Genomic DNA, 72089 nt, shown 5'->3' on the forward strand with positions numbered 1-72089 from the left:
CACACATAGAAAGAGGAAAAAGCCTCTGAGGATTGCTTTTTTGCAGGCAGGTGTCCCTTCCTACACGAAAACAATCCTGTCTGCAACACAGACACCTTTACGCTACAACGCAAGGGTGCCTGCATTGGCGCTAGGCAGCCAAAAGGGCACCAGCACAAGGAAAGGACATGAATGAGTTGCATTATGTTAAATACGGTGGCTTCCTGCCCTTTCCCTTTCACGCAGTGGAACAAGGTGGCTTGCTGTGCTGTGCTGTGCTGCATGAAAGCTTCATAAACATGCCCCCTAGGTGTGAAATGACAATGTCTTCAGACAGGGCTATGTATGCCATTTGTTAGGAACTATGACAAGCTCAGAAAAATATTTCCTTTTCCCAAGATAGGAGAAATTTGATAGGTAATTAGAAATGTTAACCTTGTCACTGGTATTTTCAAATCAGACAATGAATAATCTTAAGAGCTTTTCCAGCCCTTTCCAATTAAATGTTACCCAATTAAAGTTCTAATGCATATTAACCATGGAGAATATATCCTGTGGTCTACGTTGTAGGGTGAAATGCACCCTAAAAGCATACGTTGTACTTTAGGCATTTATTTCTGGCAGTCCATGTCTACACTCTACCCAATCTATGCACAGAGAGGTAACTGCCTTTGCCACTTCTTATAAAACCTGGTAGCATATGAGTCTTAGGCCTAATTAGAAGGCCTTTAGCTAAGTCAAAAATACCGGATGTCCAGTCACATAGTGAAAAAATGGACGTACCAAAACAGAGCATCCTCCCTCTGTGGAGCTGGTGGGCAGGAGTGAATTGAGTTATGTCCTTTAACTGGGATGATGTGCATTTTCATAGCGATAATTCAGACTTTATATTCGTTTTTTCTTCTAGTTTCTTTATGACTGGATATGGATATCAGGATCCCTACAGAGGTTCATGTGTTCTCCCAGCACTCCACCAGTTAACTAGGAAGTGAACAGCTCCAGTGAGAGCCTGAGGCAGGGGCTTAACAAAGGGGCGGATTCGCAAAGGGCCACCGCACTCATGGCTGAGGTTCCGCAGTCGCTGCGGGGGGCCAGCACTTGTGGCGGGATCTCCACACTGCAGTTATCATTGCAGAGGTCTCGCGATGAGTGCGGGTCCCTGCCAGGACGCTGGGTCTCCGCCACGAGAGCGGAGGCCCTTTGTGAATCGGCCCCACAGGCTTTAATTCAGTTTAAAGCCTAAAAATATTTGTGAACCATTGGAGTCTCGGGGGTCCTTATGACATTGTGCAGAAGGGCACCATCGTCTTGCGTCACGCCACTGCACTGAGGAGGCAAGCGCCGCAGCAGAATGTCGGCTTCCCAGGGCAGACCATGCCCAGAATATCCATAGGAGTCAGTTCTGGAGACTTTCTCTTGTGTGAACAGAACAATTCCTTGCATGCAGGAAGTCTGTTGGAATTCAGGACAACTCTCCAGATGTTTCATTCTAAAGGCAAAACATGGGCTCTTCCTACTTCTTTGCAGCAGGAGTTATTCCTTCCTCGGTTCCAGCCAGGCTTGGACTCAATAGCAGTGTGTCCAATGAGGGGTCTTAAAGCATATCAGCTAGTACATTTATAAGAATTCCTACACCAGAAGGGACTCATGGAATTGACACTTGGGACAAAGTACAGCAATTTGTGCAGAAGTCCAGTAGGGTGTGCTTAGGTGCACTGCAAAGTAAGTGGGGATCAGTGTATTTACTCATCTAATATAAATATATGACACACACATGGGCATTGTTCCTTTTGATAGTCCATCACATGGGTCGTGGACGCTATATCATTTTTTCATGCTTTTATGATATTCATGACTTTTATGTACTAACAAAACCAAACGAGAGTGCTATGGAAAAAAGTGATCCTAATTCAATCCTGATCTATACCCAAGTGTTGTACTGTGTCTCAGCAGTGTGATGAAACCCCAACTCAGTTAAATGTCCTGGACGTGCAAATCTGACTAAACACAAATTCAAAATGGCCAATGCCTCTCTCCATGGGTTATCACTTTGCTAGATCAATGAATCCACCCTCTGGATACTACTCCAAACACACTGCACTGAAAAGACATGTATCAACTCCTTGCTGAACAACAGGCAGGATATTGCAATGGGGAAATGGCAGTGTGCAAAAGAGGAGTATGTGACCCGCAGCGCAAAGATATTTGTTTGTTTAAACTAAAGCACATGAATCGAAGTGCATCTGCATATATGGTATATGCCACGGTGTTTTTATGTGCATTAGTTCAAAAAAGGTATTTAATAAAAACAAGGATACAAGAGGTTAAGGGGCATATGTATCAATATTTTTTGAGCTCGCAAACACTGCGAATCACAAAAAAAAGTGTTTGCGATCGCAAAATAGACTTGTCCTATGTATAACATAGGATCGTAGTGCGAAATAGGTAATCGCAAATTTTGGGAATACCTATTTTGCGAACCTCAAAATTTGCGAATCATTTTTGTGAAATTGCAATTTTTGAAACGCTATTTGCGATAATCGCAAATTGCGATTTCGCAAATAAATGTCTGGAAATATCGGAATTTGCCAATCCCTAAAATTCACAATTTTGCACATGGATTTTACCACCAACTCACGCCAGGTGGTAATCAGGTGCAACCTATTTAAACAAGCCCACAATGCAACAGGGACTTCCACAATGGAAGCACCGTATGTGATGGCCAGGAGGATGCGAATTCGAGCTGCAGCATAGAGAAGGAGGCGACAGGAACGGATCTTCAGAGTGCGCATCACTCTGTTCCAGCAGACTGATGAGGAGATCCATGAGAAGAATAGGCTGGACTCAGCTACCATTATGGACTTGATAGATGAGCTAAAACCCTTGCTGGAACACCCAACACCCAGGACCCAAACCATTCCAACCCATGTGCAGGTCCTGTGTTCACTGCACTTACTAGCCTCAGGGAGTTTCCAGTGGGTGATAGCAGCAGCAGGAGAGGTCTCCCAGAGTTGCCTATTGCGCTTCTTGCATGCATTTTTGGATGCAATGGTACAGAGGCTACATCATCACATCCAATTCCCTAGCACACAACAGGCATTACAGCAAACAAAACAGGACTTCCACAAGATTGCCCAATTTTCACACGTCATTGGCTGCATAGATGGAACCCATGTAGCCCTCTCACCCCCATAAAACAATGAGTATGTATTCAGGAACCGCAAATCCTATCACTCACTCACCATACAGGTCATCTGCAATGCTTAATATATCATCACCTATATTGTTGCAAAATACCCTGGCAGTAAACACAGCTTCTTCATATTTAAACACAGTGGGATATACAGACGTCTCACTGGTGGGAATTTTGGCGAGGGCTACCTGCTAGGTAAATGCATGTCTAACACTCTAACATAGTTAAGGTCCGAAGTAAGAGGACAGTGATTAACCTCATGTCTTTTATCCTGTAGGAGACAGTGCATATGCTGTGCGAGATTTCATCCTAACACCGTACCTCAATCCAGCCAATGCAAGGGAGCGAAGATATAATCGCGCACACAAATCTACGCGCTGTGTAATTGAGCGGTCATTTGGGATGCTAAAGAGCTGATTCCGCTGCATGCATAAAAGCGGCGGATCACTACAATACAGCCCAGAGACCTGCTGCAAGATTGTGGCTACTTTTGCAATGCTCTACAACATAACTACGAAAAAAGGTATTCCAGTTGAACTTACTGATACAGATTCATCTGAGGATGAGGGCCCAGGTCCACATTGCAGACCAGCAGGTGGTGTAGGGGCAGCTGCCAGCCAACAGATATGTGATGAGATAAAACGAAACTATTTATCTTCACCAATCCCCATTTAACCCACATGCACAACTGCGGCTACTACTAAAAAGATCTCCGACAGAGCTCCCTCAAGGAGGGCCCGTGCAGGACTGCTGCGCCACTCCCACAAGGAGCATTGCCCTATGATGATGCTTTGCACCCGCAAGGGTATGTGAGGGCACAACTAGCACCCGCATAGGAGTACTTTTACTTCATTCTACATACATTCTATAACCTGGCTTCTGAGATACTCCTCCCTAGAAGCAGATCCGACCGGGACTGCCAGATTCTATAATCTTCCTTTTGTGTTTATGGTTTGATTCTCCTGCCAGCCTCTCACACAGCCTCAGGCAATCAGGAACAGCATGGGCAGTCACACTTTCTGGGTGTGATGTCATCAAGCTGCACCTGAATTGCAGATTCTCTATTTTTGCAATTCCTTATTTGCGTTTTCACAATTAAGGAATTGCTAATTGCGAGTTCGCAAACAAATTCTGCAATTTTTTGGTAATTGCAAAACGTTCGCGTTTTTTTATTTACATTGCATTTTGCGATTCTCAAAATGCGATCCGCAAAAAATCGCATTTTGAGAATCACAAATTCCGATTTTCATACATATGCCCCAAATGTTTAATTAAAGAGACCTTGTGACTATAAACAAAGTTCTTTTCTTGTGTAAAGTCATTGTAAAATGAATCTAGGAGGCAGTGAACAGGTTGTTTCCAGTGCTTAATTCGTAAACAAATGAGTACCATGCCCAAGCTCTGCTCAAAAGCCAATGGAGCCCATGGATGGAGCAATTAAATGACATCACGTTGAAAGCCAAGGCTGCGTAGTCTTAAATCCACCTCATGCCTTTTTGATCCACTACCAGAAACTCCCTGCCCCTTTAAGTCACTCGTGTAGGTTCCTGCTTTCTCTCTTTGTGATTTTCCACCTGTCTCTTTTTTCTTCTTTCCCCAACCACAACTATCGATTCCAATTAAGCACTGGTGATTTCTAATATCAGTTTCTCTACACTATTGTAAAAACATGGAACTAGATTTGTGCACTATAGTAAGAAGTATCAGTCCTGCTGTATCAGGTTCCCCTATCTGTAGTAACAAGGAGTCTATCCTATCTTAAAGTGAATTGCAGGACACGGTGCAAATGTTTAAAGATCTGAGGATCTCATTGGAAGTAGAGTTTCCAGTTCTTCTTGGGCCCACACCTCTCCCTGTCCTTCAATCAGATCCAGTGCGTGAGGAGGTTTCCTCTTTCCTCAGCACCAAGATCTTGCTCAGGGTCTCACAAAAAGAGGAAATCTCAGCTGCCATCTTGGGCGCAGTAGTATAAAGACTGCGCCCAAAACTGCGTCATGCTCAGTTTTAAGGAGGAGCTCGGAGAACACTTACTGAGTTCCGACCGCCGGTCCTTTGGACTTTTGAAGCCCGAAGAACTGATTATCTTTTTGGCCCCAAAGCAAGTGAGTAAACCAACAACAAAAGAAAGAACAGAAAAAGTCAAAGGTTGGTTTGTTGTTTGAAAGAGAAACATGCAGCACAATAGCATAAGGAGCACAAACAGATGTTCATGAAGACAGCAGTGGATAACTTGTTTATGCCCTAAGGATTATGCTTTCAAGAGCAATACAGCGAAGTAGCATGTAAAGACCAAAGGTCAAGTTTTAATTTCAGTTTGAGAGTATTTTGACTAACTTAGGGAAGTTTACTGGACATTCTGGAATCAAGGACAATATCGAGCTGTGTTTTAATGTATATTTCAAAACCCAGAGTGACAGAAATCACTAATACAAAGAATACCAGAAGGGGACAAGGTGAGCAAGCGGAATCATCTTCCCAGCATTACAGAAATCAAGATAATTGTAAAAACAGAAATACAAACCAAGGAAAGCTCTGGGAGAAGAGGTTTCCCAAAGTAAAAGACATATTTTGGTGTGAAGTAACACAAGCAACTAGAGTTAAGTTTCCTAAAGGGCTAAGCTAAGAACGTAGGGCCATTTTTACAGAATTTAGATATAGCGATTCCTAATTGTGATTCTTACCAAATCGCAACTAGGAAATCGCAAGCCCCAATGTACAAAAACATACAAGTGTTAAAGAGTGATTCTTAATGGGTTGCAAATCAACCTACCTTATAAATATTAATGAGGTAGGTCACAATTTGTGAACCATTAGGAATTGTAGTCGTCACAAGGATGGTGGCTTGCTGGGGGGTCAGCAGACCACCATGTCTGTGATTGCTTTTTAATAAATCTTTTTTTTAAATGCATTAAAAAAAAAGAAAAGTTTAAGTTTCCTTTTTTAAGAGTAGGCAATATTCCCTTGGACCACTTCCTGCTCTTAAAAATCTTTGTTTCAACATTCACAAAGGGGAAGGGGTCCAGTGGGGAACCCTTCCTATTTGTGAATGATTACCACCACCTCTGAGTTGTCAATAAAAAATGAATGTTTGACGCCTGTAATTTGGTCACAAAATATTCATACATAGTACTTCAATTCAGTATTTGGAAGTGATGCCCTGAGCACGGCACTTCCAAATACCAAATTGCTTACCACCATTTGCGATTTGGCAACATGTTATCAAATCATAATTTGTGCTCTGTAGATAGGAAAATTCATTTTTGCGGACAGAAACTGCCCGATTCTTTACATCAGGCTGTTTCCGACCACAAAAATGCTTTTGTACATATGGCCCCTAGAATCTCCATCAGAGAACAGTATTTTGAATTGTTGGATTTATTATTCGTCATCTAACTGGGTGACAGGCTTTTCATGAGCACATTCAGAGTGGACGTATATCTTCCATTGTTTTGTCTACCCATTTGCCCGTTTTGAGGCCTTGCCTCTAAGTTATATGTTGAATCTAATGGCAGTGGTTTTAACTCCTTCGATGCTCATGACGGAATGGTTCCGTCATGAGCATCGGTGCCGCTGTGCTCATGACGGAACCATTCCGTCATGAGGCCAGGGGCACGAAATCCCTCTGCTGCAGACAGCAGAGGGATTTCTATTATTCCCCTGTGACCTTGGGAGCTGGAGAAGAGCTTCCCCAGCTCCCAAGGCCCCTCCCTGGTTTCTGTGCCAGGACGATCTGCACGCACGTCGCGCTGTCGTCATTGCACAGAAACCGAAACTGAAATGAGCCTATAGGTTCATTTCAGTTTCACTTTCTATGTGCTCAGGGGGCTATCTCAGCCCCCCCCCCCGGGCACGTAGAAAGACGGGAGAGGTATCATTGGAAAGGGGAGAATCTCCCCTATCCAATGGTACCCCTCCCCAGTGGATCCCTGCTTGGGGATTGCGCCAGGAGGGCGATCCCCAAGGGGGGGTTCCACCCACTAGACACCAGGGAGGGGGGAGCGCACCCTTGGGCAAGGGCTTTTGCTCCCCCCACATTTTTTGGGTGTGATTTAGTCATTTGGCCCCCATGCGGGGCAGATGGGGGCAGCAGCCCCCAATCTGCCCCCCCGGGAGGGGTAAAAAGACCACTAGACGCCAGGGATATTTATTTTTGGCCGCATAATTTATTAGGGTGGGGGCTGCCCATAAAGGGCATGTCCATGCCCCCACCCCGCAAAACTTACAGCCTTTCTTCCCGCCCTGGGGGCAGTAGCCCCCAATCTGCCACCCCGGGGGGCAGAAAGCCCACTATACGCCAGGGATTTTTTTTTTTATTATAATTTGTGGTGGGGGCTGCCCAATATGGGCATGCTCATGCCCCCAACCACCCCCGCAAAAAAGACAGCCTTTCTACCCCCCCTGGGGGGCAGATGGGGGCATTAGCCCCAAATCTGCCCCACCGGGGAGGCAAAAAGCCCAGTAGACACCAGGGATTTTTTAGGCAAATTTTAATTAGGGTGGGGGCATTGGCATGCCCGTTTTGGGCAACCCCCACCCTAATTAAAATTTGCCCAATAAACTCCCTGGCATCTAGTGGACTTTCTGGCTCCCCTAGGGGGCAGATGGGGGCATTAGCCCCATATCTGCCCCACCGGGTGGGCAAAAAGCCCACTAGACGCCAGGGATTTTTTTGGGGCAAATATCAATTAGGGTGGGGGTTGCCCAAAATGGGCATGCCCATGCCCCTACCCCCTCCCTGCAAACAAAAATTACAGCCTTCCTGCCCCCCCGGGGGACAGATGGGGCAGTGGCCCCTAATCTGCCCCCCAGTGGGGCAAAAAGCCCACTAGACGCCAGGGATTTCTTTGGGCAAATTTTAATTAGGGTGGGGGCATTGGCATGCCCATTTTGGGCAGCCCCCACCCTAATTACAAATTGCCCAAAAAACTCCCTGGCATCTAGTGGACTTTCTGCCCCCCCGGCGGACAGATGGGGCATTAGCATCCAATCTGCCCCACGGGGGGGGGGGCAAAAAGCCAACTAGACACCAGGGATTTTATGGGGCAAATTTGAATTAGGGTGGGGGCTCCCAAAATGGGCATGCTCATGCCCCCACCACCGCCCACAAAAATAACAGTCTTCCTGCCTCCCTGGGGGGCAGATGGGGCAGCAGCCCCCAATCTGCCCCCCAGGGGGGCAAAAAGCCCACTAGATGCCAGGGATTTTTTTGGGGCAAATTTGAATTAGGTTGGGAGCTTCCAAAACAGGCATGCCCATGCCCCCACCACCTTCCCCGCAAAAATAACAGCCTTCCTGTTCCCCTGGGGGGCAGATGGGGCAGTAGCCCCCAATATGCCACCCCCACGAGGCAAAAAGCCCACTAGACACCAGGGATTTTTTGGGGCAAATTTTAATTAGGGTGGGGGCATTGGCATGCCCGTTTTGGGCAGCCCCCACCCTAAATAAAATTAGCCCAAATAACTCCCTGGCATCTAGTCGACTTTCTGCCTCCCCTGGGGGGTAGATGGGGACATTAGCCCCCAATCTGCCTCGCTGGTGGAGCAAAAAGCCTACTTGACGCCAGGGATTTTTTGGGGGCAAATTTGAATTAGGGTGGGGTGCCCAAAACGGGCATGCTCATTCCCCCACCCCCTCCCTGCAAAAATTACAGCCTTCCTGCCCCCTTGGGGGACAGATGGGGCAGTAGCCCCCAATCTGCCCCCCCGGGGGGGAAAAGCTCACTAGACGCCAGGGATTTCTTTTGGCAAATTTGAATTAGGACGGGGGCATTGGCATGCCTGTTTTGCGCTGCCCCCACCCTAATTAAAAGTTGCCCAAAAAACTCTTTGGCGTCTAGTGGACTTTCTGCCTCCCCTGGGGGCAGATGGGGGCATTAGCCCCCAATCTGGCCCGCCGGGGGGCAAAAAGCCCACTAGACGCCAGGGATTTTTTGGGGCAAATTTTAATTAGAGTGGGGGCATTGGCATGCCCGTTTTGGGCAGCCCCCACCATAATTAAAATTTGCCCAAACAACTCTGTGGCGTCTAGTGGACTTTCTGCCTCCCCTGGGGGGCAGATGGGGGCATTAGATGTGGGTGTCCAAAGCAGAATTGGCTAAAAACTTATTTTTTTAAAAATGTAGCGCTTAGAATTTTCGGTGCTATACTCTAAATCCCTATGTTTTGGGCTCTTCCTAGCCACAGGCCTTTGGCCCACCCACACAAGTGAGGTATAATTTTACTCGGGAGAACAAGGGGAACGCTGGGTGGTAGCACATTTGTGCCGGCACGGTGATTAAAAAATGTATAGGTCTGCTAGGTGCCAGCAGAGCTAGGGTTCAAAAACTACAGCTAGGCACTTTGCAAAAAAAGGGTAATTTTTCATTGTGAAAATGTGGTGTGTTCATGTTGGGTTTTGAGCCATTTCCTGTCGTGGGCACTAAGCCTACCCACACAAGTGAGGTGCCATTTTTATCAGGAGACTTCGGGTAATTCAGATTTGTAAAGCAACTGTTATTACCTATTGACTTTCGATGCATTTCTGCCTTCCAAATGAAAGACAATGTGTAAAAAAGAAGTAATTTTGAAAAATGATCGATAATGCTCATGCTAGTATGAGTATTCCAATTTCGGAAATGTGCAAATATCTACTGTTTCTAAACTCTATATTTTGTTCCCATTTCAGAAATACATAGGTGTCTTTCATACCGATTTTTCCATGTACACATTTTCCCAGAATAATTGCTATATACCCAGTACATAATAAAAAACCATTGCAAGTCACTGATCAGTTTTTGGCTCTGGGTTCGTAGAGTTCTTCGTGAACCTACAAGTCCTATATATCCCCACAACCAGGAAGGTCCAGCGGATGTAACGGTATATTGCTTTCATAGAAGTGTCATAATTAGAAGAAGTTACATGTAAGAACGTTAACACGAAAGGCTGTTTTTTTCAACTAATTTTCAATTTTTCCTATCTTTGACTGTTAGTTTCTATAACGAAACCTTGAAGGATCTACACAAATGATCCCTTGCTGAATTCAGAATTTTGCCTACTTTTCCAAAATATATAGCTTTCCTGGATCCGTTATTGCTTTCATACCCATTTATACCATTAACTGGAAGGAGGTTGAAAGCACAAAAAATAGCAAAAATAGGCAATGTCCCAGAAAAATGCCAAAACTGTGTAAAAAATGTTGGTTTTCTGACAAAAGTCTGCTTGTCCCTGAAAGCTGGGAAGATGGTGATTTCATCACCACAACCCCTTTTTTGATACCATTTGCAAGAAAAAACCCAGGCGCTTTCATTTGCAGCCCTTTTTTCCCATTTTTCCCCCCAAAAACTAAATTTAGCTGTATTTTTGCTAATTTTTGGAACCCCTCCAGGGGAATCCACAAATCCTGGGTACCTTTAGAATCCCCATGATGTTGGAAGAAAAGGGCGAAAATTGGGCGTGGACCCCTTATGTGGTCAAAAAGTTACAGGGGCCTAAGCGCGCACTTCCCCAAATAACCAAAAAAAGGCTTAGCACAGGGGGAAAAGGCCTAGCAGCGAAGGGGGCAAAGTGAGGAGTTTATGTTACTCCAGCAGGATCCACAAACCAAGTCTAAAGTTAGTGGTTGTGTTGGATTTTTATCAATTATTGTACAGAAGACTAAGCCTACAATGAAAAAAAAACATCTTGGCCGGTATGGATCCACAGAATATCACTTTGGCTGATTGAATTAAAATTATTACATCTTTGTAGATTGGGAACCAGCTCAAGTTTGTGATCTAGGGTCCCTTTTGAAATCAGAAAACCCTAGACCTCGACCACTTTTAGGAGCTCCACTTTCCAGAAACAATGCCAGGGCCCTAGCCATCAACTGTGGTAACACCTATCCCTTATCACATTCAGGTCACCACACTGAAAGCTCTCCCTCAGCAAATACAAGTTACCACACTAACCTATGTCCCTTTAGTCCTGCTTTAAAGGTTTTATGGAGAAAGCTCCAAGTTTAGTATTTTCCTGAACCAATGGCAATTTTATTTTCATAGTCTGTCTCACAGATTCTCTTGTTGAGGGATCTATCACTGAGTTTGCTCTTTTATATTAGTGGGGAGAAGCAGCCTCCTGGTCGATTCCATTGGTTGAGCATAATGATCCTCTGTTGTACAACTTTGCTAATTTCAAGGAGGAAATGCAAACATTGTTTTCCAAACACACACATATGCAGCCTACAGATAAGGAGTTATTCAATCCCAAACTTGGAAGTCAGTAATTATTGCATCACATAACTACTTTCAATAGGTTGGTGAGGGGAAAAGGGCCTACCTCTTTTCATCAGAGGTTTAAAAGATGAGATCAAGGATTTTTTGAAGCAAGTTGCGAATCCACAGGACGATTGTTGAGAACGTATTGACCTGGTGGTCAAGCTAGATCACATATTTGAAGAGAGGAAAGTGGAAAGTTGAAAAGTGTCTGATTCCTCTAAAGTAATCATAATAGCCCTGACTTTAAAAATAAATTAGCTACAGATTTGGTGCAAGTTTGATCTCTCCCATCACTAATTGATTCAAGAGCTGGCAGTAATTTATTTGAAATTCTGTTTGCAGACACCTTAGGGGTCCCCATCATGAGCAAATCAAACCAGAAAAAGTACTAGCTGCAAACAGAGAGGCACTAAATTCCAGATTAATTATGGAGCAAACTTGCTTTTATAAACATGACAAGTGAGAATCAGGAAAGAGAAAACATATTTTTTGAGATCATTGATGTCCCGTAGTTCATAGTAATATTACATTTATAATGCTCATTCATCATAATCCTAACATTGATTGGTCTAGCAAGACTGTAGCACTGTCTTCTGCTTACTGTTAGTTACTTAGTTTTGAGAAATTTCATATGTTTCAACCTTACCACCAGAATATTCAGATTTGACTGATGTTTCTGCCAAAAGGGTAATCTCTCTTCTGCCTCACAGGAACTACGACTGTAGGACAGAACTGATACCTAGAGCTGTATTATGACTTATGTTTTGACTGAAAGTGAGAATACGCTCCTATAGCAGTACCTGGACAAATATTTGGCAAGGAGAAGGAATAAAAAACCACGTGAAAATCATACATGAAAAAAAGTCATTGTAAAAAAGCTAGTGTTCTTCACTCTTGATTTATGTAGTACTTCACCAGATGAGAAAGGCAGTGGTTTTCTCCATGCTAGACCTGTGGGAGGCCTACCATGTTTTAAAAGCCCAACCAAATTTGAGCTCAACAAATACCAGTCATGCCTTTTGGACACTGTATGCCTCCAGAAAATTTCAATTTTTCATTACTGACTTTTGGGATATTTGCAGTGTCTTGTTTACATTGATGACATCCTAATTTTTTCACAAATCAAACAGGAGCATGTGTCTGAGGTATGGGCAATCCTTCCACTTCAAGCTCACAACATTTGTGTGAAAATAGAAACAAGTGAGTTCCATGTAAAATAAGTTTTGTTTCTAGGTTATGTTTAGTCACCATCTGGAAACAGTATGGATCCCCCCCACAAATCAAAGCCTTGGCTCTCCTTACATGAATTTCATCTTTTTTTCAGAGGCAATAACTTCTATTATATGCCTGTTGTGCAAAGGTGTTAAACATTTTTGTGATTCTGTTGCAGAACATGCATTCATTGTGCTAAAGAAAAAATGTACTTCTGCTCCCATCTTGTTTCCTTAAACCTCAACAGCCATTTGTAGCTGAAGCTTATGCCACACAGAATGATATAGTGGATATTCGATCTCAAAGAGACAAAGGGGAATATGTACGAATGTAGAAAACTGTGATTACATAATTGTGAATCTTTTGACATCGCAATTAGGAAATCACAATTCTTGATGTACCTACATTATGATGCACGAAATTGTGACTTGTTACGAAGTCGCATCGCAATTTTAGAAATAGCTATTAGCAATTTCTAAAATTGCAACTGGAGTCGCAAATTGCGAATGCCACCACAAATGGTGAAAAAACACGTCCTGGTCATGGGTAATAACCTCAGAACCAGAAAGTGCCTCACAGTACCTGCCTGGAAACAAGCCTGAGTGGATGTGAAGTGGGGTTGGAATTCAGCTGCCATTTCTAGCACAGCTATCAAAACCCCAAAGAAGGTCCATCTGCACCAACGACCAGCCAAAGTGGAGTGAAAGGATGCAGGAGGCAGAAAAAGACAAATTAAATTTTCAAGAAAAGGAGTTGGAGATCCTGGCTGGAGAGTGCTGTGAGAACCATGAGGTACTGCTTGGAAGGGCATCCATGCCAAATATAAATCTGGCAGAAAATACAACAAAAAATAAATGCCGTTGGAGTCACCCACAGCTCCATAGATGAGATCCGTAAGACGCGGTATGTCCTCAGGTCACATACTAAAGGAAAGGTGGCAACGTGACGGTCGGAATCCCAGCAGCAGGAGGTGGGCCCCAACTGCACCCCCACCCACTGCACTGGAGACCTTGGTTGAGACCACCCTGGAGCCTGGGGCTGTCGCGGGACCTCACAAAGTAAGTGTGAATACTTTACTTTTGGCACATCTCAGACCTTACGTCTATGTCCTAGTCCACATAGATCTGTAGTATACATCAGATGGTTGTTCCTCAATTTAGCCAAAACCGTACTGTTATAGTGCATTATGGGGCATGTAGTCAAAATGTCAGCACAGGAGTCACATGTATACATTTTTGGGGGGTACTTCTATCAAAACATATACATTGATAACTCACCAGATCAGTGAGTAAACAGAATTTTATTATTTATTTCCCACAGATCTCCCTCAGGTACATAGTGATGACACCAATGTGGAGGGAGTGGAGGACGCAAACATGGCAGCTGAGGAACCCATCCCCATTGCCAGTCACCCAAACACAACACCAGCCAATGTAGCACTGTCTCATTGTCACCACAGGCAGCATTAATGGAGGATGATGAAGTCACTCTGCCAACCAGTCCCCTCCAGCACCCATGTGTGAGGGAACAGCAGCAGCGTGTTTCAGGCCGATGGCGCAGTTGGCACCATGAGACACATCATGCTGTAAAACCTGAAGCCAATGCACAGTTGTTTGAAGGCCTTGAGGTGTCCATGATTCAAATTCAGTGTCTACAACACAAGCAGATGAAACTCATGAACAGGAAGATGCAGAGCATGCAGCAATGCATTTCATTCGGATTTGGGAGACAATTGGCAACCATACACAGCATGTGGTCAGCCTCACCGGCCCCATACAGGAATTATTCCAGCACATGGGGGCTGACCGTGCCTATCAAAGGCATCTAGATTGTAGCGCTGCGGATAGAATGGATGGATGGCCTAACCCATTCCATTGGTCATTTGGCCAATGCCACTTCCACCCTATCATGGAGAACAGTTACCCTGCAGGTGCAAATTGAACACTTTAGTGGTGATATTGCCACGGGCCCAGGGCTGATCATGTCTACAGTTGAAGTGCTACAAAATGCACAGAAAGCAGGTGGTGTTGGAGATCCACCTTAGGTTACTGAGTACATCTAAAGTGTTAGCAGTATATATGCCAGTGATGCTTGTGCACTGCTACACAGCAGCAGTCGTACTCCTGCTGGAGAACAAGTAGGGGCATGCCATATTGGATGTAGCCAAAGAAAGCAGTGATGGACACTTCATATGTTAGGTCATATTGGCATGACTGTAGCTATTTTGGTGATGTAACCAACATTTGTTTGTACTTTACTGATCACTAGGTTATCATACAGTTTACAACATTAACATTGGATATGGTAGCCTAACATTAAAGTTTGCTTTATTTTGCTGCATTGACTCTAATCCCATCATTTCAGTGAGTGTATTGTCATATAGAACTTACCTTAAGAAGTAATTTGTTTTAATGTGATCCCGTCGGCTTCTCCTCTCCACTGCTGTACTCTGGCCTCCTGGCTGCTGAAGAGGCAGTTCAAGATCCTTCCCTTCAGAACCACTGTCCTCCAAAGTGATGGGTAGCCCGCACCTGGCTGCTATGTTGTGCAACATGGCACAGGTTGCAACAATTTTGCAGGCTATCTCAGGAAGCTACAGTTGTGCACATCCACTCTTGTGAAGGCACCAAAATCTTAGCACGCCAAATGTTCATTCAATCACCGCTCTGGTGTGTCAATGAGCAATGTTGTAACGCATTTCGCTTTGGTTAGCTAGGGCTAAACATGGTGTCAGTATCCAAGGCCTTAACGCATATACCCTGTAACCTGGAACACAAACCATAAATTTGAGCATAACAGAACCTGAGATTTGACGGTCATATTTATATGTACAAATGCAGCATCACATTACCAAATAAATAGCCATCCTCAAAATCCCCTCTTTCTAGGCGTTGGTGTATTCCACTGTGCCTGAAGATGTATCAGTCATGGGTGCTCCTTGGGCATTTTCCCACTATATTGTAATTGCATTAGGTGCATCACAAACAACATGGATATTGAAGGAATGTGTGTTTTTCCTATTTCAAAACAGGTATTCTATATGGGCTAGAGGACAAATAGGAACATGTTTTCCATCCCCGCACCCTAAGATAGGGGGGAATTTTGTGCTTTGAATTTCCTCTGCATTCCTAGGTAGGTATATGCACCTGATGATGTTTAGGAGTATGGCATTTAGGAACCTGTGCAAAAAACACGACAGTGCACTTTGTGACAACCCACCAGCAGCAGCAAACATGCCCTGGTAGCTGCCCGAGAACAAAAGGTGCAGTGAACACAACACCTGCACATGAGAAGGTATGGAACTGCTGTGCTGCATACTGCTTTCAAGATATAGTTTCAGCAATTCAATTAAATCTAATATCACTGCACTACCTAGCCAGTATTTTTCAATGATTTCCTCCTGTCTGTTGGAAAATTTTAAGCCTTGTTCTAAAGATCCTCTCCTGTCTCCTCCTCTGCTGAGCAGCCAGTAGTCCCATCCATCCCGCAATCACATACCATACAGCCCTTGTGGAAAACCCAGATGCAGGCTGGGCCGTCTTTTATAGCTTGCACACAGCTTCGAGCATAAGGTTTGCGAGTCGCAAATGCCGATTCTGTATATGTAGCTTTCATATATTGGTCACAAAAAATAGCGGTTTGCAAATTGGTCACATTACTATTTCTAGCTGGCGAATGGTGTTCGTACATTACAAAACTCCACGTTTTCGGTTGTTCACCTATTTGAGACACATTTGTGACCGATTGTGTTTGTACATCTAGCAAAAATCACTGAGCAATCATTCTGTGGCATATTTCTAACTGAAAGGCTTACCACCAGAAATGAATGGTCGTGTAACGAATCTTGAGTTGCTACCCAGAAAGCCAGGGTTTAAAGAATGACGTCACTACTTCCTTAGAACTTGACATTTGGTTAGCATCTATGCGGATTGTAGAAAGTTGCAATTTTTGAAGTCCACTAAGGCTCTAACAGTAATGCAATGATACCGTTGGATGATGTTTAAGTGAATATGATTTCACTATTATAAACTATCTCTGAACTTTGACAGAAAAGACCCTCCAATAATATTTTCCACTCAGAGGCCCAGATTTAATAATATTTGATGCAATGCAGTGCAGAAACTAAAGGAGCCATGCTGCTTTACTTCAAAGGGAGAAAGGTAAATGTACCATATCTACTCTGATATAGCACATTTTTTCTCTCCTGCAACACTGGAGAACTTTTGGCTGCAATGCACCAGCACACAGATTGTTGTGCCATAGTGCAAACGATTGTGTATGGAAGGGGATTTTTCCCTAAAACTGGAACAAGACTCTTCCGTAAAACCTATCCTGTAGGAGGTTTCACACTGTGTACGTGTGCTGTACAATGCAAATTTTGAAAAATGAATAATTTCTCCTTGTTACGCCTGCCTAGAGGAGGTGTAAGGTTTTTATACAAATCTAAGATTACATATGTAAGTAGATAGAGATGTGTGTCAAAGTCCATGGGTTGGTGCATGGGAACACCCACATACCACCATGGAATGCAACCCTGATGCAAAGTAGTGCAAAGTAGTGCATAGCACAACTTTGTGTTACTTTAGGGAACTTCCCAATGCAAATACTGGGTTGCGTTGGATAGTAAATAGCACCCAAACGCTTTGCGCCAGGTTTGTGACACGTTAGTGATGCAAACCTGGGATAGTGTTAGTAATACTGGGTCAGTGTTTTCAGGGGCTTATACCAGCATCTGAGTAATGTGAGATCCTAAAAGACCTCAGACTAAGATAAATCAGAATGAAGGGTTGGCCTTAAGTTCTCAGCATTAATTGAAGGATGACTTGTTACAAGACTTCATGTTCACCTGACAAGATATATAGCTCATAAGTGACCAAGGAGTATGTAATACTGCAAGACCTTGCTCATGCTACAACAGCACCATGTCCAAGGATACACAAGACTATGTTAGTAAATGTGCCAACTATGCCCAAGGACAGCCTATGCATGCAGCACCTCAAGCCCTTCTTCAATCTATTCCAGTCCCACCTAAACCCTTGCACCCTTTTATTGATAAATTTCATAATGGCATTATCCAGAAGCAAAGATGGCTATACTACAGACATATTAGATAATTTAACCACATTTTCTACCCCTGAAATCCTTGTTTTGGCCCCAGTCCTAACTACTATATTCCCAATATATAGAGTTCACCTTCATGGCTTGCCTTTATTTCTCATTACTGGTTGAGAAAGCCAATTTAGACAATTTGTATGGTAGAGATTGTATAAAACTTTGTACATAGATGTATGCCTCTGCTCCTATTACCATCCCCAATTGGGTGGGCAAGCCGAAAAAACAAATTAGTCAGTGGAATAGTATATGGGAGATATCCTGAGAAATCCAAACCTGTCTGTAGGCTTTACGGTGGCCTTTCAGTGGGTAATACGGTCAGGACTACCCTATCAAGTTCCCCACTCGGCACTAAAAAAGGATCTATGCCCACTCAAAATAAACTACAGTACAGGGTGCCCGTGTTTAAAGATCAGAGGGGCTCATTAGAAGCAGAGTTCCCAAAGTCTCCTGGGCTCATACAGCTGCCGCACTTCATGTGAAACTAGTGATTGAGGTTTCCTCTTCTCAAGGAACCAAAACCTTGCTCGAGGTAGAAGAGGAAATCCTGGCAGTCATCTTGAGTGTAGTAGTTTAAAGATCATGCCCAAGACTGCCTCAATGCTTAATTTTGAAGAGGAGATCAGAGAAAGCTTACCTCAGTTCCTGGCTGTTGATCCTTTGGAGATTTGAAACCCTATGTCTTAATGGTTTTTACACTTCAGGAGCAAGACAGTACACCTGGAAGAAAAGACAGAATAGAAAAGTCAAGGGATATTTTGGTTTTTTTTAAAGAAAAAGGCAGCACACAATTCTTTAGAGCTAATAATAGATGTTCATGAAAAAATCTAAGACAATCTTGAGTTGTGTTTTATTTATGTTTCAAAACCCAAAGTGAGAAATGTAACAATGAGCTATTACATAAGCAGAAGAGATGAGTGCGTGGAATAATCTTCCAGGCACGGACATAATTTGGGGATCTACAAGAGTCACCAATGCAAACTCTGGCACTGCCATTGAGGTTTTTGACCTTAGAGGGGGAAAAGGCAGCACCATAAATAGATGAGCAGGGACAGTTTGCTGTGCAAAATGTTCAGGAGCTTCAGAATACAGCAACTGTACACAACAGCACTGTTTGAGATTGTAACAGTTACAACTTGCAACTGTTACAGTTCAGTCTGATAAGGCAAGGTGCTCCTGCAGCACATTCTTTGGACCTTGCAATCAATCCCTGGATAGTCTCAATCGTACATATGCTTAGCCTGGAGGAATTCCGTATTGGTGTGCTGTTCATTTCTGGTCTGCGCAGGAGGAGTGGTGCCTTGAAGAGTTCTAATGCTGCGGAACACTTGTTTTTCTTGTAAGCAACCTGGTTCAATGACACATTCTTGCAGTCAGTCACATGTATTATTTGCACCAGTTCACATTTAGGTTGCTGCTGCTGCACCACGCTCTTAATATACCATATTTCAGATATTTGTATTCATTTCACTTTCATTCCAGGAGGTGCATATTGTCGACATAAGGGGCCACAAAGAAAAAAACATGTTAGCCTTTTCATTCCAGTTTGGGTAAAAGTGAGAAAATGAGATTTAATTATATATTGTGATTGAGAGCACTGTGCCCAATTAGATGTATATGTAAAAGGATCCAGCTGCAGAAAGGAGAAGGATCAGGGACTCGACTAGGAGGCGAATCAAAAGTAGGATAAAGTTAAAAATCAATAAATGTGTGTGTGTGTGTGTGCGTGCGTGCGTGCTTGTGTGTGTGTGTGTGTGAGAGAGAGAGAGAGAAATTCCAGAGGTACGTGTCTTAAAGGGCAAAACTAAGAACCTAAACGTAAATTAGAGAACAATAATATGTATTCTTGATTTTATCACACCTAGGGTTATGTGCCTGGGGGACTAGCTTTTCAGTGGACACATTCAGAATAAACATACACCTGAAGATGATCATTCCCTATTTGGTCTCCCCATTCCCCCGTTTCGGAACCCTTGACTCTACATGTCACGTGTCATCCAGGGGCAATGGGCTCAAAAAGGTTGGAGTGAGGAACTTACAATTCTCCTGCAGGAACCATGACTCAAAACCAAGGCTAGTGCTTGCATTTGATAATACCTGTTTGGTATGTCTTCATTAGTACAGTGGTCCTAAATATGGTGTTAGTGGCCACATTTTATGGCACTGTGTTAGACCTGGCACCTTGGCGTGAGTCTCCCTTCCACTTTTTGTCGCTGTGCCTCATGTGTTTTGCTGGTGTTAGCTGCTCAGAGCACTGTGCCACTGCCAACCAGTGCCACAGTGCAAGTGCTCCCTATTTAAAATGCATATGTTGGTTGGATCCCATGATTGGCTTATATGGTTTACTGTCAGACCCCAGTAAAGTGCACCAGGAGTGCCCAGGGCTTGTAAATTCAAATGCTGCTGGTGGGCTTGCAGCACTGGTTGTGCACCCACAGAAGCGGCCTAGTAAAATGTGTCTAAGGTCTACCATTGCAGAACCTGCGTGCAGTCTGGTACTGTCATGCTGACTGGGCAAGTGCACCCACTTCACAGTCCCTAAACCTTCCCTTAACTTCATATTAGTCACCCCTATGGTAGGCCCAAGGGCAGGGTGCATTGTAAGCATAAGGTAGGACAAGCCCTGATGTGTGTGGCATGTCCTAATAGTGAATTACAGCCATTTTCGTTTTTCACTATTGTAAGGCTACCTGTTCTCCATAGGCCAGAATGGGCTGTTAGAATTGTTACATCCTAAGATCCTAACAGACCCAGGGAACATGGTAGAAAATCGAGTTTAGTATGCCTGAACTCAGAATAATAAAATACATATTTTAGTAAAGTTTATTTTAATATTCTGTGTTTGCAAATACCACTTTTAGAAAGTTGGTATTTGCTTGCCTAACCATTTCAGCCCGCCTCTGCTATGATGTGTATCTGCCTGTCTGGTTTGTGTGAGTGACAGGGCTGGGGAAACCGAGAGGGGCAGGGCTAGGTAGCCTGGTGGTGAATAGAGAGATTGACAGCCAGATGGGTGGGAGGAGTACACCTGGACTCTGAATAGGGCTGTGCTCTGCCACCACAATGCTGGCTCCACCTCCTGTGGAGCGGCTGATGTCTCTGCCCTGCACCCTGAATAGAAAGGCAGAGTCATGTCAACAGAGTGCTCAAGAACTGGTTTGGACTGGGCAAAGGCCCCTCTACCCAAGAGGAACAAAGGAATTAGGGGTATAAGTATTGGGACCCTGCTCCCAAGAAATTAGATCCTGCTTAAACAAGAAGAACCTCTGCCAGAGGAGAAGGAACTGGAAAAGCTGTAAGGAGGAGTACTGTCCCTGACCTGGGGGATTGGCCTGCAGTGGTTGCCTTGCTGCTGAAGGAGAGGAGAAAGACTACAAAGACTTTATTTCAACTTGTGCTTCAAGAAGATCTCCAAGGGTGTCAAGGCTCACCTTCAGCTTCTCGCTGGTTGCCGTTGTCTTGCACAGGAACAGAAGCTGCTAGCTTCCCGACTCCCACTACTAATCACTCAGCCCCAAGGAATGTCTTTGGCTCTAACTGATCAGCAAGGGGAAAGGGGGAAATTGGATAAAATAACAAACGAGAGAAGAGACTGGTTCTGGACCTTCTGGTTTTCCTATCTGGAATTCTTCTTCAGCTATCTCTCTGCTACTGAAGATTCCTGAGGTAACTAAGCACACAACATTATATTATTATTATTCCTCCTCTACTCTATTCTGTCTCTTTTCCTCTCTTCTCTAATGATGTTTCCTACCTACCCATTATCCTGAACTCTGTGCCTCTCTTCTTGTTCAACTCTGCCTTTTTCTTCTTTCTTGTTATTGATGTCTCTAATTATCTGTAAAACATATATTCGTTTATTATACCTATTTATCTTGAAGTCTTAATATCTTTTAACTTTCTCTTTTGACCTACCATCAATCTTTCTTCTCGTGGTTTCTCTTCTTTCTTTTCTTGCTTCTAGCTATACTATTAACTGTTGTCTTCTAGATGATTCTTTGTGCCTTAACTTCTCCAGTTGCTCCCTCTCCTATGATTTCTGCGAATTGTTATGGCTCAGGTAAGTCTTACTCCTTACTTTCTTAGTTGACTGTTCTTATTGTCTTTAATATTTTCTCCCTTAGTAACCTCTTCAGTAAATACTACAATATACTTCAAGATTCTTCTGTTCTTTTCAGGACTCGGAATGCTTATCTCTGGTGTTCCTGGTAAGTCTTTACTTATTGCGTCACCCAACACTACTTATCATCTTTATGTGACCTTAGATAATCTATCAATAATTCACTTAGCTTTCTGCTGTCTTCTCTTCAGGTGCTGCAGAAGTCGTATCTTGTTACCTGAAGCGACGAGGAAAACTCCAAACTCTACTCTCAGTAAGTTGCCTCTACGGACTCTGCGGCTTTTTCTGTTCTCTTCGGTAAGTATCGACACAACTCTATTGCGTCCCTCTGGAAAACTTCTTTGACAAGGTATTCTCTTCAGAACTGGGAACTCTCTCGAACACGTCTTCTCTGAGGAAAAATCTTGGTGAAGTGCGCACTACCTCAGGCGCGCGCGCGTCACATCGTCTCCCTCTAGATCTGCCAGCAACTAGACCGCCGACCCCAGCGTCTGCGCGGCCATCTTGGAAATGCGGGCATGCCACAAACTCGACCATTGAAACCCATTCAAGACTGAAGCGCCCATAGAACTCAATTCCTTGCGCTTCGCTTTGGAACTCACATTAGGGATCCTGACAGTACCCCCCACCAAGGATGGTCCTTCCACTCTGGGCTTGGTTGGATTGCGCTGATAAAAAAGTCATATTAGCCTAGGAGCATGAACATCTGAATCTGATTCCCAAGACCGCTCCTCTGGGCCGTAGCCTATCCAATCTACCAAATAGTACAGTTTACCTCTGACTAATTTTGAGTCCAGAATTTCTTTCACCTCAAATTCTACTCCTGTATCTAGCTGAATTGGTTTTGGAATTGGTTCTTTTCTTAAATCAGAAACTGCCTTCTTCAAAAGGGAAACGTGAAACACTGGGTGAATTTTGAATTGGGAGGGTAAGGTCAATTTATAGGTCACTGGACCAATCTGCTCTGCAATTGGGTAAGGGCCGATAAATCGTGGCTGAAATTTTCGGTTCCCTTTTAACCTTAAATTTTTTGTATTCAACCAGACTTTATCTCCAATTCCTAGTGGAGGGGGTTTCTTTCTTTTCTTATCTGCGTATTTCTTATACTTTTCCTTAGCCTGCACTAGATTCTTTGATGCTTCTTCATGCACTGACTTTAAATGAGCTACCAAATCCTTGGCTGCTGGGACTGTGAGCTCCACATCTTGTACTGCGGAATTTGGATGTCTACCATAGTTTAAGTAGAACGGGGAATATCCAGTGGACACATTCTTCGCGTTATTATGAGCGAATTCTGCTGTCCACAAGTAGTCCGGCCATTCTCCCTCCTGTTTCAGCAAGAACAATCGTAAATATTGTTCCAATTCCTGGTTCACTCTTTCCGTTTGTCCATCAGTCTCCGGATGGAAACTGGTGGAAAAACGAGTTTCTACTCCTAACCCTTTCATAAAAGCCTCCCAGAAATGTGAAACAAATTGGGTTCCCCGGTCTGATATTACGATCTTGGGTATTCCATGTAATCTGACAATCTGTGTACTAAAATGTCTTGCTAACTGTTTTGCAGTAGGGATTCCCTTTAAGGCCAAGAAGTGTGTCATTTTCGTGTATGCATCTACTATTACTAGTATTGTATTTGTCCCTTGACAGGATGGTAAGTCTGTAATTAAGTCTAGGGTGATTGTATGCCAAGGATGAGGAGGAATGGGAAGGGGTTGCAACAGCCCTTGTGGAGCGTGCCGTTCTGATTTTCCCTGAGCGCATATCTCACAAGTCTTTACATATTGTTCTATGTCTTTACTCATCTGTGGCCACCAATATTTTCTTTTAATTAGATCGGCTGTCTTGAACTCTCCCTAGTGGCCAGCCAACAGATGATCATGGCATTCCTGCAAGGCTTGCTTCTGCAATGCTGTAGTCGGCAAGTACAATGCACCTTCTTTAAATGGTAATTCATCGCGAACTTCTCTTCCAGGTTCTAGTTGCGCCCATCTCTGCATTTCTTCTGGGGTTAGAGCTTGGATTACCTTTTCCTTAAAGTTCAATATATCAGTGGCGCCTATAATCTTGGTTTCAGGTATGATCACTTGAGCGCTTAGTGGACTTCTTTCTTCTCCGGTTCCCAACCTAGACAAAGCATCCGCCTTTCAATTCTGTGCCCCCGGCCGATAGGTTATCACAAAATCGTAATCGGCAAAGTACAGAGACCAACGGAGTTGGCGAGGTGTCAAGGTTCTGGCTGACTTCAGGAATTTTAAGTTCCGATGGTCCGTGTAGACTGTTACCACGTGGTGGGCCCCCATTAGATAATGTCTCCACTCCTTGAAGGCGTCTTTTATCGCCAGCAACTCTTTTTCCGTAATCGTATAATTGATTTCTGCTGGTGTCAACTTCCTGGACTGATAAGCCACCGGGTGTAACTGGTCCGTTTCCTTATTCCTTTGAGATAGAACACCACCAATCGCAAGGTCCGAAGCATCTGTCTCGACATAAAAGGGCTCCATCGGATCGGCATGAAGGAGGATTGGCGCAGTGGTGAACTCTATCTTCAAATCTTTAAAGACTTGCTCTGCTTCCTCCGACCATTCGAATCGTGTTCCCTTCTTCAGTAGTCGCGTCAAAGGTAGTATTCGTCGGGAAAATTCTCCAATAAATCTCCAATAGAAATTTGCGAACCCAATAAACGCTTGGACTTCTTTCACACAAGTGGGCGACTTCCATTCTTGTACGGCCTGAATCTTTCGTTTGTCCATATGAATGCCTGCTGGCGAGATTACAAAGCCCAAGAACTCTACCTGTGGAACTCCAAAAGCACATTTCTCCAACTTGACAAATAGTTTGTTCTCTCGCAGTTTCTGCAAAACTCCTCGAACCTGTGTTTGATGCTCCTGCGTATTCGTTGAGTAGATTAGTATATCGTCAATATACACAATTACACATTGGTCAATGAATTCACTGAGCACATCATTTATGAAGTGTTGGATTGCTGCAGGCGCATTACACAACTCATAGGGCATCACCTGGTATTCAAATAGCCCCAAGCGTGTTCTGAAGGCCGTCTTCCACTCGTCTCCCTCTCTAACTCGAATAAGGTGATAAGCTCCCCTTAAATCCAACTTCGTGAACATCTGTGCTCCTTTGATCTGGTCCAACAGGACGGAGATAAGGGGAAGAGGATACCTGTTCTTCTTTGTTATTCGATTTATGGCTCTATAATCAATGCACATTCTCAACTCGCCCTGCTCCTTCTTAGACACAAAAAATAGTGGCGAGGACACCGGCGATTGGGAAGGACGTATAAATCCATTGGCCAGATACTTGTCGATATACTCCTTTAGGTGATGATTCTCTTGTTCCGTCAAGGCGTACACTCGACTGCAAGGCAAATTTGCCCCTGGCTCCAAGTCTATTTTGCAGTCGTAAACACGATGAGGCGGCAGTTGCTCTGCTTCCTGTTCGTTGAAAACATCCTCGAAATCTTTATATTCTTGTGGAATAGTTTGAGTATTTATTACGCACACAGAGACTTCCGCTGAACATAAGGCATGAGCCGGGTTCTGTTTACTCGTTGCCTCGTAGGCCCCAAAACAGTTCTCTCTACAATATGCCGAGTTCATTTCAATTGTTCTGTTGCTCCAATTGATTGAAGGATTGTGCTCTGTGAGCCAAGGAAGCCCCAATATCAGTTGAAATTGGGGGGCATCAATTAAGTTAAAGTGCATAGCTTCTCTATGCCCATCTTCTTGAATCAGCTCAATCAACTCTGTGTGACTCGTGATTGGCCCTGAGGATAGATTGGTACCATCGATTGCTCGAACTGGTTCACTTTTAGCCTTGGCAATTGCTTGCAGCCCAATCTTAGTCGCGAATTTCTGATCGCAGAAATTACCCGTGGCGCCTGAATCCACCATCACAGTCACTCCTTTCATTATTTTTTCACGAAAACGGATTGTCAAAGATAAAATCAAATGAGGCGAAGACGACTGTAATGTATTCGCCAGCCGATGTTCCTGAGGAGTTGATTTCTGATTCGCATCCACCTGCACAACTCCTTCTACAGGTGGTGCTGCGAGTTTTCCTTCGGCTTAAATGAACCCTTTGGCTTTTTTGGACAATTTCGCACAAAATGTCCACTAGATCCACAATACATGCATAAGTTGTTGGCTCGTCTCTTCTCCTTCTCCTCCTTTGTGAGCGGTCCTCGAATCGTTCCTATTTGCATTGGTTCAGATCCTGAGGTTCCTTCTGTACTTCTTCCTGTTTCAGCCTTAGCTCGGTCGAAACGCGGAACCGTACTTCTGTACTCTCGTCTTCTCTCTCCTCTTCTCTCTCCCTGCCGGAAATCCAGTTCTAGCACTAGGTCTATCAGGGCGGAAATTTCAGTTGGACGATTCGGTATGTGAGCCAAGCCATCTTTTAATTCATCTCGCAGCCCTCGATAAAATATTGCTGTCCTCTTGTTCTCCGGCCAATCAGTCTCCATTACAAGTTTGTTGAATTGAGCTAGATAAGCCTCTAAGTCTCTATTTCCCTGCTTCAATTCCAAGAGGTCGTTATCTACTGCTTGAGAGATCCGTCTTCGGTCAAAGATTCTCAAAAATTCTTTCTTGAACTCATCAAAATTCTGCAATAATGGATCATCTCGTGAGACTATCGGCATCGACCATGCTGCTGCATCTCCACTTAAATATGACAAAATGAAGGCTACTTTCGACTGCGCATCAGGAAAGATAGAAGGGCGACACAAGAAATGTAATGAACATTGTGTAATAAACACCTGCGCTTTTTGTGGGTCCCCACTAAATCTCTCTGGCGCTGCCAACGGTATTACTGGCGACAAGGAATGTATTACTTGCGTTGTTAGCTTATTTGTCTCTCCCATTGAAGTGGTGGGACCCTCCCTTCCAGTTGAATACGGTTGTCTTATCCTCTGTGCTAATTCTGCCGTCTCTTTCCTAGAATTCATGACCTCCTGCCTTAGACTTTGATTCTCTTCCTTAACTCCTACCAATTCCTTTTGTATCGCCTCTAGGACTGACCCTAAGGTCTGTAAATTTATTCCCTCAACCATTTCTTTTCTGTTCGGATGCAAGATTAATACGTGAGCACTTCACTCTGTCAAGGCTCACCTTCAGCTTCTCGCTGGTTGCCGTTGTCTTGCACAGGAACAGAAGCTGCTAGCTTCCCGACTCCCACTACTAATCACTCAGCCCCAAGGAATGTCTTTGGCTCTAACTGATCAGCAAGGGGGAAGGGGGAAATTGGATAAAATAACAAACGAGAGAAGAGACTGGGTCTGGACCTTCTGGTTTTCCTATCTGGAATTCTTCTTCAGCTATCTCTCTGTTACTGAAGATTCCTGAGGTAACTAAGCACACAACATTATATTATTATTATTCCTCCTCTACTCTATTCTGTCTCTTTTCCTCTCTTCTCTAATGATGTTTCCTACCTACCCAGTATCCTGAACTCTGTGCCTCTCTTCTTGTTCAACTCTGCCTTTTTCTTCTTTCTTGTTATTGATGTCTCTAATTATCTGTAAAACATATATTCGTTTATTATACCTATTTATCTTGAAGTCTTAATATCTTTTAACTTTCTCTTTTGACCTACCATCAATCTTTCTTCTCGTGGTTTCTCTTCTTTCTTTTCTTGCTTCTAGCTATACTATTAACTGTTGTCTTCTAGATGATTCTTTGTGCCTTAACTTCTCCAGTTGCTCCCTCTCCTATGATTTCTGCGAATTGTTATGGCTCAGGTAAGTCTTACTCCTTACTTTCTTAGTTGACTGTTCTTATTGTCTTTAATATGTTCTCCCTTAGTAACCTCTTCAGTAAATACTACAATATACTTCAAGATTCTTCTGTTCTTTTCAGGACTCGGAATGCTTATCTCTGGTGTTCCTGGTAAGTCTTTACTTATTGCATCACCCAACACTACTTATCATCTTTATGTGACCTCAGATAATCTATCAATAATTCACTTAGCTTTCTGCTGTCTTCTCTTCAGGTGCTGCAGAAGTCGTATCTTGTTTGCTGAAGCGACCAGGAAAACTCCAAACTCTACTCTCAGTAAGTTGCCTCTACGGACTCTGCGGCTTTTTCTGTTCTCTTCGGTAAGTATCGACACAACTCTATTGCGTCCCTCTGGAAAACTTCTTTGACAAGGTATTCTCTTCAGAACTGGGAACTCTCTCGAACACGTCTTCTCTGAGGAAAAATCTTGGTGAAGTGCGCACTACCTCAGGCGCGCGCGCGTCACATCGTCTCCCTCTAGATCTGCCAGCAACTAGACCGCCGACCCCAGCGTCTGCGCGGCCATCTTGGAAATGCGGGCATGCCACAAACTCGACCATTGAAACCCATTCAAGACTGAAGCGCCCATAGAACTCAATTCCTTGCGCTTCGCTTTGGAACTCACATTAGGGATCCTGACAAAGGGCTTGCGCTGAGCTTGCCCCCTGAACGAAGTCCCAGGACCAGTGGACTTCACCCCCCAGCTCCCCAGAGTTCTTTGGAAGTGCCTGCTTCTGTTGTTGGGCCTTCTGAGGGACTGCGTGTCGCAAGGAGCTGGGAGCGCGACTCGAGGAGGAGAAGCGTGCCGCCGTCAGAGCTGTTCCTGTCGCATCTCGCAGAGAGTGTCGCCGCTGCAGCATCGCATTGAGCGGAAGCGTCTCGCATCAAGCCGGAAGTGTCTCGCAACGCCGAAGAAGTGTGTCGCCATCGCAGCCATCGTAGCTGACGCATTGCACCGCATCAAGAAAAGCGCCTCGCATCCACGGAGAAGCGTGCCGCCGTCGGAGCTGGTGTCGTTGCATCGCATAAAGGGGTGACGCCGCTGCAACATCGCATCGAGCGGAAGCGTCTCGCAAACGTTGGAGAAGAGTGCCGCTGCCAAGGCCGCTGTCGTCACATCTCGTCAAGGGTGACGCCGCTGTAGCTGACGCATCGAGTCGAGCCTTCTCGCAACATCGGAGAAGCGTAGCGCATCTGGAAGATCCCGTCTTTATTTCTTTTGCACCAAGAACTTCATCACATCAGTATCGTTGCAACACTTTCGTTGCCCTGTGTGTCGCATCTAAGGTACATTGACTTAAAGTGTCGCATTTAAGAACTTAAGAGAACTAAGCAAACTTCTACCATCTAAGTAACAGTATTGTGTATTTTTGTCGTTTAATGGTCTTGTGGTAACTCTATATAAAGAATCCTTATTTTTAATATGAACCCTGTGTGGTGTCCATTTGTAGTGTTGTCACTTGGTTACTGTATGTGTTCACAAATGCTTAACCCATAACGCTCTGTGATAAGCCTTGTCTGCTCGCGCCAAGCTACCTAGAGGGTGAGCAGGGGTTGTTTTAGTAGTGTAACCCCTTACCCTGACTAGAGGAAAGGTTCCCTGCTTGTCACAAGTACCTACCTGTGCCAACTAGAGAACCCGGATTCTAACACACTGGAATGGCATTAATGTGGCTCAATAACACATACCATATCATAATGTGCACAATACAATATGATACGATACACCATAAAGTTCATTAACAGTGTAGGCCATGTCCTTTTATGCTGTGCCACGCCTGGCCAGACCATACCATGCAATGTGAAGCTGCATAAAGCTAAGTCATAGCATCTACTACCAGACCATAGAAGAACCATAAGTTCCATGTTTGCTTTTTCTGTTCTCTCACATTGTATCTCTCTACATTAAACTCTGCTAGTTTCTCTAAATTCCTTGCACTCCATCTCTCTTTATTTCAAGTCTCAGGTGAAATAAATACCTGCTCGTGTGGACACCTAGTTGATACTGGATAAGTACTAATGAATGTTACATGATATGACTGCCATGATTTGCATCCTGAACATCAACACCACAGTATCGATGGCGCACAATATCAACAGGTAAATAAGTCTAGATTTTCTATACCTAACTCCACATATATGTACATTGGTGATATATTCCTTCAAGATATATAGTTGTGGAGCTACAAAGGGTAAATTTATACTTCCCTAGATTACATTTTCAATATTTAGTCCCACGATATTCTGTCTTCGATAGTCTTGTAGGAAGATATTCTGGGGATCAATATTCAGTAGTACAACTGACTGACATGTAGAGCTAAGAAGCCTTGCTACACTTCTACTAAAGATGTATCATACGGACACATCAAAATAGGACAGAAATCAGTATGTGACTAGAAACAGTGCAAACAACACTATGAATTCATGCCCTCTATTGCTGACAAACTCCCACAGACTAACAGTAAGAAAGTGAAATGTTAAACTTCACACGACTCACAGGATTAGTAATGCTATATGTGAGGTTGAAAAATTACTGTATTAAATGTCAAAAGGCTCGAAAATTATGCACCGGAAAGATTTATGTATCCCCAGCGAGTACAATGGAGGTTAGCAAATCGCTTTGAACTGCTGCACATGTTATTTGCCGTGTATTTGTTTTGACATTTATGTTGATATGCAGCGCTACTGTTGTCTTCTGATATTTATTTTGGGTTAATTATGTGTTGGCTTTTCAGCACATCTCTGTTCCAGGTTTTGCTTTTCCTGCAATAACTGATAAAATATGCCATTACACTTTTACACTTGTATATGTGAGAAATTCAAGATATTCTAATGAAAAGAGATGTTGGTACCTCATTTGCAAGGAGAAAAAGATGCCTTTGCTACTAATTCATACGTTTTCTGGAGGTTAAGGCATGAACACTTGATATTGTGCATACTTACGCTGGTGAACACTTACTTGAGTTCTTAGGCCCAAATTTATGAAGGTTTACGTTGCCCTTGCGCCACACAAGGGGACGCAGAGGCGACGCAAAACCTAGAATGAGATTTACCAAATCCACCTTGCAAGGCCCTGCATGTCTTGGTAAATCTGGAGTAACGCAAGTCATTGCCTTGCGTAACTCTGCCTCAGGGAGATGTTCCACCCACTCTTCACTCAAGGATTTTGGTGCATTCCCAGATTTACCATGAGTGGTAGATCTGCGAGTGCATCAAAATGCTACGCCTCCCAGGAGAGGCATTTCAAGGGTAAATATGTGTATTTCCCCCCGTCTTTTCCTCTTTCTACGTGGGCTGCTTCCTGCAGCATACGTAGAAAGAGGAAATTGCCTCAGAGAATAGTTTTTTTGCAGGAAGGTGTCAATCCTGCCTAGAATGTAGGCGCCCTTGCACGACAGGTGCAGTGTGTCAGCGCAGCGAGAAAGCAAGAAAACACCATATAATGTTAAATATGGCGCATTCCTGTTGCATTGCATGAAAGTTTCACCCCAGTTTACAGGTTATGCCTAATTATAGTGTAACTATTTTTTGGGGAAAAAACTGGAAGCACCTGTATTTTGGGATGATTCCAAACTCACTGATCTCTTGATTTTCTTTCTGGTGTGAGTTTGAGGTCGGTTGGCCTGAAAAAGCAACCTCCCAAGTTTTGCATTGAGATAAATTGCTCTTTTTTGGTTACATGAGCTGTTCGGAAGTGCAGACTTAGTAGTCGAACTGACCAAAGAACCTCAAGTTACTTATGTCTAATGTATTACTTATTATATAACTACATTCCAGATGATACCACTTATATCGAGCTTGGCATGCAGGCCTGAGAGATCCTAGTATCTACTCTACAGTTCCTACGACTGCCACCACCCTTAAAAAAAGATTTATTCCAGGATTTGTTCAGTTCCTTATTTTAGACATTTACAACATCCTTCCTTAACAATATAGATATATATGCATATTCAACAAAAAGACCAAAGGTTACATGGACCTTATAGTTAGGCTACCCACCCGGAAAGATTTTGTTCCCGGGGACTCTATCCTCCGGGGCCCAGTCTTTGCTTTCTTTAAAAAAAATTATACATAATGGGAGGGGACTGCGCAGCCCCCCCCAAGGGTCTGATTTCAGCCCCAGGGACCCCATCACCTGGGGCCTGGCCTCTAGTGTGGGTGGGTACTGGTCCCACCCAGGGCACACACTTAGCAATGTTGGGGACTGCGGGGGACTCAAGGACCCCGCAGTCCCTGCTGGTTCCCCACCTCCTGCAGGAGCTGGCATTGCCTTGACAAAGACGGAGCTGCTAACATGCAAATGCAAATTTGACTTAAGCCCCATGGAGGGGGCCATCCCGAGGCTGTGTGTTGGTCCGCGCAGCCCATCCGCATTCTTTCATGATTAAGCCCCAGGGAGGTGGCAGTCCCTGGGCCTGGGGGGTCTAAGAGACCCCTGTTATTAAATAAATAAGCCCCAGGAAGTTGGTGATACCGGGGGCAGCGGGAGAGGCCAAATGGGCCTGCCCCGCTTTTTTTTGTAAAATAAGCCCAAGGGATGTGGTGGTCCCTGGGGCATCAATTGGCCCCAGTAGGGAGGGAGTGCACCCTCCTCCTATTTTATAATGCCCCCGGGACCTGGCCCACCTGGGGGGGGCGATTAGAAACAAAGCGCAAGAGCCTGCGCTTTATTTATTTTTTTATTTAGCAGGATTCTCGGATCCAGCACAACTCCAGCTAAAATGTTTTTTTTAAATAATGCTTTTTTTGGCCCTGTGGGAGCCCCCAAAGAGGCCTAGGGGGGCAGGGTGTTTCTACCCTGCCCCTGTTCCTTTAAAAAAAAAAAACTATTCTGTGACTCAGCTCAAGCCAAAATTATTGGCAAATGAAAAACAATCTTCCTATGGAAACTAGGTCCTAACTATGTCAAACACCAGTAGGTAATATATATGGCGGCCGAAACGCGTCATTTGGACACTTGATGCTTGAATAAATCACCATTTAACTCTCAACTTTGCCTTTGGAGTCTGTTTCCTGGTGTTGCGCCTTTCTTTGGATGGTGGTACCCCTGGGATCCTGCTGTGGAAGATATATATATACATGTATATATATATATATATATTTATATCGAAACAACAATCCAAGTGCCGATCATGCACAAAGCAGGTACGGACTCCGAATTTGCTGGTGCTTAAAATAAAGTTTATTTTAGCTTGTGCTGCCTATGACGCATTTCGGCCACGTCCTGTGGCCTTGATCACGTGACCACGCTACATTTGTACAGGGTTTTAAAGAGTGAAACACACACCATGTGACAAGTGACGGCACCAGTAGTCATGGAAAAAAGACTGTAGCTTGCATAGCAAATGACTTTTTATGGCTTTCCGTAATGGTAAACTCATTTTGTTCAAGGAAGATGATAATACATGTAAATACTTGATGTCTAAACTATATCAATACAATAATTATATGTGCAAAAACGATATATTTTAAAACCTATTTTTATACCCACATTCATATTCATGTTTGGTTTTGAGATTTTCATAGGTAAAAATGGCAAAACAGATGTATATATCAGGATAAAAAAAAGCAAGTAACTTACAAATAAAATGTACAAATCCATATTGTAATTCCAAGATACAATATTTGGACAACTAATGTGCAAATAACAATAGCCACTTCATATTTCTATAATTTATATTGCACATAATCTAGTCTACAGTACAGTGATAATAATTTATGTTAAAGTGCTACTGGTGCTAAAGTGCAATTGTGCATAGAACAATAATTAAAGTGCTTTATATGGTGTAATACTGAGATTTCACAGATGTGAGATCCAGTAAGTTAAAACTTCAAATTCTAGAAGAATTGAGCAGCAAAGTAAACCTATTATAGATATAAAACATAATAAGCCCTGTATTGTCAACCGGTAAGGACCTGTTGTGTCATCATGCATAGATCATAATATGTTCTGGTTAGGAGATACAAGAAAAAGCTCAGCAATTGATACCTAAAATCAAAGGCCGGTCATATTAAGATAGTGCAATTATCATAATTAATTGTAAAGATCCTCGCCAATGTTCAAACCCAATGGGGACTTGGTATCTAATTCCATATTATATTTAGATTCCAATTGGCGGAATATTTTCTCACGGTTACCTCCTCGTTTATTTATCTACACAGCATTGAATACAAACTATTGAATACAGCTCAGATCCTTACTATGTGCAGACTTGAAATGCCTCGCTACCGGGTATGAATGGTCAGAGCTGACTATTGCAAATAGATGCTGCAAGGTCCTAACATACACTTGCAACTTAGTGCTACCGACGTAGCGTAGGCCATGGTTGCATTGTGGCACATATACCATGTGGTCTGTTCTGCACGTGTAGTGCCCTTTTAACTCGATACTTTCAGTAAAGAAGGTTGTACTGTAGGAGGTGGAATTGATACCAAATGTACATGCACTGCATGTGTTACATTTAAAAGCAAACCCTCTTTGGTGACAGACAGCTGATTTTGTCAACTGTTTCGGAACTTGTTTTGGCCAAATCATTACGGATGGAAACTGCTTTGCAAAATGTAAATGTAGGCCTCTCTGGAAACACTTGTCTAAGAGTGGAATCAGTGAGGATGATAGGCCATTGGTGATTGATTATTGCCCTGAGGTTGGTAGCCTGTTTACTGTATGTAGAAACCAGTCTGATTTGTGATTTTTTCATCTCTCATGTGGTGGTGCCTGATAGTCCTTCAACAGCCTCCATCTCCCTGCTTGGATTCAGCGCATGATCCTGTCCCTACTTTTGGCTTTCTTTAAAGCGATAGCCAATTTATTAGACTTATAACCTCTTTCAAAGGTTAAAAGGACATTATAGTTAGGTGAAAATGTGAGTTAAAGAATAACATTTTAAACAATTATGCACCCTCCCTGAGCCTCTAATAAGCCACTGGGGACCCCATCCCTCAGTACTGACATTTAGTAAGGGGGAGGGGGCATGCAGCCTCCCTCCCCAAGCCTGAAAAGCCACAGGACCACGTCCCCCAGGGTCACATACAAAATTAAAAGGAGGGCGGCAATCAGGCCCCCTCCATGAGCATCAATAAGCCCTGGGGACCCCATCCTGCAGCCACCTTCCCAAGAGCCTGTAGAGGCCCTGGGGTCCCCATCCCCTGGGCAGATTTAAAATAAAGAGGAGCACAGCCACCCTCCCCAAGCCTTCAAAGGCCCCCGGGAGCCAACCCCGGGAACACAGTAGTTTTCCTGCCTTGAAAGGCATGTCTGCTCGCTCCCAGCGGGAGCTTTGAAAATGCTCCTGTAGATGGGAGCAGACAATATGGATTGTGTGGGCAGGGAAAATCTGATTGCTGACGCACAGAGGGAACAAGCATAAAGAGCTGCTCCCTCCAGGCAGGAGAATAACTGGCTCCCAACACACCCTAGTTGGGTGTATGGTAGAAACTGGGTTTTTGGTTGGCAGACAAAAGCACCCTTTCCAAGCAGGAACCACAATCATAGTCAGGGTAAGTCACAAATACATTCTACATTAACATGTGCTCACCCCTGGTAGCTTGGCACAGAGCAGTCAGGCTTAACTTAAGAGGCAATGTGTAAAGTATTTGTGCAACACTTCAAACAGCAACACAGTGAGAACACCACAAAAAGACCATAACACTAGTTTAGAAGAATAGAATGTGATTTTATAAATAAATAAAATCAAAATGACAAAAATTCAATAAGTTGAGGTCAAGATATGAATTTTTAAAGATAAAATGCAAAAATAGCACTTAAAGCAGTAAGTGCCTAAAGAGTTAATTGGTCACGCTGGACCTGGACAAAGTCAAGAGTCCAGGCCGACCACAATGAAGCGCGGGCTGGATGCAGGAACCACGCAGGCTTCACTGAGCAAAAGTACCTTAATCCTGGTTGTAAACAATGAGATGCAGGGTGCAGCCAAGCGATGCATAGGTGCCGATCCCACAGTCAAGGAGATGCATTGGTTTTCTCAATGCAGTGATGCAATGTGCTGGTTCCAAAGACAAAGCGCTGGCTCTGAGATGTGTTGGTTCCAGAGCTGATGCACTGGGTTTCTCCAAGCAGTCGATGGGATGTGTTATTTGTCCTTTGCAGTGGGGCCAATGCGGTGCTTCCGATGTGGCAGTTCCTATGGCAATAGGCTGGTTCCAAATGCGATGCACCAGTTCTGTTCCAGCAACAGGGTTGATGCTTCAATTGCGCTCTCACAGCAGAGGATGAGTTGGTTCCTCTGGAGCAAGCACCTGGGTCCACTTTCAATAAATTAGGCACAGGAGCAGGATGGAAGACTTTTATAGCCCTCCGTCTTCTAGGAACTGGAGGCTGGTCAGCTAGCCCTTGGAGTCACTATTGGTGAAATAATGAAGGTCCAGTCAGAGAGAGCAGCAGGCAGTAGGGCAGCACAGCAAGGCAGCAGTCTTCCAGAGAAGCAGTGCAGAAAAGTGTTAGCACAACAGTTCATCTTCTTGGCAAGTTGGTTTCAGGTCCGGAAGTGTACTATTTGGTGGCGTCAGAGACCCAGTACTTATACAGTTGTGCCTTTGAAGTAGAGGTGACTTCAAAGAGGGATGTTGAAGTGCACAGAGTTCCTCCCTCCCAGCATTGACTCCAGACACACTCCTGGGGGGTATGCAGCCCTTTGTGTGGGGACAGGACACAGCCTATTCATGTGTAAGTGTCAGCAACTCCCTCCCATCCTGCCCAAGATGGCTCCTCAGGATGTGGATGGCCACTTAGTCACATCTACACTCCCTTTGTGTGTGGCTTTCTAGAGAGAATTCCCAAATGCCAGATGTCACCCACCTCAGACGTGCATTGGATATACAGGCTGCAGGCGCACAGGGCTTAAAGAAGAAAAGTGCAATCTTTCTAAAAGTGGCATTTTTATAAGGGTAGTGATAAATGTAACTTTACCAGTAAAGAGGATTTATTACTACCATTCCAGTGATTTGAAAAATGATAGATGATCTCCTTCTTAATTAGGAATTACATCTTATAAGTGTAATAAGAAATTCCCAATGTTAACCTAGGGGTAGGCCTCACAGTAGTAATTTGGTTGTTTTTCACTAAAGGACACTACAACTTAAAAATATATGTCCTACCTTTTGATTACACAGCACCCTGCCCTATGGGCTACCTAGAGCCTACCTTAGGGGTGACTTATATGCAATAAAAGGGGAGGTTAAGGTTTGGCTAGGGGTTTAAAATGCTAAGTTGACATGGCAGTGAAAACTGCACTCACAGGCTCTGCAATGGCATGCCTGAGACATGTTTAAAGGGCAACTTAAGTGGATGACATAATCAGGCCTGCGGTCCCACTAGTAGCATTTAATTTACAGGTCCTGGGCACATGTTGTACATTTTTCTAGGGACCTATAGGTAAATTAAATATGCTAAACAAGTGGATGTATCAATCAAACCATGTTTGAGGAGAGAGCACATACACTTTTGCACTGGGAAGCAGTGGTAAAGTGCTCAGAGTCCCGAAGCCAACCAAAAACTAGGTCAAAAAAGAGGAGGAGGAAGGCAAAATGTTTGGGGTGACCCTTCAGCAAGGGGCATTTTTCAACAGTTCATGAGGAGCTGGCAAGGCCATTGGGATCACGGAGTTCCCCTCATGGCTCCCACCAGTGTGTGGCATGGCTGAACCCGGGTGAGCACTGGGGCCCACACCTAAGGCAATGGGGGACACGGTCCTTGGGACCACTATCGGCTTACTCAGCATGCCCCCTCCCCTTAAAAGAAGAGAGGCCCCTTTGAATGGTGCAGCCAGGGCCCATTGTGGCTTGGGGAGGGGGGCTGCATGCCGTCCTTCCCTAATAAAAAATAAATGGCATGGAGATGGGGTCCCTGGGGCACTATGTCCAAACCCATGGCGCTAATGGACAAAGGGCATGCTTGGGGTTGGTTGCCCTCAGGTGAGATTCAGTCGGACCCTGTGTCCAGCCCCATGCCACACACTGCCAAAGGCGGTGCATGATGTGGCTATTTTACACAAAAATACCTCTAGAAATTCAATGAAAAAAACAAAGGTTAAAGGGGCGTTATAGTGAGGTTAAAAAGTCAGTTTAAACTTACCATTTTAAACTAACAAAACCACTGAAATTTACCTGTTATATTTATCTCAAGTAACTATAACGTGTGCCCTATGTTAACAGTAACTCACGCCCTTGCAATACACCGCTAATTAGATCACTAATGACATGTTCTATAACATCATTGATAATATCACTGCAACATTTGAAAATAAATTATTGATGAGTAAACTGATGCATGGCTGGTCGCGAGTTATACTTACCTTAGGACATGAGTTATAGTTGCTTAAGATAACTATAACTGGTGAATTTCAGTGGTTCTGTTTGTTTGAAATGTTATGTTTTAACTGACATTATTTTCATTTAACTATAGCGTCTCAGTCCCTTAAACCTTCTCAGGGTTTGTTTTTATTCATTCAAGGTTGGCTTGGAAGTTATTTTACCAATCCAAAGTTGTAATACTGTGCTTGGATTGGTTAACAGCGTTTGTCATTTTACAGCTCAGCGTGGATGGCACTGTGCTAATCCTATGCTGAAAGACTTTGCTGTAGAAATGGGAAAATACTTTGTCCCTTTCTATCTTGGTGTTGATGGCACTGTGCCAATCCTATGCTGAAAACTTTGCTAGTAAACCAGACATTTGAGGTATATATATATATATATATATATATATAGTATCCGCTTCCGCACCTACTTTTGAAGAACAAACACGGACCCCAGAATCAGTGCTAGCTTAGTTTATTGCCGTGAGCAGTCCGTCATTACGCGTTTCGGCCACCTTAGGCCTTGATCACATGAAAAGCTGCTTTTGTACATCATCTTTCTTTTTTAAAGTGACATGTGCACCAAAATCCATTAATGGAAGTGGAAAACAGACTATGTATGATCGTTTTTTACATCTCGAGAAATGCTGCCAGAGATACATATAAATATATGTTACCAACATATGTCTATATTTTTTATGAGACACAATTTGGAATTTAAAGTGCCGCTTGAATGCAATAAATAAATGGATAAATACGTATATAAATGTATGTTGTCATCTTTGCATAAAATATGTAATTGTGCACTTACACTGAGAATACCAATTAAAATCAAGATATGATTACAGTAAAATACAGATCGTTAACTGTTAACCATAAAATCCAATATAATCATTAGTGTTAAAAATGTGTCACCTCCTAAATCTAAAACCATGTGTAAAGTGCATAGTGCTGTGTGTAAATTGCAATTATCTAAAAAACATAATTGTGCTAGCAGCAGTGGAGTATGTCTTATCTAGAGATTTTCATCATGATAGTCATCAATTAACAATGTTACGTTATGGGGGGCGTGGCTTGCGCCCGTAGAAGATGGCGGACGTCCTTTAGCTCTCCCTGGTCCCAGGAGTGAACGACTACTCTAACGCGGCGTTGACCGCCTTCACAGACCTTCGGACACGCGTCTTGTATGGCGGAAGAGGAGACGCACTTATTGAGGGGCTTTTAGACGGCCGGAACTTCATGTGAGATCTGCTTTCTTTATTTGCTTATCAGAGCGGCCCCGTCATGGTAACGGCCGCCATCTCATGCTGCGCGCTGAGAGGAATTCTGCCGCGCGCTGCCCTCATGGAGCTCTCCACATAACGTAGACATTTTTCTTAAATGCCTGGAACCTCCGCTCGCTGCCACAAAGGAATGTTCCCTCTCTTGTTTATCTTACTTCTTTTGGAGGTATACGTTTTGCCCACAAATTAACTTTGATTTCCCTGTGAAGCTTATTTGGTCTGAGCGAGCTTTCAGGAATATGCTTTTTGACCGTTTCTCTCTCTCTCAGCTCAGTAGGTCTATGCTGCCATCTAGTGTTCAAATGACTTAAACATGCAAAGGATAATCATTTCTTAACAGGGAATGGCATGGTTTCTGTGAATTGTTTTACTTTGCTCCTTTTGTGGGGAAGAGCGTCTTTTATATCCAACTGCTTCTACTCCTTAGCAAGTACTAACATTCTGATGCTATCAATTCCACAGACTTTCTGTAAGCTTCAGTCTGCCTCCCTTTCTTAAACGATTCACAGTTTATTCCGCGGAATATCGCAGAAGGGAAGAAGAAGTAACATCAATATTTCAAAGGCGTGAGTGGATGCGCACTTCTTGTTTTCCAATAATACTTGAAGGATTGTTGCTGTGAATGTAGTTGGAGCTTGCAGAAGTTGACATATGTACCGGTTTCCTATGTTACTATATCATTTCGATATTGAGGAACATGGTCAGTTCCCGATGAGATAGGCTGCGTCAGAGCAAGCTCCTGGAAACGTCACGACTACTTGCGTTCATGGGCCTTTTGATCTGTGACTGACTACAGGCTCGCTCTGTGGATACTTCGTGCATCTTCAGAAACTCTGTTTGCCGTTCCCCGGGAAAGTAACCATCGATTTCTGCTCGAGTCTTCATGGGGAAACTTCGGAATTTAAAGTTGACTACTACTTCTCAACTACCTGTAGACTCGGATTCAGACTCTCTTCCTCTAGACATGGTGGACGCCCCAACACCAAAAGTAGATCCAATACGGGGAGCCATTCCAAAAACGCGCAACAAAGAAAAGCTGTCAGCCTCTCTAGCTTCTTCTAAGCGTTTGAAGAAGGACCCACCTTCCCCAGGGAGCATCTCCTCATCCGCTTCCATGGATCTAATTCTGGAAGAGCTCCGTGCGTTCAAACCCTTTATGGAGGCTACCACAAAGAACATGCAGGCCATGCAGGAAAAATGGTCATCTTTGGAGTCGCGTGTTCAGACCTTAGAATCCTACTCTGACTCTTTGCAAACCTCTTGTTCCCACATTCCGTCAATGGAGAAGGAGATACTTCTACTTAAGCGCCAGACAGAGGATTTGGAAAACAGGAATCGTAGGAATAATCTGCGCCTTTATGGTCTTCCGGAACTTACAGGAGGGTCTAACCCCACCGTCTTCTTCCAATCCTTTCTGGCCAAGATCTTAGATGCTCCAACTTTGACTTCCGTTAATATTCAGAGGGCCCATCGTCTTGGCCCGAAGATCGCTAGTAAACCCAGAGTTGTCATCATGCTATTCCTACAATTCACTGACCTCCTACAGGTCCTCTCAGCAGCCAAGCTTAAAAAGCAAATTATATGGGAAGGTCATCGCCTCTACCTATCACAAGATGTTTCCAAGGCTACTGCAGATCGCAGGAAGAAATTTCTGGACTTGCGGCCTCAGTTACGGGCCCTAAATGCCAGATATGGACTACTACATCCTTGTCTCTTCAAGGTCACCTATAAGGACAAAACAACCACGTATGAAGATCCTGCGGCCCTACAAGCGTTTCTCCAACGACATGGCCCTGATGTCATGGATGTTTCCAAACCTGGTTGACAAGTCCTGCTTCTCCTCATTGGCATTCGTTGTGTTATGATTCTGTTGTCTCTCCACTAGTCTTCACTAGTCTCCATGTTGTAAAGCCGTGACTGTCTCTTCTTCCGATAGCCGTTTTACCCTCATGTGTCCCCTCTGTGATGTTGTGTAGTGTAGTATAGTTCAATTGTAGTTAGTACTTTCTTATTTCCCTTTGACATGTTTTTCCTTTTAATTGCATATCTCTTTTGTTTTGATAGACATTTCCTTCCTCCTCCCTGATGTGCCTTGTTATCTTTATCTTTATACAGTGCGTTTTTGGAACCATGGTATCTGAGGTCTGTCTATATGCTCTGGATGTTGTCGTCGCTGTCTCCCGGCGCCATCGCCCCATCTTCGTTTTTGAGTTTTTTCGTTCTGTAAGTATGTTCTTCAGTCGTTCGTTTCGGACGTGTACTGTCTTTTTGTTGGTTTTTGTCTCTGTCCTTCTTTTTATAACTGAACTCTTACCTTTTCTTCTTTCCTCTCTTTTTTCGCTTTCCCTCCCCTCTTTCTTCCCCTTCTTGTTCCATTCTTCCCTTGTACTAAGTATTACTCTAATAATGGTTTTTTCTCTTCTTTCCTTTCCCTTTCTTCCTTTTCGCTTTTTCTCCTTCTGCCCTTTTCCCTCCATCACTTTGTTTAAATTCTCTCCGTTTTTTCAAGTTATTTCTTCTGCAATAACAAGCATGTTGCTGTCAGCTGTTTCTCTTTGCCGTTTCATTCCGTGTTACATCATGGAACGTTAAGGGTTTAAACAATCCCATTAAAAGGCAAAGGGTTTTATCACATTTAGCGAGACTTAAATCTGATGTAGCCCTCCTCCAGGAGTCACATCTCTCTGAAACGGAGGCTTTGAAACTCAAGCGTTGTTGGGTGGGTCATGTTTTTTGTTCCCCCACAGTTTCCAAGAAAAATGGTGTTGTGATTTTATTGCATAAAAAGTTAAATGTTTCTTCATTCTCTCATGAATGTGATGTTGATGGTCGGTGGGTTATTGTTACACTACTTATAGATAATATTCCTATCACTTTTTTTAATGTGTATGCCCCAACTGGAATTGATAAATCATTTTGGCCCTCTATCTCAACTAAGTTGTCCTCCCTTTCTGGAGATTATATACTGTTTGGGGGAGATTGTAATCAAGTTGTTGATCCTTTTCTCGATCGCCACTCCAATGTTAAATTTGTCCCCTCTAGGATGCACTCTCAATTTGTTAACACCTTTCAAAATAATGCCTTGGTGGATATTTGGAGACTGTGTAACCCTGATCTTAGAGAATACAGTTTTTACTCCCCTCCACGTCAATCGCTGTCCCGCATTGACCATATTTTCCTTAGTAAACCCTTATCCCAACACGCTATTCGCTCAGATATTGGTTCTATCCTAATCTCGGACCATGCCCCAATTCATGTGGACATTGATCTACTCCCTTTTTCCCCTCACTCTGGCAGATGGCGTTTTAATAATATTTTGCTTTCGGAACCTACTTTTTGTTCTGAATTTACTGCCTTTGCCACTGAATTTTTCCTTTTCAATCATACCCCTGATTCCTCTTTTGTTACTGTTTGGGACTCTTTTAAAGCAGCCTCTAGAGGTTTTATTATTAATTTTGTAGCCCGACGGAAGAAACTTCGAGAATCCAAGTCCGAGGACATTTTAGCCAATATTAAGATTTTGGAGCTTGACTATCATGCTTCTAAATCGGAGACCTCCCTTAAAAAACTTATTGATGCAAAAATATCTTTCAATAGGTTTACAACTGATGCTGCCTCTAACCTTTTGTTAAAATGTAATTCCCGTTATTATGGAGGTAAAAACAAAATGGGGAAACTTTTGGCCAATTACTTAAAGATAAGGAAGGAGCGTTCAAAGATTGAGTCCATTAAGACTTCCGCTGGAGACTCTTGCTTTAAGGATAAAGACATTCTTTCTGACTTTGTTAAATTCTATGATAATCTTTACACCCCCGAGCATATTCCGGACATTACGGACCTTTGTTCATACTTTGATTCACTTCCCTCCCCCCCGGCCTCTCATGTTGATTTCACTGCCTTAGAACGGGACATCACGCTTTCTGAAATTTCTCATGCTGTTTCTAAGTTACGACACGGTAAATCTCCAGGTCCTGATGGGTTCACTATTGTATTTTACAGCCACTTCGCCTCTCTACTTCTCCCTAAATCAGCGGTTCCCAAACTTTTTCAACCCACGGTTCCCTTGACCTATTGGCCGTTGGCCGCGGCTCCCCATTATGTTACTTTTTTTGGGTGGCTGGAGGGATGCAAGAGCTGCCTCAGGCTGATGAAGGTATTATAGTCATAGATGTAACAAAATAAAAATATAACAGTTGTTTAATAAAAAAACTTTAATTGGTTAGTTAAGTCAGAAACAATACTATTTAGCACTGGAGCATCCATATGGAATTTTTTCACTATTTTTGTTTAAAACAATGGCCTCTAGCATGTTGTAGGAGAAGACACTTTTTTCTCTTGTTGGTAATTAGAGTGAGGATGGAGGGCATGTTACATTTTCCAGAGGCGCCCAATCCTATTGGTATTACAATGTGTAAATGTATTGATTTTGCCAATCTTCTAACAGAAGAATTGTGAGTCACTTTCTGAGGATTCAAACGTATAATCTGCAAATTATTCTAAGATCTCTATACAAATCTAAGCCTCTGAGCTACTTTAATGGTATACTTTCCTGAGAATATGTTACTAGCAGTGTGCAACTCTGCTGCAGGCATTGTAACATTCAAGTTATCCATCAGTAGTCAAAGCATGCTTGTGGCAAACCAAGTACTGTAGTAGGCACACGAGTAGATAAGATAGTAAGGCATCTTTCCTTTGAAAGTGAACATAGTGCTTGAATCCTTGGTCACAAGTGCTTAGTTAGTATGCTCTTCTTTGCTCCAAGTCAGTAGGACAGGAGAAATCATAGATATGGTAACTTTATGTAATTTCCAGGATACAGTGGTGAACATTAACCTAATTCTAAGATGCAGATCAGTAGCAGATACATTGTTTATGAGGTACGGTGGCCCCTCATCTCTACTCTATGGAGTCAATGTTGGCATGTAGCAGCCACAGCTCCTCGGTCTTGGCCGAGGATAGGATGAGGTGGTGGCCAATCAAGCACAGGGTTTCTTCTACAGGTGGGTGGAAGGGCTGGTGCAACTGCACATTATCCACCATCAGGGTCTTGATCCACTCATCGAACTTCATCCTGAGCCCCTAAGCCAGCGAGCACCGGCCCTGTTCGAGTGGCTGCGGGGCTCAAGTCTGTGCACACTCAGTGAATCAGTATGTTTGAGACCCTCAGAGTCCAAACCCACTGTGGCAGAATCAACTGCAGCATCAAGTAGATAAAGCGTCCGTCCGATCTGCATATATGGCAGATAGCGGCAGCCATAGTAGAGTGGTACCTCCAACTTTATTTACCACAAGAAATTGCCCAAAATGATCACAGGGACCTAACTTGTGCACACGCCTAATATTTGTACTCCGTCAATGGCATGAGTAGAGGAACACCACTCCATAATGCACAACAGGAAAAATCTGAAGATCCTAGACTTACCTGTGGCCTTTAGACAAGGATTGAATATAAATGTGTGTGCATATGCTGCTGCTAATCAAAATATAATATATATTAATCATAAATAGTATATTTGGGACTTTGTATGGACCCAGCTGCTTTGTTATCACCAAGCCACGTGCTAAAAAGTCACGGTTGACAAAAAGAAATTTTTAAACAATGCTAGGCAATGCAAGAAAAAAATACATGCTCACCCTCCATAAAAAGCCAATAGAAGTGGCTGTATGCAGCCAATTTATGGTGTCCTGTTTATTAATGTGGGCAGGACAATGCTAACCAGTGTTACATTGTATGAGACGTGAATGCTATTTTAAAATGAGCATACAGGGGCTAAGGCCTGTTCAGTAAGTGCCAATCACTGATAGAGGTAAAAAATCTAAGGCGTCCAAAAGTAAAAGTTATGGGGTACATCGTGGGCAGAAGAGATTGTAGAGAGCACATCTATATAAACAAAATATGACAAGTCAGTATTTCATGTCTCTTTAACAATTACACACCCTCAGTAGATCATGCCTCATTAATAAGACATATTAATAAAAACTATCTGCAGCAAACCTGAAATTCGAAATGCTACTAGAGATTACTCTGTTTTATGTTTCTACCAGTCTGCGTACACTATCCTCATATTTTACTGAAGTTATCCTCCTTCACTGCGCACTGCTACAAATAAACATACTCAAAAGTGAAAGTGGAGATATCCGCTTGTGAGAAAATAGTTCAAAAAGGCATTTGCAACTATTGGATTCCTCGTGTCCATGGCATCTGTCTCTTCGAAACAGACGAGGCTGTGTAGGAGTAATTTCGGGACCCAGGCAGAAAAAGCCCCACGTTTGATAGATGCAAAGTAGCAGCATTTTCTGAGGCTAGGATTCGACGCTGCTGAAATGTTCATGTGTGTGCCCAGTAACAAATATGGGACCCCCTTGAGATTTACTTAAGGTCAGGGAAAAAGGGGAAAAAGAAACAATCATATTCGTCAGGGTTGCGTCTTGGCACCGTTTTTATTCTCTTTATTTATTAATCAAATTGACTCGATTTTAAGCAAATTGCCTTCAGATGCCCCTATGATTGACGGAAGTGTTACCCCAATTTTATTATATGCAGATGACGCTGTTCTTTTATCACGAACACAGAATGGTTTGCAACGTCTTATAGATAGATTTGTGCTATTTATTAATGACAGGAAACTGGTAGTCAATAAAACTAAGACTTTTGCTATGACCTGTGGAAAAAAGGTGAAATCAAAATCCACCTTCTATATTGATAAAGACAAGATACAATTGGTCAACAGTTTCTGTTATTTGGGGATATCATTCACTGGAGACGGGAAATGGACTAAAGAGGACGAGAACGTGAGATTGAAGATGAACAGAAATACCAGTAGTATTTTTAGATTTGCAGCTAAATTAGGGCAAAGGAGGATAAAATATATGTTGGCTATCTATAAAGCTAGGTGCATTTCATCAGCATTGTACGGGGCAGGTGTATGGGGCCACCATCCTGTTAACCTTTTACAGAATGATGAAAATAAGTTTTTGAAGAAATTGTTATGTGCCCCCCCCCTCAGTTCCAAATTTGCTAACTCACATGGAAGCCGGTATCGACTTCATTATGGACCTAGCTGCATTACGCCCATTATTACTCTGGCGCTCCATTTGGTCTAAAACAGAGACAATATTTACACAAACAATTATTAAAGACTGTTTGAACCTCGATAATTTATCACGTATACCATGGCTGAGCTATATTTATTACTGGTTTAATCTTCTATTTGATTGCAATATCCGTCTGAACCCAGAAGCAGCCGCACTGATACCAAAGAAAGATATAAAACTAAAGTTTCTAGCATATAAGAACGCGGCTAGAGAGAGTCAGTCCAGTAACTTAATAACTGTTGCTTCTTACCTTGGTTTGAACCTAAGGAGAGGTTTTCAGACATATCTTGCGACTGTGACTTATAATTCTCACCGATTTGTCCTAACCCGCTTAAGGCTGGGGATTGTGCACCATTTAGTCTCATTCCCGCACATGAAGATTAAACCCAATACACTGCGTCCTTGTGATAACATTTCAAAACAAAGCTGCTGTCACTTTTTATTGTTCTGTAAATTTTATTGTCATCTTAGGAAGTTTTACCTTAAACCTATCCTTTTAAAATATAAGGTTCGGTCCACCAAATCTGCAATGAAGCTTTTAATAACTTTGGAAAGCCCTGATATCTGTTTTTTTGTGGCATTATATGTGCTAAAATGTATAAATATTAGGAAGTCTATAGTTTGCTCTGTTTAGCTCCAATCATCCTATGTACTTTGCACATTTATGTATCGCTCAGACTTTTTTTATGTACTTTTAAAGTTCGAGATGATTCTGGATGTACATCGCATTGCTGTTATTGTTTTTATACATAGCACTTTTTGCATATTTGTAACGCACTAGACACTTTATGCGGAATCTGCACCTTACCAAATAATACTGAAGATGTTTTGTTAGCAACTCCCAAGCTTAATTCTGAACTGTTTAAGGAAGCACACTGCACTTTAATAATGACCTTTTCACACAGTCTTCTGTAATGTTCAGCGTATAAGATACTTTAGTTTGCTATGTATTTTATGTGTTTTATGTTTTTCGTTCTGCTTATATGGTTGTATCTTACATACCGAATAAAGCTTTTGAACTTGAACTTGAACTTGAAACAATCATATAAAGAGATTTCCCTCACGACCTCTATTGATGATAATACAATTTAATTGTGATAAGGGAAAAGAAGGGCCTAAAAAACAGTGATGCACCACACAAAAATTTATAATTTTTTACTTTTTTATTTTTTGTAATTTGACCATTTGATATTTTTCTTAGAAGAATTCAATACATTTCTTTTTCTTATCAAAAAAAATAAATTAAACTTTTAATGTTCACTGACTAAATGCATTACAGTGAATCTGCATCATATCAATTGACAACAAACAGTAGTCCCTGGGACAAACTAATGTAGATCACAAAGGATCTGTATCATCACACAATCACATCTACACACATACCAGATCATTCCACATTCATACACCTTTCATAAAAACAGAGAAAAGAGGAAAAATTTATCGTATATTGAACATTGGAGGTACAGGGTACATAGTAATCTCCTATGGCTAACAAAACAACTGCAAAGGCAGGATAGTAATGTCAGGTCAATGGTCGACGCGTTTCGATGGCATAGGTGCCACCTTCATCAGGACCACAGGTGTATTCAAAAACGACAAAGCCCAGGGAATACCTGAAACAACATATACATAAAAAATACATATTCAATTAATGGCCCGAAATTCCCTATAAAATTGCAGAAGGAAGATATCTTCACAAGTTAGGTGACCACTAGATGAAAAAAAAAAAAAAAAAACAACTTTTTTTAAAAAAGTGAAAGGAATATACATAGAGGAGAGAGAGGGTCATTATGGAGTGAAGTAGCTATTAACGCTCCACTATTGAAGCCCATGTATTAAGACTACATAAGGGCAGCAATGGAAAGGCAATTTATTCCAGGACCTATCTCCAACTTAGAACAACTAATCTCAGAGCAGAATAGAGATAAAGTACCACCACCATTGAAAACATAAAACACCACGTGTAACACCAACATGACAGTCCTCTGTGCAATACCTAAACCCAAATGCTACAAAGGAAAACGGGGGGGAGCTTACTTGTTTATAAAAGAATTCCTGTTAGAGATGCGTCATCATATATTCGATTGTAAGGATTTAGAAAAATTCTGTCAGGAAAATACAGAGAACTAGTGGTTAGATTCTCTATATCGTTATAAGCCGAAGCTAATGATAAGGGGGTAAGAATGTTCCAATACCTGTAATTAACAAATAGTTTCACTGCCCATCCTCATAATTCAACAATTTATAGCAAGGTCACAGTCTCCGAGAGAGTTGGTATCCAAATGTGATTTTCTGGAAGGCCAAAAGACCAAATGCAGTATCACTTTTCTAGTGGCACTAAAAGTGACAAACAAAGTCAAAGTTGAAAAATCTACTATTACGTTAATAAAACACGACTCCTAGGAAAATCTCTGGAGAGGTTATTTTTCATAAAGACACATCACTAACGTTTTTGACAGTTGGTTATCTAACAGGTAATTTCCTTTAAAAAAGCGTATCCACTCTATAGTACTCATGCCACCATGTACTGTTTATGTCTGTACTAATGAGCTGATTTAGATAGATATACAGATTTTCACCATAGTGAAAAAATTGACTATATTCTGATCACAGATTCGGAGGTTATTGCTATTATATTCCTCTAAGGAACGATTCTCTAGAAAAGGCGGCACTTATTCCAAATAGTATTGTCCAAGAATTTAAAGGCTAACCTTTTATATAAAGTTCAAACAGGGAGTCGTCTTCAAGACCAGTTTTTTAACAAGAATCTATGTTGCAAGGATTTCAACCGATAGATCGTCACATCTAAAAACACCCAAACATCGGAGTATATTAGAAGCGCTGTAGCCGGTTGTATACCTGATTATATTTAAAAAGGAAATGCGAAGAGATGTGTTGAATACGAACACCTCTTCGTAAGCGGTGTAAACGCCAAAGGCTTACCTCTTCTTTAAAGTCCCTTCGCCATAAAGTAATTCTCGACCAAACGTTAGATAACGTTAGATAACCAACTGTCAAAAACGTTAGTGATGTGTCTTTATGAAAAATAACCTCTCCAGAGATTTTCCTAGGAGTCGTGTTTTATTAACGTAATAGTAGATTTTTCAACTTTGACTTTGTTTGTCACTTTTAGTGCCACTAGAAAAGTGATACTGCATTTGGTCTTTTGGCCTTCCAGAAAATCACATTTGGATACCAACTCTCTCGGAGACTGTGACCTTGCTATAAATTGTTGAATTATGAGGATGGGCAGTGAAACTATTTGTCAATTACAGGTATTGGAACATTCTTACCCCCTTATCATTATCTTCGGCTTATAATGATATAGAGAATCTAACCACTAGTTCTCTGTATTTTCCTGACAGAATTTTTCTAAATCCTTACAATCGAATATATGATGACGCATCTCTAACAGGAATTCTTTTATAAACAAGTAAGCTCCCCCCCAGTTTTCCTTTGTAGCATTTGGGTTTAGGTATTGCACAGAGGACTGTCATGTTGGTGTTACACGTGGTGTTTTATGTTTTCAATGGTGGTGGTACTTTATCTCTATTCTGCTCTGAGATTAGTTGTTCTAAGTTGGAGATAGGTCCTGGAATAAATTGCCTTTCCGTTGCTGCCCTTATGTAGTCTTAATACATGGGCTTCAATAGTGGAGCGTTAATAGCTACTTCACTCCATAATGACCCTCTCTCTCCTCTATGTATACTCCTTTCTCTTTTTAAAATTTTTTTTTTTTTTGCATCTAGTGGTCACCTAACTTGTGAAGATATCTTCCTTCTGCAATTTTATAGGGAATTTTGGGCCATTATTTGAATATGTATTTTTTATGTATATGTTGTTTCAGGTATTCCCTGGGCTTTGTCGTTTTTGAATACACCTGTGGTCCTGATGAAGGTGGCACCTATGCCATCGAAACGCGTCGACCATTGACCTGACATTACTATCCTGCCTTTGCAGTTGTTTTGTTAGCCATAGGAGATTACTATGTACCCTGTACCTCCAATGTTCAATATACGATAAATTTTTCCTCTTTTCTCTGTTTTTATGAAAGGTGTATGAATGTGGAATGATCTGGTATGTGTGTAGATGTGATTGTGTGATGATACAGATCCTTTGTGATCTACATTAGTTTGTCCCAGGGACTACTGTTTGTTGTAAATTGATATGATGCAGATTCACTGTAATGCATTTAGTCAGTGAACATTAAAAGTTTAATTTATTTTTTTTGATAAGAAAAAGAAATGTATTGAATTCTTCTAAGAAAAATATCAAATGGTCAAATTACAAAAAATTAAAAAGTAAAAAATTATAAATTTTTGTGTGGTGCATCACTGTTTTTTAGGCCCTTCTTTTCCCTTATCACAATTAAATTGTATTATCATCAATAGAGGTTGTGAGGGAAATCTCTTTACATGTGTGTGCCCAGTGTCAGCAACAGCTGTAACTCTTTCAGTGCTAGAGATATCCGACATCACAGGAGTGTTCCCCTACCAGTGGTTCCCAAACTGTGTGATTGGTGCGCATCTGTTCACGGCGCCCCTGACTAGTTTTGACGGTGCACTGGGGTGCCGTGGCGCACAGATTGGGAACCACTGCCCTAAATTATTACTCTTATTCCAATCCTTCCTTGCTGCGGGTTCTTCCAGTGGTACCTTCCAACAGGCTTTAATCTGTCTAATCCCCAAGGAAGATAAGGACCACTCACTATGCAAAAATTATAGACCAATTTCCCTGGTCAATACGGATTATAAGATTTTGGCAAAACTTTTGGCACTACGCATGGATCCCCTTTTACCCGATCTCATTGGTCCTGAACAATCAGGTTTTGTCAAGGGCCGCCTTTCGTCTGACAACTCCCGTGTCTTTCTTAATATTCTTAGCAAGGCTTCCTCTTTGTCACTTCCCTTCGCGGCTATTTCTTTAGACGCGGAGAATGCCTTTGACAGGATTGGATGGGACTTTATGTTTCTAGCTTTGCGTTGGATCGGCTTTTCCTCCAAATTCATCTCTATAATTTCCTTACTCTATTCTAATCCCCAAGCTTCCATTTTTGTTAATGGCATGATCTCGGATTACTTCTCATTACACAGGGGAGTACGGCAAGGCTGTCCTCTATCCCCCCTACTTTTTGTTCTAGCCCTGGAACCCTTTCTGACCAGAATACGTCTGGATAACAGTATTTCTGGTTTTAAATTCGGTTCACGCCAGGTTAAACTGTCGGTCTACGCTGACGATATTCTTTTCTACTGCTCTGATGCTATTTCCTCTATTCCCTCCTTTCTCCAGCAAGTATCTTCCTTTTCCATGGTCTCTGGCTATCGCCTCAATGCTGATAAATGCGAGATTCTACCTCTAAACCCTATTTGTCAAAAACACCTTTTCTCCCAAACGGGTTTCTCATGGCAGCCTTCTAAGATCAAATATCTAGGGGTTTGGTTCGCCCCTCTCTTGCTCGATACTCTCAAATTTAACTTTGATTATATCTTCAAGAAAATGGACACGGCTATCCAACGTTGGAACCTGCTCTATCTGTCCTGGTGGGGTCGGCTTAATTCTATTAACCCCTTCGCTGCTAGGCCTTTTCCCCCCTGTGCTAAGCCTTTTTTTGGTTATTTGGGGAAGTGCGCGCTTAGGCCCCTGTAACTTTTTGACCACATAAGGTATCCACGCCCAATTTGCGCCCTTTTCTTCCAACATCATGGGGATTCTAAAGGTACCCAGGGTTTGTGGATTCCCCTGGAGGGGTTCCAAAAATTAGCCAAAACACAGCTAAATTTAGTTTTTTGGGGGAAAAATGGGAATAAGGGCTGCAAATGAAAGCATCTGGGTTTTTTCTTGCAAATGGTATCAAAAAAGGGGTTGTGGTGCTGAAATCACCATCTTCCCAGCTTTCAGGGACAAGCAGACTTTTGTCAGAAAACCAACATTTTTTACACAGTTTTGGCATTTTTCTGGGACATTGCCTATTTTTGCTATTTGTTGTGCTTTCAACCTCCTTCCAGTTAATGGTAGAAATGGGTATGAAAGCAATAACGGATCCAGGAAAGCTATATATTTTGGAAAAGTAGACAAAATTCTGAATTCAGCAAGGGATCATTTGTGTAGATCCTTCAAGGTTTCGTTATAGAAACTAACAGTTAAATATAGGAAAAATTGAAAATTTGTTGAAAAAAACAGCCTTTTGTGTTAACGTTTTTACATGTAACTTCTTCTAATTATGACACCTCTATGAAAGCAATATACCGTTACATCCGCTGGACCTTCCTGGTTGTGGGGATATATAGGACTTGTAGGTTCACGAAGAACTCGACGAACCCAGAGCCAAAAACTGATCAGTGACTTGCAATGGTTTTTATTATGTACTGGGTATATAGCAATTATTCTGGGAAAATGTGTGCATGGAAAAATCGGTATGAAAGACACCTATGTATTTCTGAAATGGGAACAAAATATAGAGTTTAGAAACAGTAGATATTTGCACATTTACGAAATTGGAATACTCATACTAGCATGAGAATTATCGATCATTTTTCAAAATTACTTCTTTTTTACACATTGTCTTTCATTTGGAAGGCAGAAATGCATCGAAAGTCAATAGGTAATAACAGTTGCTTTACAAATCTGAATTACCCGAAGTCTCCCGATAAAAATGGTACCTCACTTGTGTGGGTAGGCATAGTGCCCACGACAGGAAATGGCTCAAAACCCAACATGAACACACCACATTTTCACAATGAAAAATTACCCTTTTTTTGCAAAGTGCCTAGCTGTAGTTTTTGAACCCTAGCTCTGCTGGCACCTAGCAGACCTATACATTTTTGAATCACCGTGCCGGCACAAATGTCCTACCACCCAGCGTTCCCCTTGTTCTCCCAAGTAAAATTATACCTCACTTGTGTGGGTGGGCCTGTGGCTAGGAAGAGCCCAAAACATAGGGATTTAGAGTATAGCACCAAAAATTCTAAGCACTACATTTTTAAAAAAATAAGTTTTTAGCCAATTCTGCTTTGGACACCCACATCTAATGCCCCCATCTGCCCCCCAGGGGAGGCAGAAAGTCCACTAGATGCCACAGAGTTGTTTGGGCAAATTTTAATTATGGTGGGGGCTGCCCAAAACGGGCATGCCAATGCCCCCCCCCTAATTAAAATTTGCCCAAAAAAATCCCTGGCGTCTAGTGGGCTTTTTGTCCCCTGGGGGGGGCAGATTGGGGGCTACTGCCCCATCTGTCCCCTGGGGGGGCAGGAAGGCTGTAATTCTTGTGGGGAGGGGGTGCGGGCATGGGCATGCCCGTTTTGGGCAACCGCCACCCTAATTCAAATTTGCCCCAAAAGAATCCCTTGCGCCTAGTGGGCTTTTTGACCCCCCGGCGGGCCAGATTGGGGGCTAATGCCCCCATCTGCCCCCAGGGGAGGCAGAAAGTCCACTAGACGCCAGGGAGTTTTCTGGGCAACTTTTAATTAGGGTGGGGGCAGCGCAAAACGGGCATGCCAATGCCCCTATCCTAATTCAAATTTGCCAAAAGAAATCCCTGGCGTCTAGAGGGCTTTTCCCCCCCCGGGGGGGCAGATTGGGGGCTACTGCCCCATCTGTCCCCCAGGGGGGGCAGGAAGGCTGTAATTTTTGCAGGGAGGGGGTGGGGGCATGGGCATGCCCGTTTTGGGCAACCGCCACCCTAATTCAAATTTGCCCCAAAAGAATCCCTTGAGCCTAGTAGGCTTTTTGCCCCACCAGCGAGGCAGATTGGGGGCTAATGCCCCCATCTACCCCCCAGGGGAGGCAGAAAGTCGACTAGATGCCAGGGAGTTATTTGGGCTAATTTTATTTAGGGTGGGGGCTGCCCAAAACGGGCATGCCAATGCCCCCACCCTAATTACAATTTGCCCCCAAAAATCCCTGGTGTCTAGTGGGCTTTTTGCCCCGTGGGGGTGGCATATAGGGGGCTACTGCCCCATCTGCTCCCCCGAGGGGAGCAGGAAGGCTGTTATTTTTGCGGGGGAGGTGGTGGGGGCATGGACATGCCTGTTTTGGAAGCTCCCACCCTAATTCAAATTCTCCCCCCAAAAATCCCTGGCATCTAGTGTGCTTTATGCCCCCCCGGCGGGGCAGATTGGTGGCTAATGCCCCCATCAGCCCCCCAGGGGGGGCAGAAAGTCCACTAGACTAGAGTTTCTGGGGCAAATTTTAATTAGGGTGGGGGCTGCCCAAATCCCTGGCATCTAGTGGGCTTTTTGCCTCTCAGGGGGGCAGATTGGGGGCTACTGCCCCATCTGCCCCCCAGGGGGGCAGGAAGACTGTTATTTTTGCGGACGTGGGTTGGGGCATGAGCATGCCCGTTTTGAAAGCACCCACCCTAATTTAAATTTGCCCCAAAAAAATCCCGGGCGTATAGTGGGCTTTTTGCCCCTCCAGTAGGGCAGATTGGAGGCTAATGCCCCCATCTGCCCCCCAGGGAAGGCAGAAAGTCCACTAGATGCCAAGAAGATTTTGGCCAAATTCTAATTAGCATGGGTGCTGCCCAAAACGGACATACCAATGCCCCCACCCTAATTAAAATTTGCCCAAAAAATCCCTGGCATCTAGTGGGCTTTTTGCCCCCCTGGGGGCAGATTGGGGGCTGCTGCCCCATCCGCCCCCCAGGGGGGCAGGAAGACTGTTATTTTTGCGGGTGGGGGTGGGGGCATGAGCATGCCCATTTTGGGAGACCCCACCCTAATTAAAATTTGCCCCATAAAATCCCTGGTGTCTAGTTGGCTTTTTGCCCCCCCCCGGCGGGGCAGATTGGATGCTAAGGCCCCATCTGTCCGCCGGGGGGGGCAGAAAGTCCACTAGATGCCAGGGAGTTTTTTGGGCAAATTGTAATTAGGGTGGGGGCTGCCCAAAATGGGCATGCCAATGCCCCCACCCTAATTAAAATTTGCCCACAGAAATCCCTGGTGTCTAGTGGGCTTTTTGCCCCACTGGGGGGCAGATTAGGGGCCACTACCCCATCTTTCCCCCGGGGGGGGCAGAAAGGCTGTCATTTTTGCAGGGAGGGGGTAGGGGCATGGGCATGCCCATTTTGAGCAACCCCCACCCTAATTGATATTTGTCCCAAAAAAATCCCTGGCGTCTAGTGGGCTTTTTGCCCACCCGGTGGGGCAGATATGGGGCTAATGCCCCCATCTGCCCCCCAGGGGAGCCAGAAAGTCCACTAGATGCCAAGGAGTTTTTTTGGCAAATTTTAATTAGGGTGGGGGTTGCCCAAAACAGGCATGCCAATGCCCCCACCCTAATTAAAATTAGCCTAAAAAATCCCTGGTGTCTACTGGGCTTTTTGCCTCCCCGGTGGGGCAGATTTGGGGCTAATGCCCCCATCTGCCCCCCAGGGGGGGTAGAAAGGCTGTCATTTTTGCGGGGGTGGTTGGGGGCATGAGCATGCCCATATTGGGCAGCCCCCACCACAAATTATAATTTAAAAAAAAATCCCTGGCGTATAGTGGGCTTTCTGCCCCCCGGGGTGGCAGATTGGGGGCTACTGCCCCCCAGGGGGGGGAAGAAAGGCTGTAAGTTTTGCGGGGTGGGGGCATGGACATGCCCTTTATGGGCAGCCCCCACCCTAATAAATTATGCAGCCAAAAATAAATATCCCTGGCGTCTAGTGGTCTTTTTGCCCCTCCCGGGGGAGCAGATTGGGGGCTATTGCCCCCATCTGCCCCGCATGGGGGCCAAATGACTAAATCACACCCAAAAAATGTGGGGGGAGCAAAAGCCCTTGCCCAAGGGTCTGCTCCCCCCTCCCTGGTGTCTAGTGGGTGGAGCCCCCCCTTGGGGATCGCCCTCCTGGTGCGATCCCCAAGCAGGGACCCACTGGGGAGGGGTACCATTGGATAGGGGAGATTCTCCCCTTTCCAATGATACCTCTCCCGTCTTTCTACATGCCCGGGGGGGAGGGCTGAGATAGCCCCCTGAGCACATAGAAAGTGAAACTGAAATGAACCTATAGGCTCATTTCAGTTTCGGTTTCTGTGCAATGACGACAGGGCGACGTGCGCGCTGATCGTCATGGCACAGAAACCAGGGAAGGGCCTTGGGAGCTGGGGAAGCTCTTCTCCAGCTCCCAAGGTCACAGAGGAATAATAGAAATTCCTCTGCTGTCTGCAGCAGAGGGATTCCGTGCCCCTGGCCTCATGACGGAATGGTTCCATCATGAGCACAGGGGCACCGATGCTCATGACGGAACCATTCCGTCATGAGCATCGAAGGGGTTAAAATTATGTTATCTCCCCTTCTTCTCTATACCGCTTCTATGCTTCCAGTACACATTCCAATTTCCTTCTTTGGACGGATTGATTCCTTGTTGCTGAAATTTTTATGGAATGGTAAACGTTCTTGGATAGCTTTGGTTTCACTGCGCAAGGATAAGGCCCAGTCTGGTGTGCGTTTTCCGGATTTTAGAGAGTATCATCGTGCTTTTTCATTGAAGCAATCGACTCGTTAGTTATCGTCTGACCTTCCATACTATCCGCCCATCTGGTTAAGTATGGAATCTTCCTTTCTTTCCCCCTTTACCTTTCGCGAGTACTTATCCTTCACGTCTCCCTTGGTTCGCTTTCGTTCACCTGTTATTTCTCATTCCCGCACTCTCCTTCTTCCTTATACATCATCATCTTATCCATCTCTCCTCTCCCTTCACGAACAACCGATATGGTACAACTCTCTCTTCAAAATACGAAATCGCACTATTTTTTGGAAGACATGGTACTCTAAAGGGCTGTGTTGGATCTCTCAACTAATTTCCCATGATACTCCTCTCTCATTTCAAGAACTTAAATCCTCCTTTTCATTGCCCTCCTCTGCTCGATCACAATATAATGCCCTTCTTCCAGTCCTGATCTTATATCTTCGCTCCTTGGCTCCATCTAATGCTATTCCTTTTGATCGCAAAGCTACCTCTTCATTATTGGAAACGTCTCCCTCAGCCTCTGCCATCTATAATTCTTTCCGACACTCCATCAACAGACTAAAATCTAAAATCGAGATTGCATGGGAATTAGATCTTTTTCAGGACTGGCCATTACCTTTTTGGGACAAGATATGGGCTAAACTTCATAAGACCTCTAGAGCTGCTAATACTACCCAAACCTTATACTTTATTTATACCAGAACTTTATGTACTCCACACACTCTGTCCTGTTTTTCTCCTGACACATCCTCTATTTGTTGGTCCTGCCCCTGTCCAGATACTGATCTCAAACACATGTTGTTTGAGTGTCCTTCTATCTCCACGTTTTGGTGCCTAGTCTGGAAGCAAATACAAAAAATATTCCAACTCCAGATTCCCTTCTCCCCTTTGCAAGTTTTTCTAGGTTCCCTATCTCCAAACCTTCCACATTCGCCTCCCCATTATCTGTTACTTGACCTTTTAATTGCTGTGGCTTTTCACACCATTACTTCTAATTGGAAACAGGCTGCAAATGTCTCCTACCACTCTTGGTGGAATGCGGTTTGCTTCCATCATCGCCTAGACACTAACTACATATCTCCCGTTTCCCTAGCAGTTAAACGTGACCTGATTTGGTTCCCTTTGGTATCCTATCTCTCCTCCTCTGCTCCAACACATGCCTCTCCAAACCCTGACACAGTTGCGGTGCGTAAACCACCATGATTTTCTTGCTACATTATTGCCTTTGCCATGTTTTCACGTTCTATTGTATTATATGGTATCTCTTCATTCCTATACATAGGTTTTGTTCTTGTATTCTTCATGCTTGTCATATTTTTTCTTATTAAGAGCTTCTATTGTATTGCTTATTCTTATGTATTGCTTACCATGATGATTATATCCCCCTCCCTTCCATCCCCTTTTTCTTTTTTCCTTCAATAAACTCAAACTTAAAAAAAAAAAACAATGTTACGTTATTTTTCTTATCCTCAAACATCAATTGCTTACTGCAGCGAGAGGAAGAAAGAAAGGAAGGAAGAAAATAGCCTGTATCAATGCAATTCTTCAAATATTCCTTCTATATCTTTTTCACGATCATTGCACTTATTAAATGTGTATCTTATACATGCTAATATCATTGTAAAATCGCATTTATATAAATATATATAAAAGGATAAAACTGCGTATCTGAGATCTCATGTATATACATATATCTTTACAAACAGGTATATAGGTCTTTAGTGGTATTCAGACCTCTGGGACTCATTGGGCCCGATTCACAGAACTAACTTAAGACAAAATCCTAAACTTACTACCATTTTGGTATTCACAGAATGCACTTACTGCTTTTGGTATTCACAGAATGCACTTACTACTTTTGGTATTCACAGAATGGATTTACGACTACTAACTTTACGTCCGCACTCGGGCCGGAAATTCCGGCCCGGAGGCGGGGCTTCTGGGCCGGAGGCGGAGCTTCCGGCCCAGAGGTGGAGATTTTGGCCATGGCTAAATCTCCCGTGCTCACTACGCCACTGGAGTCAAGCTATCCTGGCTGATGACGGCTGATAGCCAGAAACCGGTCCTAGGATGCTTGATTCCGGTCCAGGGAAGACATGGCTTGGCAGTTCGGGCTGGACTGTTCCCATGAAGCACAGGGTCAAGACTGATTTGCATATGGCCATGTCTAAACTGGGGTGGTGTAGTGGGCAAAAGAACGATGGATTTAACCCAGATCTCTTGACTGGGGGAGAATGTATGCATTGTCAGCATTCCGTCCATCATGTGTTTGTTGTAACGCTTTTCGCCCTAAGTGGGATGGGTATTCCCAGACGTGGGACCCGTGCTCACTACGCCACTGGAGTCAAGCTATCCTGGCTGATGACGGCTGATAGCCAGAAACCGGTCCTAGGATGCTTGATTCCGGTCCAGGGAAGACATGGCTTGGCAGTTCGGGCTGGACTGTTCCCATGAGGCACAGGGTCAAGACTGATTTGCATATGGCCATGCCTAAACTGGGGTGGTGTAGTGGGCAAAAGAACGATGGATTTAACCCAGATCTCTTGACTGGGGGAGAATGTATGCATTGTCAGCATTCCGTCCATCATTTGTTTGTTGTATGGCTAAATCTCCGCCACTGGCCGGAATTCCCACCTCTGGGCCGGAAGCTCCGCCTCTGCCCCAGAAGCCCCGCCTCCGGGCCGGAAGCTCCGCCTCCGCGACGGAATTTCCGGCCCGAGTGCGGACGTAAAGTTAGTAGTCGTAAATCCATTCTGTGAATACCAAAAGTAGTAAGTGCATTCTGTGAATACCAAAAGTAGTAAGTGCATTCTGTGAATACCAAAAGTAGTAAGTGCATTCTGTGAATACCAAAAGTAGTAAGTGCATTCTGTGAATACCAAAAGTAGTAAGTTTAAGATTTTGTCTTAAGTTAATTCTGTGAATCGGGCCCATTGTGTCTAGATCCAAAATGTAACGAGTCTCTAGTCTTCTAAGTTTTAATTCTCTGTTTCCTCCTCTTCTTAGAGTGGGGAATAAAGAAGTATTTCAAATCACTTATGTTGTTTTTGTGTATTTCGTTAAAGTGCCTTGCTACAGGGTATGTGGGGTCTAAGTTCTTAATGGCCATGATGTGTTGCATTATGCACTTGTGGGCTTGTAGTTTTGTACTGCCCACATATTGCAGTCCACATGTGCATTTCAATAAATGGCATACTTCGTGTTGCACGTAAAATGTTTGTTTATTTTCTTCCCTTCATCACAAAATGCAGTGGTGCATGTGATTCTATTCACCCCGTGCTTACACGCCTTACAGCTTGTACATTTAAAGAAGCCCTTCCTTGCACTTAACCATGAGGCTCCTCCCTCCACTTCTGGACTGCTCTTGACCAGAACATCGCCCATAGATTTAGTTTTTCTGTGGGAAATGGAGGGTGTTTTTGGTAAAAGATGTCCTATGACTGGATCATCTAATACTAGGGGCCAGTTTCATTTGAAAATACTCCTTAACTGTTTTTCCTGTTTGCAATAAGTTAAGATGATTCTGATAGCTTCGTTATTGTGATCTACACTTAGACTTGTTTACTACTCAGATACACTTGTTTTGCCAAATAGAAGTTCAGATCTGCTTTGTTGATTTGATTTGGATATGGCTATATCTAATGTTTTGGGAGAGTAACGTCTTTCTAAGAATCTCATTTTGCTTGCTTGTTGTGTGAGTTTTAGCTCTTGCTCATCACTACATAATCGCCTTAATCTCAACATCTCTCCATACGGTATTCTTTCTATTAAATGGACAGGGTGAGAACTGGTGGAGTGGAGGACTGTATTTCCTGCTGTTGGTTTTCGATGTAATGAGGTGACCAGTTTGTTATTGGTTATACTGACTCTTACATCAAGGAAATCAACTGAATCTAAGCTAACCATATCTGTGAGATTTAAATTGATTTCGTTCTCATTTAATGAAGACACAAATTGTAAGGCACTCTCTTCTGTTCCTCTCCACACTACGAATAGATCATCTATATAACGTAGCCAAACTACAACATGATCTGCCATTACCTCATGGAAATCGCCTCTGAGAACCAGCTCCTCCCACCAGCCCATGTGTAAACATGCGTAGCTTGGTGAGAAGCTGGCCCTCATGGTGACACCACGCAGTTGTTGGTAAATCTGATTTTGAAATAAAAACAAATTATTTTCTAAACAGAACAGAGTCATGTTCATTAGCTAGCATTTTAGGATGTTGTATCAGACATGTCGGTCTATTGTTGAGGAAATATTCTAAAGCTCGGATGCCATCTTTGTGTTTTATACTCGTGTAAAGCAACGTGACATCCATAGACATTAGAATGTAGTCCTCTTGCCAAACAAGATTGTCTATTTTTCGTCAAAAGTCGATTGTGTCCTTTATGTAGGACGGGAGGCTTTTGATGTAATCCTGCAGAAAGTAATCGATGTAACGCAATGTGTTTTCCAAAAGTCCATCACATTCTGCGATTATCGGTTTCCCTGGTGGATGGCTTTTTTATTTTTGTGAACTTTTGGCACGAAATATATCACTGGCATGACAGGGTGCTCTTTTTTCAGGAATTTATATTCGTCCATACTTAATGATCCGGCACGTTCCCAAGCCAATAATTTTGTGTAAAATTCAATGTATGTGGTTTTAACTGTTAGTGGTGAGTTCTTTTTATAGCAAGAGATGTCATTCTATTGGGATAAAGCCTCTTTCATGTAATCTTTCCTTGGCCAAAGGACAATGTTTCCTCCTTTGTCCAAATTTCTGATTATAATTGCTTAGTTTTCTTGTAGTTTTTTCATGAGTTGGCTATAGCTCCACTCCGTGCTTGTGTTTTTATGTTTGGTTTTTTGAAGCCTATAGTTTAATTGCTTAATTTGTGCCTCCACTTGTTCATTAAAAATGTCCAATGAATCTCTTGGCATGTTTGGATTAAAAGTTGATTTGTTTTTAAAGGGTGTGTTTGGTCAGGGGAACAACGTCTTTGTCATGGTTGCTTGTGTAGCTCCTTCATATATTGAATCCTGGATAGAACATTCCTTTTGAAAATCCTGTAAATCATGAAGCAGTGCCCGATCACTTGGTTTGATGATAGAAATATCCAATATCTATTAATTATCATAGAACACTGGTTACACAGCCAGTAAATTCATATGTGGAAACGGTCAACATTATTCCTGAGAAGGGCAAGTCCACACATTCTTGGTATTCTAGTTGCAATCAGAATTCCTTTTATACCTCAAATCTGTCAACTTCTTCCAAGTATAGTTTTCTTAATCAATGCTGCGTCCGTAATTTAACTTCTGATGTAACGTATTTTGGTCACATCCAAGCAACAACTAAATCATAGACACAGCGAACACATGTTTTGCAATATGAACGCTTCTGCAGGGCTGTCAAGAGATATATATGTAAAAGTAAAATAGTCCTTGAACTAAATCTCAGTCATATACACTATCATAAGTAAGATTCAACAAAAACCTGCACAAATGTATACTTCCAGTCCCAACAACATATATATTTTTGTTGTAATTATGACTCATTGTCATTTTATACATCAGTAAAATATGTATTAATTATTTTCTCTAATAACATTTAGTCAGAAACAATAAACAATAGTTGAGGTAGAATGTATGTCGATACATCGCGCACCATTCCATCGCGTGCATTTACCACGCGTTTATTACATCGCACAGTCCACAACATCGTCAACTTTAACATCGCACGTTGTTGCAACGCCAATGCGTTGATTGCTATTGGTCAGTACACAACTTCGCAGACCACGAAAACGCACGTCCTGACATCGCGTTCTTTGTGGCCTACCACAGTTTTTGCATTCTTTTGGCCGAATGCGTGATCCCACCTCTAACCCCTGGCCCCCACTGCCGCCCTCCCCCAACCCCCGGCCGTCCCAACGATGCTAACTCTTTCCTTTCTATTTTTCCTAAAAACTAATTTTTTGTTTCGTTTTTGTCAATACATAGTGCAATAGAAATTCACCAAACGTCATCAAACGTCCTTAATTGTGAAGCCCACCGTGCGCGTTCCGCTGCCGATTTCTCTTGTAATTGGTAAGTAATGTAATGAAGCACTATGAATCTTATTAGGTATTATTATCTGCAAAATGTATTCTGGCTGTCACGTTGTTGCAGTCTTGTGAGCTGCTGATTGTCTGATCATCTGCCAAGGAATATATAACGTAGCACTCTACGAACATGTTTTTGTTGCCATAAAATTCAGGCAAAACAGCTTCTAACTTTTTCCCCAAATACAAGTAGCTAGTGGAAGTGCATTATTGACTGGCTGTCATGAGTGGTTGTGTGAGTGGGACAATATATTAGTGTAAGAATCAGTTAATATATGAGTAACTGATTGGCTGAATGAGGGCACATCTGGTAAGTAGAAGAGTGAGTTTTAGTCTGCATTGATGAATGAAGGAATGAGTGGATAAAGCGCACTAGCCGTTCTGTCCAGTAACAGAGCCCACACATATCGAAGGCGCTTTCCTTTAGGCGAGCACTCTCCGCACTGCAGCGGGCGCACTACATATAAATAGAGTATGTCCGCTTTATCTGTAGGAGCTTCAGCATTGCAGAGTGCACGCTGAATGCCATAAATCTAGCTCATAGAACAAATAGCCTGTGCACGTTTGTGCATGGCTGTGTTCATCTGTTAATGCCAGAACTATTGCTTTTTCCAGGTCTTGACAGAGGTGTGTGTGGGTGCCAGGAATGTAACAGCCATGGATGCAAGAGATTTGGAAAAGGCTCCTTTGGCAGAGCTGAATGTGTATCAAAGTACTAAAAAAGCAACACCTGTTCCAGAATTCGATTGAGGTGAAACGTATGTGACGGCTCCAATAAAGCAATAGCAGTGGAATAGGCAGGAAAAAATGCCAGTGAATCCAGAATCCAAATCAGAGAATGGTACTATTCAGAGACGAAGGATCGATACAAATGTGACATCATCTGTGACGCATAATCCGGCATCTTCCATCTCCCATGTCATATAAGCAGTCATCTCCCATGTCATCGCATAATCCGTCATCTTCCATCTCCCATGTTATCGCATAATGTCATAACCCGAACTCTCAAATGTGACGTCATCTGTCACGCATCCATCCATCCATCATGCATCCATCCACACTTTTATCCATCCATCCATCCATCCATCATGCATCCATCCACACTTTTATCCATCCATCCATCCATCCATTCGTCCATCCATCCATCATGCATCCATCCACACTTTTATACATCCATCATGCATCCATCCACACTTTTATCCATCCATCCATCCATCCATCATGCATCCATGCACACTTTTAGCCATCCAACCAGTCAGCCATCCATCCATCATGCATCCATCCCCACTTTGATCCATCTATCCATCATGCATCCATCCCCACTTTTATCCATCCATCCAACCATCCAGCCATCCAGCCACATCATGTCGCATCAATCGCTATAGGGCCAGCCTTTTTATCCATCCATCCATCATGCATCCATCCACACTTTTATCCAGCCACCCATCCATCCATCCATCCACCCAGCCATCCATCCATCATGCATCCAGCCACACTTTTATCCATCCATCCATCCATTCACCCATCCATCCATCCATCCATCCATCCATCCATCCATCCATCCATCCATCCATCCATCCATCATAAGAATGAGGGGGCACACTACATATAAAATCAACCCTATGTCATCAATCAAGAATCCAAATCCTAAGAATGAGGGAGCGCACTACATATAAATAGAGTGTGTCCGCTTTATCTGTAGGAGGTTCAGCATTTCTGAGTGCACGGTGAATGCCATAAATCTAGCGAGTGTGACGTCATCTGTTACGCAAAATCCGTTGTCATTCCTTTTCCCATGTCATCTCCCCTGAAAACTAAACCAACCCCATGTCATCAAACAAGAATCAAGCTGAATGCTATAAATCTAGAATCCGTCGTCTTTCCTATGCCATAAATCATGTCACCTCCTCTGAAAACGAAACCAACCCCATGTCATCAAGCAAGAATCCAAATCAACCCGTCATCTCCCATCTAAATTCAGCGGTGTTCGGTGCCATAAATCTAGAATCCGTCATCGTGCCACCTCCCATGTCATCGCAGCACGCGTTGTCATTGCTAGCGATGTAAATGTCTATGCGCAGTACTAGCATGTGTTCTAAAAGCATGCGATGTCAAGCCTCCTGCGATGTGAAAGTTGCGTCGCGATGGCAGCGCGTGAAAAGACCGTCGTTGTAATGGGTGTTTCCCATTGAGGTATTACCCTATTTATATCTCAATATCTAATATCCACATGTGCATTAGCACCCTATCCTGAAAATTCATTGCTATAATAACATTTAAACAATACACAAAATTATAGGGATATTGCAGTATTATTAACTCAATACTTATTACCCAAGCGTGCATGTCCTAGAACAAATTTAGCTAAAGTGATACACCTTCATACCTAGTTGGCAACAACTTAGAGAGTCAAATCAGTTGAAAAAGGACTCCCCTTGATCTTAAGCTGCTCCTTTTTCTGAATATACTACAGCATATATTGCACTAACCCCTCCCCCATGATTTGATCATCCCAGTCTGACTAAGAGGAAGAAATGTGGAATAAAACAGTCCAAACATTCACCAATAATAATAGTTACTACAAAAACTAGAATGCTTGAAAACAAATAATTATAGCCCCTTTGCACCCCCACCACCCTGCTGTATGGGCAACCTAGGATCTAAACAACCACCTTAATCTATCATTACATAAACACCATGAATCAAATTGGATACACCAGGCTCATTGTTAGAAAACTGCTATGCACATCCGAAAAAAAATATAACCGAAGTCACCAAAGAAATTCAATACTAACTACTTGGATATAATCTGAAACGAAGAGAAATACATGAATAGAAAAATATAAACTTATAAAAGGTTATTTTTAAAGCACAAAGAGGTCTGTACACATACAAAGGGCTATGTATATTAAATATCCAACACCAAGTTTCAATAGCTTAATGAATCAGTTCATACCTTATAAAAGTCTTGCAAAACACCCTTAATATGACTCTGACAGATCATATGAGCCCTCCATAATAAAAGGTTTACATATGCTTTCAAAAGCACCCGCCAAACAGCAACCTCGTGGGTAGGTGTAGGAAGTGTATATGATCAGTTTCCATGGCATTTATCAAAAAGTCAATAAAATCACGCAGTATCTGACAGAAATTACAAAAAGAAAAAGAAAAGGTAATAACATTAAATGGATGCTCCCCTAATAAACGTTTTGCCTCCGGGAGATCAAACTAACTGAGACAATGTAGCAAGGTTTCACGATGTAACAAATCGCTGCTCGAAAGAAAACGCCAAAGTCTACAACTAATTGACTGCAAATTAGTAGACTAACTAAAATGGCCTTTATACTTTGACAGAGATCAAAAAATACAACAAATACCAATATGGACTCATGAAACTTAGGCAATTATTCCAAAAACCAGTGTCCTACAGCCATATAAAAAATGACGAACTAATATAATTGAAATACAAAAGAGCAAATAATCTACCTTTATTCATTTCTAGCCGCACTGGGAAATAAACCCACCAATTCAAAGGAACCACACTCATTACATACCAAACCACTACTCTAGAGAAGACCAGCATTCTAAAGTCTCCAACTGAATAAATACTGTCTAACTTGGTATTTATAAGTTATTTGCCTTCCGGGGAATCCAACTCACCAAAAAATAGCAAGACCTCACTACATATATCAAGCCTCTTATCTAGTAGAGCCAACATTCTAACATCTCCAATTTAATGAATAGTCATTAATATACTGCTCAACTAGGCATGCACACTTCAATTACTACGACAATCATTTGACAACAGATGCTTGGACAACTCCCTACCCCCCATTTGTTCCGGGGTCAAACCTCAGAGTGATAGTTCATTAAGAAATCCCTATGTTTATACTGCGTGGCAAGACACCATCAATAATTACTATAGTAATATTAACCTGAAGAAGCAATAATATCGCGAAACACATGTTGGCTGTGCGTATTATTTTGGTGTTATTTGGTTATGATCGAAATGAATTTGGCAGCATGGATTAAGAAAAGTATAATTTGAAGTGATTTGAAGAATACAAGAAATCCTGCTTCCAAATGGAACACTGAGACTGTGTGGACTCGTTATATTGCTTTTCAAACAATAATGATAACTGTCTATATATTGCTGGCGACATCTATTCGTATTAAAAAGAATTTCAGTCAAGTGTGGGTGTTCGAGAGCTTTCTCACAAAAGGGAACAACAAGGAGCATGAATATATATATATATTCACAGAAAAAACCATAGGTTTCAGGCACGTTATAGTTAGGAATTAGCATTTAAAAAACCTCAGAAATTCACTGAAAAAACCATAGGTTTCAGGGGTGTTATAGTTAGCTGGACTTTTCACTTGTACAAAACCATTGAAATTCCCCCGTTATAGTTAGTTCAGCTAACTATAACTCGCGCGCCCGTAATGCACTGCTGATGACGTCACATATTACATCACTCATGACATGGCCAGTAACATCACTCATGACATAAACTGATGACATCTCAAATGACATCACTGATGACATCACTGATGACATCATCCAGTGAATGTGTGTTTTTCTGAAAATTAAATATGTTTTATATATGTATATCTCAAGGTCGATGGAAGAATAAATGGGTATATAAGTGTCTAAATGGATGATTTGTTTTTGAAAAATTGATTGTGTAACTGACTGATTAAGTGTATCATAGTGAATGCATGGCTTAGTGAGTAATGTTTAAATATGTAAATATCTGTATCAGTCTCTCACTTTGTGTATAAGTGGCTGCATGGGTTGGTGAGTAGCTACATGGGTGTCTATTTAGGTTATTAGTTGGTTTTTTGAGTATCAGTCTGAGTGTCTGCATGGTTCGGTGGGGGGTATTACGTAGTGCATAGGTGCATGAATGAGTGACTCACTGTTTGTATGTGTTGAAGACAGCATGTGTACAGGACTGTATGGGTGGATGAGTGTGTGTATGGGTGTGTTAGTGAGTGAATGACTGTCTCAATAGTGTCTTTATGAGTAACTACATATGTTTTAAACTAGTATATGTGACTATTGGTGTATATAAGTGAGTATATGTGAGAGTGAGAGATTGAAAGAGTTCCTGTATGAATAAGTATGTGTTTCTATAAGTGATTGTTTAAAAGACTAAGTATGTGTAAGTTTCCGTAGAAGTAACTGTGGTGGTGTGTGTATAACTGTATATGCAAGTAAATGTATGTTTGATTCTTTATTAGCATGAGTGACTATGTGTGTGAGTAACTCTATGGATGAGTGGCATTGTGTAACAGGATGTATAGGTGTATGAGTACATATGATGAGTGAGTACATGTATGAGTGACTGTATAGGACTGTTGGTGAATGAGTGGATGTGTATGTGGATCTTAGAATTACTGAAGAGGTTGTTGTAACCGGTATTGGTATGTCCATTGTTTTGAAAATTGTAGTCTCTATTTTTGAATGTGTGTATCAAAGGTTATATTAGGGTGAGAGGAGGTCTGCCACTCTATCACAAGGATGATGTCATCAGTGATGTCATCAGTGATGTCATCAGTGATGTCATTTGAGATGTCATGAGTGATGTCATGAGTGATGTCACTGACCATGTCATGAGTGATGTAATATGTTACGTCATCAGCAGTGCATTGCGGGCGCGCAAGTTATAGTTAGCTGAACTAACTATAACGGGGGAATTTCAATGGTTTTGTACAAGTGAAAAGTCCAGCTAACTATAACACCCCTGAAACCTATGGTTTTTTTCAGTGAATTTCTGAGGTTTTTTAAATGCTAATTCCTAACTATAACGTGCCTGAAACCTATGGTTTTTTCTGTGAACTTCAAAGGTTTTTTAAATGCTAATTTCTAACAATGCCTACAGAGATAGGACATGTGAAGAAAGAAGAAAAAATGCACAGAAAGAAAAAAAAGAAGTGCAGAAAGAAGAAACAGAAGTCCTCAAAGACGAAGAAAAGTGCAGGAAGAAGGATAACGTGCAGAAAGAACAAAAAGAAGAGCAGAAAGAAGCCTTGTTGCAAAATCATCCTGTACCCTCAACTTTTTCAGACGGATACTGGTGGTAACTGAGTCTGACCTAGAGCCAGTGTTATGTTAAAAGACACTTAGAATACAGTGAAAACACCTACATACACTAGGGAACATTATGCGTTGGGGTCCCCCTGTGATTAGCATGACCTCCTCTGTAAGCCCCTAGTATATAATAGGGCAGGGGGATTACAACTACCTCTTAAAACAGGCCACAGGGCGTTTTTGCACACGTTAACTCAGGCCCCGTCCCCTCCCTTCACCACTGTGTAAACACGCCCTGTGTCCGTTTTTAGTTGGGTGATTAAGTTCATTTGAATCCTGAGGGTCCCTAGGGTCCAACTAGCCCACTAGGTACCTCCAGTAAGTGCCACAGAGCTGCGTTGCAGAGAGGTGTAAAAAGTGGCACGGCCTGGACCACCTCTCTGCAATGCAGCTCAGTGGCGCTTACTGGAAGCACTTGGTGGGCTAGTTAGCCCCCAGGGGCCCTCAGTATTGAAGGGAAATTATATCCCCAGTTTAAAACGTGCCATAGTGCGTGTTTGCACACGTCACCTCAGGCCCCGTCCCCTCCCTTCACCACTGTGTAAACGCGCCCTGTGGCTGTTCTAAATTGAGAGATTATGTCCCCTTGAATCCTAAGGGTCCCTAGGGTCAAACTAGACCACTAGGTACCTCCAGTAAGCGCCACAGAGCTGCGTTGCAGAGAGGTGTAAAAAGGGGCTTGGCCTCAGAACACCTGTCTGCAGCGCAGCTTCCTGGCGCATACTGGAGATGCTTGTTGGGCTAGTTGGCCCTCAGGGACCCTCAGTATTGAAGAGGAATTAATTCCCCAACTTACAACTCGCCAGGGGGCGCGTTTGCAGAGTGCTGCAAGGAGGGGGCGTGGCCTCCGGCACGATGCCAGTCTTTTATTTATTTTAATTTTTTAAGAAGGGGGGCTGTGTGGTTCCCCTTCTTATTCGAATTTATTGGCCCTGATGACCCCATCCCCCAGGGCCTGTCTCCTAATTATATTTTTTTGACCCCAATCCCCAGGGCCGGCCACTGTTTTTTATTATTTTTAAAAAATATATATTTATAGACACACCTAGGACATGCTGGACAAACCGTATATACCTATCACCATGACGATTTGCGTGATATTTATTAAAAGGCGACTATGCATACAATGAATCCACGTGGAATGTATTTACACCACTAGTGAAGCTCTGACATGTCTGATGCCCTACCGTGCCTAATCCCGGTAGACACCCTTGTCGTTTATTTATACAAACATGGGTAGCTATTGACGGGCACATTTAATACACATGCACACCAAGCCATTCAAAGGGGATTCGACAAAAATTCGACCAAAACTATGCAAGAAACCCCCCTCACGGTTAATAAAACACACATCCACTGCCGGATGTGTAATACTTTTTATTTTACTCTCTGGAAAGGGGACGACATCACTTGAGAGTCACAGCGCGCTCCTGGCAGAGCCCAATGCTGTGTTACACCCACCATTGCCTGCCGAGTGCCACACACCTCTGTGTTGTATTCCACTAGCTAGTGCATATGCTATGACACTCTCTAGCCCATGTGCACTGTAACACCACCCCGTGAATATGTCATGCCACACTTGTCTTCGCACGGGTTATATTGCCCCATCTAACGTGCCTTCCTCGATGCCTATGTTATAACGCACAGTGCTATGCCATACATATTACAATCTGGGATCCATATCTTTGTCACAGTGCATATGCAACGTTACACACCCCAGCACATATTTTATATTACAACTTTAGAGACTAGTTAGGTTACACAACACTGCCCTGTGCATATTACACTCCAAGGCGCATATCGCATAGCACGCGCTAGTGCCTGTGCTATCTCGTGCTCTCCAATGAATCTGTCATTGCGCACAATGTATTGCATATTATATTTCACGCCCGGTTCATCTTATATCACACTTTTTGGTGCATAGTTTATACCATACACTATATCTAGTTTTCATTTTCAATCGTGCTCTCAGGACTATGTTCTATATAACACTGTGTTCACCTACCCTTTTCACGGGCATTACATTTTGCGATAGGGGGTGGAGGGTCAGGGGGTGTTTCTGCCAAGTGAGCCCGGAGTCACAGTCACAAACGTCCTCTTCTTCCTGAATAAAAGTGAGATTATGCTGCATACTTGTTCATATTTTAAGTAGTTCGCACAGACAAACGTTTTAAAAACAATAAAGTTCCTAATACCCGCCTTCTCTGAACAGTTAGCTTGCTGCCCCATCCCCCTCCTCCCTATCCTCTGTTGTGTGAATCCATGGACTAGCCTCCTCCCTCCTGCCATGCATGGTCTGATGTGCTGCCACTGCCCTCAATTTAGTATGATGTACCAGTCCACTCCTCCTGCCCTCCATTGCCCAATTATATGCCCCATCATTGACCTCCTGCTTAAACTCTGTGCTTAGCTTGCTGCCCCTATTCTCCTTCTCCCTGCCCTCCGATGTCTTTGTGCATGCCCCTGCTCCATCCTTTTTGCCCACCATGTTCCATGGACCTGCCACTCCTATCTACTCTGAGTGTTCTGTTGAGCTGCCACTCCCCTCCCACCTGCCTAGCATTGTCAGATGACTGTAACCTGTCCCTGCCACCTCCACCCTGCCTGTCCACATGTCATGCCCCTATCCTCTTCCTCCTGTCCTACATGGTCCATTGTACTGCCACACCCTTCTGCCCTCCCTGGTCTGTTGTGTTGCAACTGCTCCTCCTGCCTGCCCCGTGCGGTCTGTTGTGAGGCCCCTTCCCCTGAACTTTCTTGTCTGTGCACAGGTCCTGACCCTCCCTTCTATCCTCCATCGTCCTTTGTGCATGCCCCTGCACCCTCCTTCTTGCCCATCATAGCCATTGTACTGCCACTATCCCTCCCACTTGCCATGCATGGTCTTCTGTGCTGCCATGGCCCCTCCCACCTTCCCTGTGGGGTCAGTTAGCTGCCCCTGACCCCCTCCCAACTTCCCTCCATGGTCTGTGTGTATGCCATCACAGTCTCACTGTTGCTCTTCATGGTGTGTCTTGCTTCTAGTGCCCATCCTGCCTGACCTCCATGCCTATCTTGCTGCTCCTGCCCTGCCCCCTTGCCCCCAGCGCTCTGTTTACATGTGCAGACCACTACTCCCTCCCTCCTGGCTTGTCTG

Source organism: Triturus cristatus, chromosome 6 (assembly GCF_964204655.1).
Source record: "Triturus cristatus chromosome 6, aTriCri1.1, whole genome shotgun sequence".
Classification (NCBI taxonomy): Eukaryota; Metazoa; Chordata; class Amphibia; order Caudata; family Salamandridae; genus Triturus; species Triturus cristatus.